This window comes from Monomorium pharaonis, chromosome 1 (genome assembly GCF_013373865.1).
Source record: "Monomorium pharaonis isolate MP-MQ-018 chromosome 1, ASM1337386v2, whole genome shotgun sequence".
NCBI classification, from domain to species: domain Eukaryota; kingdom Metazoa; phylum Arthropoda; class Insecta; order Hymenoptera; family Formicidae; genus Monomorium; species Monomorium pharaonis.
This window is the reverse complement of record NC_050467.1, coordinates 34,934,976-35,007,064: the sequence shown is the minus strand read 5'-3', so window position 1 is coordinate 35,007,064 and position 72,089 is coordinate 34,934,976. Positions and strand designations below refer to the sequence as shown.

General features: G+C 32.4%; 4 protein-coding genes and 3 long non-coding RNA genes across 11 annotated transcripts in view; 3 read left to right on the top strand and 4 right to left on the bottom strand.

The window, feature by feature from the left end:
* LOC105838375 (DNA-directed RNA polymerase I subunit RPA1) overlaps window positions 1-14,595 on the bottom strand; it is a 21,191-nt gene extending 6,596 nt beyond the window's left edge. For 2 of the 5 annotated variants that reach the window (XM_036283899.1, XM_036283917.1), the window contains exons 1-3: window positions 14,483-14,595; window positions 11,206-11,410; window positions 1-3,596 (exon numbers count right to left, since the gene is read on the bottom strand). The exon at window positions 1-3,596 is cut by the window's left edge and continues 735 nt beyond it. In XM_036283899.1, the coding sequence (XP_036139792.1) occupies window positions 1-3,596; window positions 11,206-11,383 (3,774 nt within the window). In that variant the 5' untranslated portion in view covers window positions 11,384-11,410; window positions 14,483-14,595. Of the gene's footprint in view, window positions 3,597-11,205; window positions 11,411-14,332 lie in introns of all 5 variants that reach the window. The other 3 variants (XM_036283912.1, XM_036283904.1, XM_036283908.1) reach the window with 3 other exon arrangements.
* Window positions 14,596-16,548: 1,953 nt separating this feature from the next.
* LOC114255087 lies at window positions 16,549-17,783 on the bottom strand. Its single transcript, XR_004962428.1, has 2 exons — window positions 17,172-17,783; window positions 16,549-16,708 (listed from the first exon to the last, which is right to left on the bottom strand). It is a non-coding gene; the product is annotated as an uncharacterized LOC114255087 (long non-coding RNA).
* A 180-nt stretch (window positions 17,784-17,963) lies between these two features.
* On the top strand, window positions 17,964-37,273 carry LOC105831492 (protein Tube). Its single transcript, XM_036283780.1, has 3 exons — window positions 17,964-18,286; window positions 27,131-27,300; window positions 36,880-37,273. Exons 1-3 carry the CDS (start codon window positions 18,126-18,128, stop codon window positions 37,143-37,145), a joined length of 597 nt encoding a protein of 198 aa, XP_036139673.1. The 5' UTR covers window positions 17,964-18,125; the 3' UTR covers window positions 37,146-37,273.
* Window positions 37,125-38,588, bottom strand: LOC118644685. Its single transcript, XR_004962432.1, has 2 exons — window positions 37,976-38,588; window positions 37,125-37,734 (listed from the first exon to the last, which is right to left on the bottom strand). It is a non-coding gene; the product is annotated as an uncharacterized LOC118644685 (long non-coding RNA).
* Window positions 38,589-45,254: 6,666 nt separating this feature from the next.
* LOC105840947 (probable tRNA(His) guanylyltransferase) lies at window positions 45,255-61,403 on the top strand. Its single transcript, XM_036283774.1, has 3 exons — window positions 45,255-45,609; window positions 56,637-56,881; window positions 60,447-61,403. Exons 1-3 carry the CDS (start codon window positions 45,255-45,257, stop codon window positions 60,894-60,896), a joined length of 1,050 nt encoding a protein of 349 aa, XP_036139667.1. The 3' UTR covers window positions 60,897-61,403.
* On the top strand, window positions 49,287-52,078 carry LOC105828400. Its single transcript, XR_001138411.3, has 2 exons — window positions 49,287-50,488; window positions 50,570-52,078. It is a non-coding gene; the product is annotated as an uncharacterized LOC105828400 (long non-coding RNA).
* A 1,692-nt stretch (window positions 61,404-63,095) lies between the features above and the next one.
* On the bottom strand, window positions 63,096-68,021 carry LOC105839153 (V-type proton ATPase subunit d). Its single transcript, XM_036285624.1, has 6 exons — window positions 67,802-68,021; window positions 67,085-67,435; window positions 64,706-64,863; window positions 64,445-64,621; window positions 63,826-63,903; window positions 63,096-63,691 (listed from the first exon to the last, which is right to left on the bottom strand). The coding sequence occupies exons 1-6, from the start codon at window positions 67,920-67,922 to the stop codon at window positions 63,530-63,532; spliced, it is 1,047 nt and encodes a 348-aa protein (XP_036141517.1). The 5' UTR covers window positions 67,923-68,021; the 3' UTR covers window positions 63,096-63,529.
* Between the last annotated feature and the right edge of the window lie 4,068 nt (window positions 68,022-72,089).

Here is a 72,089-nt window from a genome sequence, read left to right as displayed (position 1 = left end):
TGGTAAATTACTTTGGAAGGGAATCTCCATACTCGGAGTTTTTATGTTTCTCGACGCCATCATCAGGATTTCACGTAATCTTGGAATACCCAAGGTTACGTTCATCTCTCCACGTCCCGCGAAATGGAAAGTATTCAAGGTCATTTGAGTGGATGGTTCACCTATGGATTGCGCGGCTAATAGACCGACTGGCTCACCAGGTGGACAAATTGTCTTCATAACTTTTATAGATAATAGATCTCTGAAGATAGATTTCTTAATTTTCGACGAGCGCGAGAGATAGTCATTTATTAAGCCTTCAATCCGTTCGGACAATACACCGAATTCTATGTCTTGTCTGTACTTAGACATTACTGGATCAGGACATTTGGTACATTGCACGCGATATGATTCCTTTATTTCTTTTTTTGATTTTATCCACTTCTTCATGAGCGATAACGCGGCTTTACTTCTCCCACTATGGCTATCAATACTTTTTCGTTTCGCATTATTACTCTGTTCAGAATTTTCTATGGAAAATTTACTGAACTCGCTGATTCTCCTCTTTCGCAAGGAGGAACCATTTTTGCTTTCCCATTTCTTAATCTTTTTCGTCATTTTCGTAATCTCTCCATTATCTGTTTTCAGGCACTCTAATAACTTCGTGTCTATAATAGCGTCTTTATTATCAACTAGAAATTCAATTTGTTCCTTTTTCAGAAAACGCGAACCAGATATATCGAGGCCGTCCTCTCCATAATAAAACTGAATAAGACTGCCGTCGTAGTCTCTGACTGTCGCGTCGTAATTGACACTTAAACCTTCCAGGTGTTTCACCAGACACCTCTGCAGGTAACCGGACCTGCTGGTTTTCACAGCGGTGTCAATGAGACCCTCGCGTCCTGCCATACAATGGAAAAAGCACTCTTGGGGTCTGATGCCGGTCATAAATCTACCGTCAATGAAACCACCGGCTCTAGGTGTCGGATCATAAGCCGGAAAACTCGAAAGACTCTTTCCGCTGATCATCAGCGGCGGTCTTTTGCCTTCCAATTCGCTCTGACCGAGCAAACATGATATCTGCATGGTGTTCACTGTAGAACCCTTCGCGCCAGATTGCACCATGAGTTGCAAATTGTTGTCCGGGAATTTCTTGAGAAGACCTGTTGATAGACAGACTTTGTTAATGTCGTTGGTATATACGTCCAAGGTGCTCTTATATTTGTGATCAATTTGTGCGCGAAATTTCGAGTTACTCCAGTAAGATTCCTCTATCTTAGCACGAACTTCCTCCATAGACGCGTTATCGGGTACTTTTACTATGGATCTTTGTACAGCTTCCCCAACTTTTCTACAGTTTGAAATGATCTCTTTGCGTTTCTCGTCAATCTTACGAGTTATCAGAATGTCTTCGACGCCGAGAGTGAATCCGTCACACTGTAGAAACATCTGGAACAGCCTGCCGAACGCGCTAAGCATCCTACTCGCACATACTCCTCCATACAACTCGTAAATACAATGAATGAGACCATAAGGTGTCGCACCATAGTGCATTTTGTCGAGTACTCCGCACAGTAATTCTCCATGTCGAATTATAACTTCAGCCTCCGACATGGTTATTGGATTTTTAAATTCCATTCCGCATTTCCAACGTCGCGGTTCCTCTGTTTGCCATTCCTTTGCGCCAATCTTCGTGTTGGAGATTAAGTTAATTCGCGCTTTATTTGAGGGAATGATATTTATTATGACTGTCGAGAGGACTTGTTTACCCGACCACAGCATCTTCGGTTTAACGATAGCCGGCGGTAGAAGAATTATATTATCTTGCATCAATGCGATGTAAACCAATTGCGCGTAGTGCGTCTTCGAAAAGAATCTACCTCTAGTTGTCAATCGCACCCCAGATACCATGTAATCCTGTATAAGGCCGCTCAATGGAGTTCCGTCTTTTGGCACGAGATACTGATTGGATACATTGGCTATGTTGTAACTTTCACTTCTGGCTAGCTCGTTTTGCGGAAAGTGAGCGTTGAGCTCGTCACCATCGAAGTCCGCGTTGTATGCTTTACAGTTCGCATAATGAAGATGCAGTGTCTTCTCGCCCTTTAGAACGCGTGCCTTGTGAGCCATTATACTCGGCTTGTGCAACGTCGGTTGTCTGTTTATCAGCAGCACATCGCCATTTTGGAGATGCCGATGAACCACTTTGACACCGATGAAAGATTCGTTGGTTCTGTCGCTTGTCATCAAAAGGCGTTTCGCAATGGCTTCTCTCTGCGTTGAATCGCGACTATTGATAGCTTGTATCGAACCGTCCTCGTTCTCTACCATAACCGCACCAGGATGAACGTCGGGACCGTTTAAGACTAATCGTCTCAATTCGACAACGTTCCACGGTGTTATGGCCGTGGGATATGTCAGTTTACGAGCAAAAGCTTCTGGAATGCCGATCTCGTCGATATTCAGGTCGGGATCGGGAGTGATCACCGAGCGCGCGGCAAAATTCACTCTCTTACCCATCATATGCATCCTAATGATACCCTCCTTCTTCTCGAGAATCTGTTTCAGGCCCTGACCATTGATGGACTCGGGAGTCTTATTCATGTCGCGATCCATCAGGTGATTCACGTTGCTCTGCAGCGCCTGCCAGGCATTGTGCAACTTCTCGACCGGCGTGATTCCCTTTATTTGTTCGAACACGAGTCGACCTTCCTGAGGCAAATGATCGGTGCCTCCATCCTGGATCGTTTGTATGATATTTTTCAAGACCAAGCAATCCTGTATGATACTCTTGTAGATATGAGTCTGAGGATGTTCGACTATTTGACTATTGAGAATATTCACCGGCCGCACAATCGGCGGTAGCACAGGTATCACTTCGAAAAAGAACACGTCAGTGGGATACTCAATGTCTATCAGTTCTAAGCAAGGCACTATTATTTCGAGGAAATCTCTTTCATTTTCCCACAATCGTCGTAGATATTCTTTAGACTGATCTGGCATGATCATCACTGTTCCCAATTTGTGTGTTACCTCGTGCGCCTCTTTGGAGAATCCAACTCCTTTGTTGCTTATCATTATCTTATTCTGCAGTGTCAAAATCTTCGGTAGACTGTCGTGACAATTCACGCATATTCCACCTTTGTTGTTTCTCACATATTGTTTGAGTACACTTTCGACATACACATGCCATTGCATAATGATGTTTTTTATATTGACTCGATTCTCGTGATCCTGAGGCTCGGTTTGACTGTATCTGGTTCTGTTGAAGAAGTTCTGCATATAGGTATTAATTACATCGCGAATGCACTCCGTTCGTTCTTCTTCTTTTTGACTTGACGATATTATGGTCGTTACTTCTTGATCCAGATTATCAAGATCACTGAGTTGTCCTTGATAAAGTAACTTTAATTTTGCAGATAGTAATTGTTTGATGTACGACGGTACTTGTAATGTAAAGCAACTTAGACATGACAGTTTGAGTAGCATGGACAGTGGTTTGTGGAATAATGGATTAACAACGGGTACTGGCAATTCTATATGACCAAAGTGACCTGGACATTTGGAACCGTTATATCCACATGTGTTGCATACCTCCGAACTGCTTCTCGTTGTACCTGATAAATCAAATAAATGTAATGTAATAAATTAAATTATTAAAACTAAATTATAGTATAATAAGTTATATTACATTTACATTTTTTATATGTAATACAAACTTTTGTAACTACACTTCTCGCAAAAATTAAAGGAACAAAAAAATTTTCTAAATTTTTTGCCAATTTTCAACAGGCTGTATTTTAGTGAAAAATGGTCGTACAGGAAATAAAAAAACATAGCTTTTGAAGCTTGAAGACTCTAGTTTTAGAATTTTTTGGTTAAAAATTTTTCTGAGCACCGGTAGCCATGCAATTCTTGGATAAAGCACGAAGAAAAAATTTTCAAAATTTTTTACATTTTTTTTTTCGCTCTACGGGCATGAAAAAAATTTTTCGAGCTAAACCAATGCATAGGTCGCATAGCCTGTTCATTCAGCTTCAATTTGCTTTTTTCGGAAGTCAGATACGACTATTTGTCTTCGAGATATCGAATTTTGAATGCAAAAGGACCCTTTTTCACTCAACTGCCGATATCTCTGAAACTACTGGTCGCCTAGCGAGCTGACGAGCGGTTTCGTTTTCTGCAGAAAATTTCCTACAAAAATCTGTCATGGTTGATTGAAAAAAAAATTTTGTCCCACCTGAAACGGTAACGTGAAAAAAGAGCAAAAAAATGCCATTTTCCCCTTTTTTGGTAAATCGACTGTGTCTTCGACAATATTGGGGCAAAAGCTTAGGTTAGAAGAAAATTTTACAGTCTAATGTACCCCAAAGACCCCCCTAAATTTTTAGATCGATCGGTTCAGCGGTTTCCCCGGACCGATTGATTGAAATTTTGAAAAAATTAAGGGAACAAGACTTTGTTCCTTAAATTTGACCTAATCTTTTTAAAATTCAATAATTTCATTTTTTTTACTTTTTACTCAATTTTGAGTTTTTTTTTCAAAAATTTTTATTCAAAAACATTACATTGTTGAGGCATCCTGCAATGAGTCCTGACCTGAATCCGATAGAGCACGTCTGGGACATATTGGGCCGCCGATTGCGTCAAAATTAGCCGAATCTGAATAATTTGGCAGCATTAGAGAACGCTTTGATAAGAATTTGGCGTCAGATCCCTCAACAGATGATCCGAAATTGCATTTCGAATATGCGACAAAGATTGCAAGCTGTGATTAGGAGTAGAGGCGGGAACACTCGATACTGAACACGAGACACACACACTTTACACACACACACACACTTTACACACACACACACACACACACACACACACACACACACACACACACACACACACACACACACACACACACACACACACACACACACACACACACACACACACACACACACACACACACACACACACACACACACACACACACACACACACACACACACACACACACACACACACACACACACACACACACACACACACACACACACACACACACACACACACACACACACACACACACACACACACACACACACACACACACACACACACACACACACACACACACACACACACACACACACACACACACACACACACACACACACACACACACACACACACACACACACACACACACACACACACACACACACACACACACACACACACACACACACACACACACACTTTAAAAATGAGTTTGGAGTCGCAAAATACTGTGGAGCTGACGAACCACGGGGTCTCATTTTTTTCGAAGAATCATTAACACACGTGCGTAAGCACAAAAGAAGCGTAAATCCGACCGTGCAACCTCCACGTGGTATGCTTTGGATAACGCTAATGCCGGCGGTAAATCAATCATCAATCAAAATTTTCGTCAGAAAGTTTGATTTTCTTAAAAACGAAAAAAAAAAATTTTTTTTCAAATTTTTTTTTTAATTTTCAAAAAAAAATTTTTTGGAAATTTTTGAAATTTTTGCAAAAATTTTTTTGGATTTTTTTTTGTTACTCAATCTTCAAAAAACTCAAAATTGAGTAAAAAGTAAAAAAAAATGAAATTATTGAATTTTAAAAAGATTAGGTCAAATTTAAGGAACAAAGTCTTGTTCCCTTAATTTTTTCAAAATTTCAATCAATCGGTCCGGGGAAACCGCTGAACCGATCGATCTAAAAATTTAGGGGGGTCTTTGGGGTACATTAGACTGTAAAATTTTCTTCTAACCTAAGCTTTTGCCCCAATATTGTCGAAGACACAGTCGATTTACCAAAAAAGGGGAAAATGGCATTTTTTTGCTCTTTTTTCACGTTACCGTTTCAGGTGGGACAAAATTTTTTTTTCAATCAACCATGACAGATTTTTGTAGGAAATTTTCTGCAGAAAACGAAACCGCTCGTCAGCTCGCTAGGCGACCAGTAGTTTCAGAGATATCGGCAGTTGAGTGAAAAAGGGTCCTTTTGCATTCAAAATTCGATATCTCGAAGACAAATAGTCGTATCTGACTTCCGAAAAAAGCAAATTGAAGCTGAATGAACAGGCTATGCGACCTATGCATTGGTTTAGCTCGAAAAATTTTTTTCATGCCCGTAGAGCGAAAAAAAAATGTAAAAAATTTTGAAAATTTTTTCTTCGTGCTTTATCCAAGAATTGCATGGCTACCGGTGCTCAGAAAAATTTTTAACCAAAAAATTCTAAAACTAGAGTCTTCAAGCTTCAAAAGCTATGTTTTTTTATTTCCTGTACGACCATTTTTCACTAAAATACAGCCTGTTGAAAATTGGCAAAAAATTTAGAAAATTTTTTTGTTCCTTTAATTTTTGCGAGAAGTGTATTTTTATGTTACATGTTTAATAATAAAATTATATATACAGGAAATTTTAGGTTTTTTCGTACTTTATTTTGTGAATATATTTTGTGAGAAATAAGACAAAAATGTTGCAATTAAATTAAATATTATAAAATAAAAATATTATATTAAATTCAAGTCCCAAAATGCTTCATTGAAAAGTTATAACAAAAATATGAAATATATAAAAAATTTTATCTTAATTTGTATTTCAAAGTATGATTTGTTTATGTCAATAGCTTGACATATAATATCAAATTTATCACCCTAAACATTAGTATGTCACTGCAGTAGTTTCATAATATTCTGTAATTTTATTAATTTTTATCGGATTTGAATAAAATTTTACTATTCATGTTCTAGACATTTAATATTTTAAGAAAACGTAAAAAACATTTTTTTCAAAAATTTCTTTAACTTATTAATAAATTCATTATTATTTTAATGTTAAACTTATACTGAAGTGGTACTTTGAAATACAAAAATGATACAGAAATATGACTATTTGGAATACTTTTATCAGTATTAACCCTTCGTCTGTAAACGGGGGTTGTTGTCCAAAAATTTCTCCTACTAGCTTAGAAATGGGAGAGAGGAGTGAATCTTGACCATGCCCTCAAAAATTGTACTAAGGTAAGGAACGAGTCCTCTAAGGGCCGCTGTCACAGTCTTACAATAGCTGTTATAGCAGGCAGCTGAAATTTTATTTGGATGAAATCGATCCCCATTTACAGACATTTATCAAAACGGTAGATAAATAAAATTTTTTTCTTATTATTTTTTAAGTTTTCAACAGTTTTTAACATTTTGTAATTATTTATAAATTTTCGTAATAAAATTTTCATAAAAAGATCTTTTTTTGTAGCGTTTGTGTTATATAAACACTATTATTTACTCCTTTTGTATTTGTTTTTCATGATTGCAAAATGATAAATATTATTTTTTTACTCCTACAACCAGTAAAATTGATTAAAAACGAAGTTTATGCTTATTACGATTAGAAAAACCACTTTTTGACGACTTCAAAAACGCTTTTTTCAGGTTGAAAAATTATGCATTTCTCTACTCGGTATTTTATGAATTCTATTTTTTTTTTCTTAAAAGCATAATTCTTTAATAACTAAACTTTTATTTCCATTTTCGATGATTCAAATCGAGTAATTTGTTGAAAAGTTATGATTTTTTGAAGATAGCACTACATTTTACGCATTTTATTTTGTTTATTTAAACACTATTTAAACAATTCCATAATTCATAAATATTACAACTGATACTCAAACTAGAATAGTATGATAAGTTATTTGAATTTTTTAGATTTTATTCAAACGTTCCATCATAACTTTTAAAGCATTAGCTGAAAATGATCCCCGTTTACAGAAAAGTGCGAAAAAAACGTTTACAGATGAAGGGTTAATATAGTGCAATGTTTAGTTACCAAGAAATAAGAAGATGCCATAATTAAAAGATCTATGCTAGGTATTAGCAATTTTCCTCTATAATATGTTTATAATAATATTTTTCTAAAAATTTATTGCTAATCTCTTTTACAATACTCTATTTTTAATAAAATTAAACGTCAATCTATTCTTTTGCATCTAATAATTGTTGTTCCCTATTATTTTATATCTCTTTGATAGACCCCCTTCAGCAATATGCAAATATGTATAGTATTGGTATATATAGCATTCTAGATAAACGATTATTAAATGCAATTACAAGTTTTTATTTTCATACTTTGTAATATATTTTAAATGTTAAAAAGTATTTTGTACTTTATATTAATATTTAGGCTGCATTCTGATACTCATTTTGATACTAAAAATCTATATTATAAAATCTGTAATACAAATGTAACGAACTATAGATTTTCAATATTGATAATAAAAACAAAATTTTATTTTTAATAACGTCAGTGTTTAAAAATGGATAAACTTTCGAAAAGGTGAAACCTCCGATCGCGCTGAAATTTTAACCAAAGCTTACCCTTGATTAGAGAAGAAAGTCCCTAAAAGGATTTTCGCCGACAAAGCTTCGTTTGCCCGTTATCACTTCCTAAAGTTGCAAACATTTTTACTGTATATCTCTGAAAGTATTGATTTTAGAGAAAAAAGTTTCAAACAAAAAATGAAGCTCATAAAAAGCTCTACAAAAAAGGTTATATACATTTTTTACGTAAACCTATTATTTTGGCTATCATGAAGAAAAAAAGCTTTTTTTCCCTCAACATTTTAAAAGCTTTCATTATGTATCTCAGAAAAAGAATAGAGATACCCTGAACAGAAATGCGCAAAATTCAAATGAATACGTATATAATAAGAATCTCGTTTCAAATGCGCACAGACCAAATATCGCACAGTGCGAAACGGACACAGTCGCAAACCTATGTGGTGCAGAGAATGCTTTGCACACACACACACACACACACACACACACGCGCGCGCGCGCGCGCGGGGGGGGTGCAAGGGGGAGGCTTCGCCCCCCCCTCCCGCACCCACCCCGTCGGTAGGGGTGCCCTGAAAAGTTGCAACCCATGTGGTAAGTTCGTGCGCATTTGTTACTGTAATCCTAACTCTAACTTAATCAATTTTAAGTCATTATTTAAGTTTATGAATATCCAATTGACCATGTTACAAACCATATATTTTTTATGAATCTTGCAAAATCTTTGCGCCGGAATCAAACCAACATCTCTAAGCCATTGAAGGGTTAAAGAACGATTTTGCAGAACAGACGCCAATGTGAAAAAATTGTACGTTTTGTCCATCTTTTAACAACAAACTAAACAGAAATTAAAAAATAATTTCAAATAAGTGTTAACCTTGTTTACTTTTTCACAAAATTAAAACATATGAAATAGTTCAACAAGTATTTCGTACGTACCTCTTGTATTTCCAAATAAAAATATCTAGCATTTGAAAGAGAACAATTGATCTTGTTTTAGACCAAAGCACGGGATAAAATGTTGCTTCGCGTAAAACGTCGCAAACCCATGTAAAACAAAACAATTATTGACCTTGTTTGAAATTTTGCTTACACGCACACACACACATACACGCGCGCGCACGCGCACGAGGTAGGGGAGGGCCTACGGCCCTCCCCCTCCTACACTCACTCCGCCAGAAGAGTGCCTACAATAGACACGCGCGCGCGTGTGTTTATACGAGTAAAATCCTGTTAATCCAAAATTAAAATTATTTTATTTCATAACAGTTATTATAACTGCCAAAATAATAGGTTTACGTAAAAAATGTATATAACCTTTTTTGTAGAGCCTTTTATGAGCTTCATTTTTTGTTTGAAACTTTTTTCTCTAAAATCAATACTTTCAGAGATATACAGTAAAAATGTTTGCAACTTTAGGAAGTGATAACGGGCAAACAAAGCTTTGTCGGTGAAAATTCTTTTAGGGACTTTCTTCTCTAATCAAGGGTAAGCTTTGGTTAAAATTTCAGCGCGATCGGAGATTTCACCTTTTCGGAAGTACACCCTTAAAAATAATAAAAATCTTTGATGAATTTTTTGCATTAACCCTTTCGGTCATATGTCCTCTGCAAAGGACAGATCATAGAAGTAATCATGGACTTTTATGAACAAAATAAATTTTTAAATCATGTAGCTTGTTAAAATAATTCGTATTTGTACATTTATACAGCTAGGAAGGATACTTCATTTTAGAGCTTTTACCAGTCCTTAATAGGAAAATAAAGTAAAATATTCTAAATACTAAAAATATTCTAAATAGGGCATACTTCACGAAGATAAGAAAAAAAATTTTTTTTGATGGCTTTCCAAAAATCATGACTGAAAGGGTTAAATTGCAATCTAAATTTCTATGGAGATAAGTACGAATAAAGACTATAAGAAATATTACTATAAGAAATATTTTGTGTGAACTTGAAAAGATATAAAATCACACAAAAAATATTAGCTATAATAAAGTAAGGTTTGTTTTTATTGTGTAATTTTGTATACCTTTTGTGTAAACTTGAAAAGATATAAAATCACACAAAAAATATTAGCTATAATAAAGTAAGGTTTGTTTTTATTGTGTTTTTACTTATCAGTTTATACTCTTTTATGTTCATTATTTATTTTTCTAATTCCAAAATGTATATATATATATATGCGCGCGCGCGCGCGCACACACACGCACGCACGCACGCACGCACACCACACACACACACACACACACACACATATACTTCATGCTTTCTTATAAACATAGTTTTTCAAAATTCTTCAAATTATTTTGTGTATATGTGTGTTTGCAATTAAATTACTTAAAAATCTCATATAAGACTTTCTCAATGCTATTTTAAAAATTAATTCAAAAATTAAAAAAATAATTATTGTCTATACATATTGTATACTAAACTTAGGCTGATATTCTGATAAGCCATTGTTACTAAAAGTAAGATAGTAAGATCTGTCTCTTTCAAGACTGTCTTAAGTACAGTTTTAAGATGTTAATATAGTCCTGTGACTGATATTCATAATTGATTCTTATTTCAAGACAAGTAATATCTTAAGATGCTAATTGCCCTGTGATTGATTAATGACATCTTAAGACAATAATTAAGACCGTCTTAAATATAAGAATCAACTGTGAGTATCAGTCCTAATTTCAAAATTTGATCAAGTTCTTATAATATGCATTAAAAGACTGTATCTCCTTAAATAAACAATAATTAAAATTACTAAAATAAAATAAAAATTATACGTAATAAAAAATATTGTTTTAAAGAAAAAAAAATTTAGTAATTGTGTATTGACAAAATCTCTTTTATAATAAATTGTAAAATAAAATATTTTTTACCTAAGGCTGGGTCATATAATCCACCCTTTAGTGGATGTCCAAGAATGTTAAAACATAATGGTGTTCTGATTTTTGTTACACTTAAATTCCTTATATCGTTTGCCGTGAAGACTGAAAATACTAAATGTTGGGAATCTTGATGTTTTGGTGTTAAACGTGGCTTATGGTACTTATTCATCTTGATATTCCTTTAGCTCTCATAAATCTATAAAAAATATTAAATAACAATTCAATAATTATTGATAAAAGATTAGAATTTATTAGTAGAAAGGATATTATGATTTGTTTTAAGAACATTAAAAATAATACATACAATAATAATTTTTTATATTAATAAGATATACGCCTATTAAACTTTTTTCAGAAAATTTCTATCTAAATAATTATACAAAAAAAACCTCCCTGGTTGATTTCTTTAATAAAAGAATTATTGTATATTTTATAATATATGACCAGAAATAAAATAAAAGTAAAATTACCAAATATACATACATATATGTACTAAATGATAATAAATATAATAATAAATCTAAACAATATAAACAATAAATTTTATTAATAAATTATCAATGATATAATTTAATAAATAATATAATAAACATAGATAATGATCCATATTCAGAACGTGCTAACAAAAATGTTAGTACATTGTTATCCAATAGAAGAATCTGTATTATAAAAAACATATTTTTCTATTGGATAACAACGCGCTAACATTTTTGTTAGCGTGTTCTGAATATGGGCCAATAAATTACTTAGATAATTTGTGAATAAATTTTGTTGCTTGCGCTATCTTACTAAGTTCATACTAGAACCTGTTATAAAATAATTAGAAATCATGTAAATATATTGATCACTAAGTACACAATATTAATATTATTATGATTTTAACAAGACTATATAATAGATATTAATATTAAAAAATAATAAATATTTAATGAATTAAATGTTTCCATGTCAAAAAAAAAATGTAATTTTTTTCGAACCTAGACTATTTATCTGTAAACATCTGTAAACTTGCGCTAAATTACATAACAAACACGAGAAAAACTTTTCTGAAGCATGGCTCTGTTTTAATCTAGAGATTTAATAATAATCATTCACTTAAACTGTCTTACTTTTTTCAATTAAAAGCTATATAGCACTATATCTTAATAATAATTTATATGATAATTTACATCAAGAAAAATTAATAAAACTAAAATGTATCAAAAAAGCCAATAAATGGATCAGGAACAATAAGTGAGCTATTTATCTTAATAAATATTTTACTCAAGAGCTATTATGTTTCTCAATATTTAAATATCTTTATATATATATATATATATATTACCCTAATAATCATTTCTGCTGTGACAAATATTAGCAACAGATTCTGGCAGTAAATGAGAAACATATCTTGTCATTGCAAACACTGTCAGCAGATATTTGGCAAATATTTAGCAACATGTGTCATCAAAATGATAGTGAATTGCAAACAAATTTTTTGAAAGTATTGATGACAGATTGACGACAAAGTTAGTGACAGATCTGCTCTGATTTTGTACCCAATTTCAAATCAAGATTTAATGACAATTTTTGTTTGCAATTTGGGTGTATTTGAGGACATAATAGGCAGTTTTGGCAGCCTGATTCCGTAAGAAATTATTAGCAGTTTGCTAATAATTTGGCAGCAAATGGTTAGCTAGGCTGTGTGGGGGGGAGGGGGAGGGGGGGGGGGAGAGAGAGAGAGAGAGAGAGAGAGAGAGAGAGAGAGAGAGAGAGAGAGAGAGACTTTTAAGATACTTGTATGTAAATAAAGTATAATTTTATATTCTTTAATTTTACACTCAGAACAGATAATAAAATTAATAACTGTCTTCATTATTTAATATCAGTTTTTATCATATAATTCACATACTAAGGACTGGTTTCACATCTCCAGTTATCTTAACCAACAGATTATTCCATCGAAATTGACCAATCACATTTGTTAATTTTGCTTAACAACAAATACAGTTGGTCAATTCCAAAGGAATAATCAATTAAGATATCAGAGATGGTGAAATTGACCCTAATTGACATAAAAAAACAGACAAATTTTGCCTTTAACCAAATGACTAATTTAACTCAAATTTTATGACTTAAATATTTCTTTTTGGTAATGCATAATAACTGTTTTGTTTCAAATCTTAAAATATAAACAAAATTTATTTTTAAGCTAAGATTAATTAAAAACAGACTTAAAAGTACAAAATATTGTTTTCTTAACTTAATCTCTAATCTGGTTAGCTTATAAAAACATTTGATCAATTTAATAACAATATTTGGTTTTTTGTTCAAATTATAGATAATATTAAATTTCATTGTGTGGCCTAATTTATATATATATATTTTTTTTATATTGCAATTAATCACAAATTGTTCTCTGCTGTAATTAAAATTATGTTAAAAGATGTTTATTTTTAATTAAAGCTGTAGAATTAATTATTTTGATATTGAGGTTATAAATGATGAGTTAAGTGAATATATAATTTGTCTTGATCTATGTCGGTCTATGTATGTATTCAAGATGATGTTGACTATTATCATCTATCTTTGAATTACTGTTAGTTATGTCAGATTGTTAATATCCTTCAAATAAATTAAATCTCGAACATTTAAATATATTCATACATAAATATATATTAAAATCCAACAAAAGCAGATAACAAGATTGTTAATAACTTAGTAAGGTTGAAAAACTTTAATCGCCAACTAATATTTTCTGCTATAATTAAAATTATCAAGTTTTTATTTTTAATTGAGAGAACATTTGCTAATATAAATTAATAAAGTATAAATTTTCAACCACAAACTATTCTCTATGGTAATTAAAATTATCTAAGAACAATTTTTATTTTATTTAAAGCAAAGAATGTTTACTGACATAAATTATAAAATATTTTCAATTAATAAATTCTCAATCACAAACTCAATTGTTATAATTTTTAAAAAACAATTTTTCAAGTAAATTTTCTACTTACCACCCCCCCCCCCCACACACGCAATATCAAAAAACTTTAAAATTAAGTGGAAAAAAGGGGAACTTTGAATGGCAATTTTCCTTCTCAGAAAAGATTCTATGTATGAGCATATATAAACTTACAAACTTAAAGGAAAATCACAGTATTATACCGTATACTTATCAAATAATCATTGGCTCAAAACGCTCGTTATTGCATTCATTACGTTAATTGGACATGCAGAGAAATTATTTGTGCACACGTGTGATATTTAAAACCTTTGTTTACCTTACCTAACCTTTTTACATTCACACCAAAAGGGTGCGTTCGAGAAGACGCTATTGGCTTAGTTTACATCGTCAAAACCTTAGTACGCGTATTAAGTTTGGTGCGCACCAAAGCCTTAGTACGGGCGCGTTTACATCGAATGTACTAAGCATGTACTGTGAAAAATATAATACAGGCTTAGTTTACATCGTGCATTTGATACGCGTATCAGGTACCATATTCGTATCAAATTCGTACTAAATATTTAGCAATATTTAGTACGCACGATGTAAACGCTGCCGGATCAATTTGGTACGAGCGTATCAAGTAGGAGTATCGTACTAAACTGATACGCGTATTAAGTGATACAAATGTCGATGTAAACGCATAAAACGCATTTTAGAGAGAATTTAGCAATTGAGCATAACCTCAGTGCTAAAATCTAAAAACCGGTGTGAAAATGTCTTAGTAGGAGACATCAACATGAATTAAATTTGTATTATATTTTTCACAGTACATGCTTAGTACATTCGATGTAAACGCGCCCGTACTAAGGCTTTGGTGCGCACCAAACTTAATACGCGTACTAAGGTTTTGACGATGTAAACTAAGCCACAAATTTAATTCATGTTGATGTCTCCTACTAATGCCCAGTCTACAATGAGTCGTTGGTCGTTGGTCGTAAGAAATTTAACCAATCACAGTTGATCTTAGAGAAGAATAACCGAACATAATTGGTTAAATTTCTTACGACCAACGACTCATTGTAGACTGGGCATAAGACATTTTCACACCGGTTTTTAGATTTTAGCACTGAGGTTATGCTCAATTGCTAAATTCTCTCTAAAATGCGTTTTATGCGTTTACATCGACATTTGTATCACTTGATACGCGTATCAGTTTAGTACGATACTCCTACTTGATACGCTCGTACCAAATTGATCCGGCAGCGTTTACATCGTGCGTACTAAATATTTAGTACGAATTTGATACGAATATGGTACCTGATACGCGTATCAAATGCACGATGTAAACTAAGCCAGTCTCGCCATGCTTCGACATGCTCCTACTTATGCTAAGGGTCTGTTCGCGTCATATGCCCCAACATGCTCCTATTCACCCCAACGCACTCCAATACGTTGATTCCGATGACGCCAACCTATTAGAATGCGTTGGAGTGAGTAGGAGCATGTCGGAGCATGGCGACGCGAACAAACCACATATCTGCGGTGAGCTCCGGCAAACTCATGCGGTGACCAATCAGCAACCAGGCGCAGGTCGGTTTCCGGCAAGTCACAGCAAGAGCTTGAATTCTGATTGGTCACCGCATGCGTTTGCCGGAGCTCACCGCATACATGTGGTTTGTTCGCGTCGCCATGCTTCGACATGCTCCTACTCACTCCAACGCATTCTAATAGGTTGGCGTCATCGGAATCAACGTATTGGAGTGCGTTGGGGTGAATAGGAGCATGTCGGAGCATGTGACGCGAACAGACCTATGGAGTCTTAGCATTACTCTAACGCATTCTAATAGGTTGGCGTCATCGGAATCAACGTATTGGAGTGCGTTGGGGTGAATCTAAAGTGGATATGGCATACCCTAATAATCTGAGGTAAAAAAGTGTGACCAATAGAATACCGGAAGCCATTAAAGTTGTAGTCAGCGTACACGCTTTTAGCGGAAAATTTGAATGATTAACACAAAATATATGTGTTAAATAAGATATATTGTAAAAATATAAAATATGATTATAATGTAACCAGTAAAAATGAATTAAAAAATTAATTAATTTACAAAATATATTAAAATGTATATGTTTAGTAATTTGAAATGTTCTAAAATATTAATCTGGAATGTGTTTATTTGAATTTTTATAATATTGTTTTATATCATACATATAACATTTAATATTATGTATTTTTTTATAATTGTAAGTGACATTTGTAAGTAACTTTATAACAAATATTTTGTAATATTTAAAAAAATATTTGGTAATATATAACATTTTTATGTATAAATTGAGTCAAAATATATAAATATTTTATTAAATAAGAAGATAAATAAAAGATTAAAAAATAAAATTTTGCAGGTGTCTAAAAATCGTAAATTTTTATTTATGACCATCTTGTTAAATAATTTTACTAATAAATAATACTACTACTACTAAACTTATAAATAAGTTTAAAGGGTATTGTTATAGCTTATTTTGTCCTCGTGTCCTTAATTGTGTTGTAGTAATCCATACTTGCAGCTTGTAAAAAAAGTAACTATTAGACATAGATTAGCATAGATTTATTTAATATTTAAGTATAAATATTATAATGTACATAATAAAATGTATATACATGCACTATATACATGCACAGCATAGAAGAAAATAAGATAATTTTTTTATCGCGTTTTTTAGAAAATAGTAATAGAAAAGTAGTAATAGAAAAATGTTATTTTGCGTGCTTTATTAAACTTTGCAAGTCACATGCTGTGCTATTTAAATATAATGACAATAATGTTACATTATAAATATATTTTATAACATAAAATATATGAATTCAAAACAAACGTATCACTTAAAACTTAAATTTGTAATTTAAAGCAACATAATAAAAATGTGTATTCAACAAATACTTATGTACTTATGAGGTACATATTTGAATCCAGATACATTATATATTAAACATATTATTATTAAACTTTTCAGACTTAACCTTACTCACCTATGAAACGTTTGTTGTTTATTTTCACTTCCTTTTCCACAATAAACACATTTTTTAATTTTGGAATCTCACTATTTTACTATTTTACTATTTTTATTATAAAAAAAGTAATATTTTGGATAAAACTGATACACATCTACGTCTATAGATAATTAATTACACGTGGAATTTCGTATCATTGTCACAGTAAACTGTGTTCGTATTCGTATACACCGCCATATTGTGTACAGAGACTACAACCTTCAATTGGTCACACTTATTTCGTCCTATGCCATATCCAGGGTGCGTTCCGAAATCTACTGCCAGTACTGACAGTACTGTTTTTTCGTTCCGAAATTGTTTTCAGCGTGCTGTCAGCAACTGTAAATTACTATCTATTCTACAAAAATAGACTCTAGGGAATTACTGACTTCCGGCTAATTTTACACATTGTCCGGAGGTAGTGCAAATTCAGTAAAGCATATGGCCGCCGTCCGCCGTACATTAATAGGTTAGGTTTTTATGATGGCATCAACAGTTGCTGGTTTGACTGTAAACGCATTCCGTTTTTCAGTATTGCCAGTATTCACTGGCGTTTCGGAACAGCTCAAACCCAGTAATTTCAGTAGCAGTACTGTCAGTACTGTCAGTAGATTTCGGAACGCACCCCCACTTTAATGAGATCAGTGGTTCAGTCCCACTGCAGCGAAATAGAACAAACCTCATATGTATCTATAAGGTCTATGGCAATAGTGCAGCGAAAAAGAACAACAAGCCACAAGTGTCTCCCCGAATGCACCAATCGTGCCGTGTCGACTGTGCCGAAAGCTAGTCTTTCATGGTTTTTCACGTTGTTCCGTGATGATAGGATATATGTTATAATTATTTATGCGGGGTTGAAAAGGAAAGGACGAAGTTGTAATTGACGCGAGTGACGCTTTTTTTTGCCAGATTCTGTACAAAAACTTGTCAAAAATGTCTTGTGAAGCAAACTTGGATTTGGAAATACGAAAACTAAGACCCGCGGAGCTATATACTTTAGCAAGCATACTAAACATTTCTGATTCATGGAAAAAACTAATGTCTATAGTACCTAAACCAGGAAATGTTTCTAAATTCAGCAGTGACCATATCAAGTAATTTATAAAAAGTATTTTTTCAGCAATATACACAAGCAACATTATGTAATACAATATGTATGACTCGATCCTTTCCACACAAGTCGATACAATTGTTTATAACTAAAATGTGTTTATTTGTGTCATCATTATGTGTCATTTCCTATATTTAACATAAAATTATAACTTGTTATGTGCTATGTGCACATTTGTTGGTTTTCAAATATAGTTCCTCTATGAAATCAGAATGCATAATTTCATAAATTAAATAGAGCAATTTAATAAAATATGATATTCTGAAGCAACAATACAAACAATTATAAAGCGCTTGTTAATGCTAAGCAAAAATAATATGATAAACAGGTCAATGTATCAAGCCAAGACAAATTTTCTTAATACATTATAATTAATTAAATAACATTATATAAAATAAACATTATATAATTATAAATGCGACTAATAACACTGTGTTAAAGAAACGTTTCAACTTTACTTAGTCCTCTTCAGTCATAATACATTACCAATATGTATAAACTTAAAACATAAATGAAATGATGGACACGAAAATATAATTAAACAGTTAAACAAGATAACTATTGAACAACCATAAAACAGCTCATTGCGTATCAAATTATGTCATAATAAATAAAAACGTAAACCAATCAGTAATATAATTAAATGAATAATAAAATGAAAAATAATGAAATTTTTTCATAAGTCGGTTTTCATATTAAAATAAATTTATAAGATTAAAGACGATGGATACCGTGTTATGAATAACATAAACTGGTATGCGTATTGCAGAAAACTGTAAACTTATATTTTCTTAATCGCAGGATGACATGGTTTTATTAGCGAAAAATAGAGTAGGTTTAATGGATATGATGGATACGCTTAGGAGATTTTTAAAGGATAAAGGATTAGAACTTAATATAGATAAAACAAAGGTTATGATATTTAATAGAAATGGGAAGGAAAAGATTGGTAAATGGTTATGGGAAGGTAGGGAATTAGAAGAGGTTAGTTTTTTTAAATACTTAGATTTTGTTTTTAATAGAAAGGGGGATGATAGAAACCATATAAAAGATTTGAGTATTAAGGGTAGACTGGCTGCGAATAAGGTATGGGGATTAGAAGAAAGAATTTGTAATAACGATTTTAGTAGGAGATGGATGTTATTTTGTTACTTGGTTATGTCTTACGGGGTAGAAATTTGGGAATGGGAAGAAAAGAAAGAATTAGAAAAGGTAATGTTAGATGATGTAAGATGGGTTTTTAACTTAGATTTTTGCACGCCAAGGTATATTATGATGTTAGAGTTAGAGTTAGATAAATTAAGAATTAAATGGGGTATAAGGGCTAGAAAATTTGAGGAAAAAATCAAAGCTATGGAGGATTACAGATGGGTTAAACTATGTTGGAATGAGAAAAGGAAATTTGGATGGAAAGATCTATACGGGAAAGAGAGAGAAAGATATTATAATAGGAATGGATGGAGTTCGCAGGCTTTAGAGGGTTTAGAGGGCGATGCAGCTAGGAGAGTTGTTAAGGAGTTAGAGATAAGGATGTACAGGTACAGAAATTGGAAAATAAATTGAGCGGGGCGAGATATAACACGAGGTATTCGGTAATTCTGGATAGGAAAATACGGAAACCAAAGTATTTAAGTAGGAAATGCGTAGATAGGAATTGTATAGGAATAAGAGTGTTAGCTAGATTTAGATGCGGCAATATGGAAGAAAACAATAAATATTGGTTAAGCGAGGTAGATAGAGAATGCGTATTCTGTTGCAAAGGTAAAGATAATTTAACTCACTTTGTGGAAGAGTGTGAGATTACGAGGTCGTGGTTCGAAATCTTAGGTAGAAATAGGAGAGAAAGAATAGAAAAGATACTAAGTGATGATTTCGATGATGTAAAAAAGGTTTTGTTAAAATTTTGGTATGAAAAGAAAAAAGCGTTTAAAGAAAAGAATAGGTAATGTATAGGTACTGAAATTGTGTAACTAAATTAAGGAAGAAGACTGGATATGTAACCATCTGTGATTAAATTGTGTGATAATAGGGTATGAGTATAAATTTTAATAAGTTAGGTGTTAGTAGTTAGTGTTAGTAAAACATTTAAGTATCAGGATTAAAGAACATGCGAATAATTTTAAATTGGAATTGTCGAGACACTCCGTGGTAACAGAACACATGTTAAAAAATAACCACGTGTTTGATTGGAATAACGTTAAAATATTAGATTCTGAATCAAGATACCAAAAAAGGTTAATTTCAGAAATGATTCATATTAAGGAGCAAGTTAATGGCATCAATTTATAGAAGGACACGGAGTGTCTTGACAATTCTTATTATTGTTTGTTTGAAATTTTGTCGAAAATGACTAACGGAAAATAAGTCTCGCTCATTCTGCCTCTGACTACCGAACGTTACACTTGTCTCTAGCGCTTTGTCGAATACTCTGTGTGTTGTTGCTCTTTTTAATATTGTGTTTTAAGATCTGCAATTAACATATATAAGTTTACAGTTTTCTGCAATACGCATACCAGTTTATGTTATTTATAACACGATTTCCATCGTTTTTAATTTTATAAATTTATTTTAATATGAAAACCAACTTACGAAAAAATTTCATTATTTTTCATTTTATTATTTATTTAATTATATTATTGATTGGTTTACGTTTTTATTTATTATGACATAATTTGATACGCAATGAGCTGTTTTATGGTTGTTCAATGGTCATCTTGTTTAACTGTTTAATTATATTTTCGTGTCCATCATTTCATTCGTGTTTTAAGTTCATACATATTGGTAATGTATTATGACTAAAGAGGACTAAGTAAAGTCGAAACGTTTCTTTAACACAGTGTTATTAGTCACGTTTATAATTATATAATGTTTATCTAATTAATTATAATGTATTAAGAAAATTTGTCTTGGCTCGATACATTGACCTGTTTATCATATTATTTTTGGATATTCTAAAGCATTTACAATCACTGACAAAACTAAAGAACTTATTACAAAAAATTATACCTTAGCCAAGATGTAAACTTAAATCTGCCCATATTTTATGTGGGCATCCTATTAATTTGACCACCAAGGCATATGATATTTTTCACAATAATCAGTATATATTAAAAAACATTTCCTATCAGACAATATTGATAATAAATGAAATAAGGATGAAATTGAAATGAATAAAACAAAAAAATTACCTTTTTTTAGTTAAAGGCGTATGTGCATGCGTTTTAAGAAAAATATAATTATTTTTTACATGATACAAAATAAATGTAAATTACAAGGAATTGCCTTTTTAAATAAAAGAACAAATTTGTTTTTTTACAAAAATAATTATATGAAGTAAATGCACCAACTATAAGAACAGATATTTATACAAAATTTATTATTACTTTTTAATATTAAAATGTTATTCAATAATATGGGGAAGTAATATGAACAGTTTATTGTAATATTAATAATAAATTGTTCATAATTGTTAATTTTTTGTAATCGTTACTAATATTGTAGTCACATATTTTAATATTCTTTAAATTGCAATCAGGTATTGTCATTGATTGTAATTTAAAAGTGCAATCACTAATTTACAGTAGCATATTTATGGCTGTGATAATTAATGAGTATTCGCTGTCTTTTAGCGACTTTTTACTTCAGAATTAATGCATAAGGATTGAAAGATTAGAGTATTTATTTCACTGATTGACAAGTATACTATTGAAAATCAGTGTATTTTTACAGATTTCATTGATTTTTTATTGATTATAATTTAGAGAGTATTTTCTATAGCAACGCCAAGTTTTTTAAAATAATTTATTTTTATTGTTTTTTGTTTCTATATAATGTTAGTATGTTAACCCCTATGTGCACACCCAGTGTTTACCACATTGTTACACATTTAGGGTACCTAGATGCCCATCACTAGTTTTTCTTAATTCCTGAGTTTATATGTAAACGTAATTGTTTGGAATTAATTTACTTTATTAAATAAACATCAATAGAAACTATCTAAGCTATTTCCAAGTTCCTCAGCCCATTACAGTTTTCATGAAAAAAAAAATAGAAGTAGGGTCTTCAAGGTAGCGACGAAATGTCGATTGATATCGAAGTTTGAGTAGTTAATATCTAGAGCATGTACTCCAAATAAAATCGATTATTATTACGTTTAGACACAGTTGAATTGATATCTACCGATTTTTCACCTGTATACTTATTCATTTAGCTTAACGCAAATATGTTTGCGCGTATATTAATTGTGTTGAAACCTGTTCTATGATTTTGTGCCAAAAGCCATTGACAATTAGCAATTGGTTATTATTTTTTAAAGCAAAAGATAACAGCGTACAAACAGCGTCACAACAGCATATTTTTTGTAATGGAAAATTAGTTCTTACAATTTTTATACGTTATGCAAAACAAATTTTCTATCTAGATATATCAGAAACAATAAATATAAATTAATTTAAAATATGTTTATTTTACACGTTTATTTTACACGGCTAATTAATTGGACGAATTAATAATTGACTTAACCTCGAGATAGTAGGAAAAAATTACAGGTTCTTGTCATGTTTGCTACAAAGAAACTGCTCAAAAGATGCAAAAAATTTCAGGTCAAAAGATCATTTTTCTAGTAGGTACCCGGATACCCGGATATATAATCCCGCTAAGCACATATACTTTAACGTTATTTAGTTTAGGTTCAAAAAATGTGAAAAAAATTAGCAATATTTTTTTAGTTTCTAAAAAAACAAAAATTTTATTTTTTTATTTTAAAAAGCAATTTTTTGTAATTTTACACGTTTACATTTATTTGTGTTTGTAAAAAAAATTAGAGCAGTGTAAAAAAAATAATTGTATTAAAAACGCACACGGCATCTTTTTTAAAACTTTTTAAAAAAAGTAATTTTGTTTGGATATCATATTTTCTAATGCTAAGCATCTTTTTTTACAAAGTATAAATATTTTTTTATTAAAAAGTTTTTATGGACATGTTTTTTATTCTTCTCTCTTTTTCTTTCTCTCTATCTCTCTCATTTTTGACTATTCTGTGACTTTTTAGCTTTAAAATTAATATTAATTAATATTACATCTTTTTAATATTAGAATCCTTAATTAGAACTATGTATTACATAAGAAAAAAAAGGGAACTCGTTACTTACACAAAGAAAGAGATATATATAAAATACACACATTTTATACGGGAGCGGTGCACTTGGACACTGCTCATTTGGACACGTTGCAAGTGGACACGGTTCAAATGGACACGAAAGTTTGGACATCGTTCATTTGGACACGAAAAAATGCGCACTGTTCACTTGGACATCGTTCATTTGGACACCGCTCATTTGGACACTATTTACTTGGACGCAGTAAGAAATCGCTATGTCTAGGGCACCCAGTGGGGTGGGTGTGGGAGGAGAGCCGAAGGCTCCCCTTGCATTCTCTCGCGCGCGCATGTGTCCGTTTCTTTTTATGTCCAAAAGAACGATGTCCAAGTAAACAGGACGTAAGTTTTCATGTTCAAAAGAACAGTGTCCAAATAAACGGTGTCCAAGTAAACGGTGTCCAAGTGAACAGCGCGTATTTTCTTTCGTGTCCAATTGAACTGTGCGTAAAATTTTGCGTTTATTTGAATCGTGCCCACTTGCAACGTGTCCAAATGAACGGTGTCCAAACGAAGGCCACTTGTTTTATATACTTCTATATATATACGTATGTACATATAAGAATATATACATATGTATAGACATTATTAGACAATGTTATTTTCTTCTTACTTGATATTACTTCCCAGATAACACAGTGTTTTCTTAAAGAATTCATAAAGTAGTCTTCCTTTCTGAGCAGTAATTCCTGAGGAATTCATAGAAGAATACTTTAAGAATAATGTAGGAAGTTACATGCATCATGATTCGAATTCCTCAGAACTTCTTAAAGTATTCATATAGAATTACTTGTTGGAATTCCTCAGAACTTCTTAAAGTATTCATTAGGACTTCTCCAAGTAGATATCTCAAACGGAATTAAAAAATTTATTTTCAAGATTTCTGGTAAATGTTCCGATTTTTATAATATTGGAACGTTTCTCAGAAAAATTTAATAAATAAATTCTGATTAATTTTGTAAGAGGAAGAAGATTATACCATGTTTCAGCCAAGCCATAGTCGTACCTGTTAAAGCATGTTTAATTTCTGTACCTGAAAAAACGGTCACCCATCCAAGTGTTAACCATCGCCAACGTTGCTTGACTTCGAAGACCCTACGCATCCTAACGCCCCGTGATGATCCATGAACACTTCTTGTTTATGCATACATATTTATTAACATATTGTTTTGTTAATTATATATAGCGCATTTTGTGTATAAAAGTACAAATTAGCATTTATTAAGCGATATATAATTATAAAAATGTAATTGAGATTATCCAAACACCCGAGTAATATCTGATAAATACTCAAAGTATTCCAAATAATAAATTGCGAGGTATTCATTGCAATGAACTTTTAATTAAGGAATACTTCAATGTGAACTCATTGTACCTAATTCCTCAAGAATTCTTTATGTATTCATTTTTCTACTTCGCCAAGTATTCACTAAAATGACTTCTTTAGGAATTTCTGTTCATCTCTGTGTTATCTGGGTTCTTATCTTTCTTTCTCTCCCTTCTCTCCCTCCCCGTCTCTTTCCTTACTCGATCATTCTTTTTTTTATCTATTTTTCCTTTAGTTTAACTTTAAATAAAGGTGTTTTATTTAATTTTTCTTTTAATAATAACTAAAAATAGAACATGACAAGATATTAATTTATCTCAGAATATTTATTTTCTAAAAAAAATGCAAATTTTGTGAAATTTGCTTATCTAATTGTACAACGCACAGTACGTTCCCAGGTAGCAAGGTGTCGTCTAATTGACGTCATTTTTTGGTCATTTTATGACGAAGCAGACGTCACTAATTGACGTCTTAATGACATTAAAATGACGGTTTAATGTCACAGACCGTTGACGTCACAATAAAGACGACATTTTAACGTCATTTTTATGACTATCCCAGGTAGTAAAAGTATCCGTTATTTTGACGTTTTTGAAAATATTTCGGGTATATGTTCTACATATGCAGTACTTGCATTGTGAAATTATTGAAATAACATAATTATAATCTAAAAAAAAAATTTACGTTGTTTCTCAACAAGCATCGTTACCCACCACACCATGGTCACATCTGGGATTGCCTAACTTCCGCGGTGACCTATCCAATTCTGAACCGCCGTCGACGTTGCTTGACTTCGAAGATCGTACGCAACCTAGCACTTCGTGATGATCCCTAAACACTTGATGCTCATGAATACATATATATTTGTTATAGATCAGTTCAATAGATGTTAGAAACATGAAACTTGTAGTTAACTAATATTTTTATAAATAAATATAAATTTACAGTTTTTTTTCCTGATTTTTACATATGCGAAATAACATGTGGAATAACCTATAAAAATTTTTGCTCTGTTCTTTTAATAAAGCTAAATTATACTCTAGACAGCACGCAATATTTATAAAATATTTATAAAATATCAATTAACCGACGTTATTAATTAGTCAAGCATATGACGTCGGAAATACGTTGTAGGATGGATAAATGACTGACGTAATTAATAGGTCAAAAAATGACGTTACTATTACGTCTTAATTTGGTAACATGACGTCCGCGACCTTAAATGACGAATTATTGACGTCCAGTGGACGTCACCTTGCTGCCTGGGTTAGTATGGAACAGAACCAAATAATTGTGGACAAAGCACGAAAGAAACTCAAAAAGTCGTACATTTTCTACGGAATTTGTGAAAATTTGACTACATAATTCAATGTACACATTTTGTGCATGTAAGGCACTGATGAACGGAAATGCCTAAAACGATGAGATGACCGTTTTTAAATTCCTCTCTGGTTATACTAATTTTCAAATTTAGCACAACCATATTACCCTTACCGTGTATACCCTTTACGATATAATACGCGTATAGAAACACAAAACTGACCATTAACCTAACCTAACCTAACCTAACCTAATCTAACCTTGCGCGCATTATTAACCACGAACTGTGAACCTCGTTGTCACATCTCTGTGAAACTCGTTGCGGATTCGGCCGTCATCAATCAGAAAGCGGAAAGCGAAAAGCAATGACAAAACGCGCACTTCTTGGGTTTGCACGATTTTTTTTATAAGGGATTATTAATCATACGATTTACAGATATATTATTTAATATTTATTTTTTACTTGCAAAGCGATCATACCACAAATGACAGCCATTATATCAATATGCGGTATAATTTATAAAAGACTGTCACAGGTAAATCTTAAAGCCATTTAGAGTCGGTTGTTTCAACTTCTTGGTAAATTTACCTATCAGGTAAATACATGTTTGTCTTTATTTAAGAAAAGAAATGAAGATAGACACATGCTTACCTGGTAGATAAGTTTATCAAGAAGTTGGAACAACCGACCCTTATGTTGAATTCATGTACTGGACAAGAATTTTTAATGGCGATGATTACGTGTCATAAATGAAAAATTTACAATTCGGACTTGTAATCACGATATCTCCACTTGAAGAACATATAGAGTAAAAATTAAAAAAATTTTTATACAAATCAAACGCAAGCTTTTGATATGGATACTAACATTACATTTTTGGCAGTGAAATGTAAAGTTAAAATAAAGTAAAATAAAAAAATTAAGCAACATTTTAGCTACAAGTCAACTGTATAACTCAGTGGATGTATTATTGGAAAACACTCAAAATGTTTCGATAAATGTTAAGATTTTTATGTAATTGCAGCATTATTGAACAAATGGCACATAAAGACAAACGAAGTGCAGCTCAAATATTTTTGGATGAGTGGAGTACTATGGGCAGAAAAAGGCCAACGTTAAAATTACTACTGGAACTTCTTATAGAAGCAGATTTATTTAGAGCTGCCGATTATGTGGCATGTGATATACTGAAACGTAAAGTTTATAATTTTGTGTGTGTGTGTGTGTGTGTGTGTGTGAGCGCGCGCGCGCTATGTGTGTTGCGCACACATGTGCAGAGTATTTAATAATATAGCAGAATATTTAACAAATGATTCTAGATAAAAATAAGATAAGCATCAAAAATAAAATTGCGATTGAAGTTTCATTTTTAACTGTAAATATTTAAATATTTATGTAAATCAAAGTGTTTTTTTAATTGAAAAAAGTAAAAGTTTCTTTTTTATTGATTATACACGAGTTTGAAATTTGCACTGGTTTTCATACGATATAAAAAGTTCACTTAACAAATCAAACTTTCGCCTAGGAATTCTTAAAGTAGAGTTTTTGCCTTTCAATTTAAGAAAAAGTTCATGTAATTTAAATGATTTTTCGTAAAGTTACGTCGCTTTGAAGATTGCCTAAAAATTTGATTAAAATTCTTGTTCCGTTTTTTTTGCGCCTGTGTATGTATATATCATGGTGTAAGAAGATAAGGTGTTTTATTCCCGAGATGCGCAGTATCGACCAATCAGAGATTTGCCCAAAATGTAAAAAGCAATATGTCTTCCAGCCATCTCCCAATAGTATCAATCGAAGTGACGCTACATTTTGGGCAATTGACCCGCCATTATGCGCAATGAAACACCTTATCTTCTTACACCATGTGTATATATGTTATGGTCAAATTCCGTTGCGCGGGCGTTCCTAGGATTGACTGGTCAATGCGCGGAATAACCAAACGTTTTGGTTAAAGCCCAAAATAGTTTTGTATTTCGGCCTTTGACTAATATGTTTTTAGTTCTAGGAGTGACTAACTCCTGGCTGGTCAAAGTTAGAAACTGAAAAAATTACTTTGGACTTTGACCAAAACGCTTGGTTGTTCCGCGCATTGACCAGTCAATCCTTATAGGTATGGTTACAATAATGCCGTCTAAGTCCGCTATGCGCCTTGCGTGTCTTCAAATCTGTCTACTATCCGTGAGCGATTCACAGCATGAATGCGTTGCAAGTTATTACGCGTCCAGCAAGCAGCAGTTACGAATGAGTCCCAGATGCGCACAGTAATAAACGGACACAGCAAGCTGAGTAAAACGGACACAATAACAAACGGACACAGACCAAACGGACACAGTAATAAACGGACACAGTAACAAACGGACACAGTGCGAAACGGACACAGTAACAAACGGACACAGACCAAATGCGCACAGAGCGAAACGGACACAGACCAAATGCACACAGAGCGAAACGGACACAGTGCGAAGCGGACACAGTGCGAAACGGACACAGACCAAATGCGCACGTACCAAATGCACACACGGAAAGTCGCAAACCCATGTGATGCAGTGAATGCTTTGCACGCACACACACACACACACACACACACACGGGGGAGTGTAAGGGGGGCCTTCGGCCCCCGTCCCCCACCTACTCCGTCCAAGTCGCTAACCTATGTAAACATTATTCTGCTTGCAATGTACATGGATTGCATTTGGTCCGTGCGCACGTGCAGTGTGCGCATGTGCAGTGTGCGCATTTGGTCTGTGTCCGTTTCGCTCTGTGCGCATTTGGTTTGTGTCCGTTTCGCTCTGTGCGTATTTGGTCTGTGTCCGTTTGTTACTGTGTCCGTTTGGTCTGTGTCCGTTTGTTACTGTGTCCGTTTCACTCAGCCTGCTGTGTCCGTTTATTACTGTGCGCATCTGGGACGCTCCCGCAGTTACGTGGAAAGTCGCAAACCTATGTGATGCAGAGAATGCTTCGCGCGCACGCACGCACGCACGCACGCACGCACGCACACACACACACACACACACACACACACACACACACACACACACACACACACGGAGGGAGGGTGCAAGGGCCTTCGGCTTCCCCTTCCGCACCCATCCCGTCCAAATCGCTAACCCATGTTGTACATTGCAAACAAAGTAAAGTTCATATGCGTTTGTAGATTTTCAATACATTGTATATGGGTTAGTGACTTGGACGGGGTGGGTGCGGGAAGGGGGGGCGAAGGCCTCATGTGTGTGTGCGTGCGTGCATGCATGCGAAGCAATCTCTGCACCACATGGGTTTGTGACTTTTTACGCAAAACGAGATACATCCTAGGAGTGACTAACATGGTCAAAGTTACCAAAGGTTTGTTTATTTTATATTTCAAATAACACAACTACAAGGGTAAAGTGAAACTTACTTTATATTAACAATAAAAATATTAAAAAATCTTGGCTTTATTTTTTAAAGTCTCAATTAAGCTACACCTAGAATTGACTAGTCAAAGGTCGAAGATTTTTTCAGATTCTAACTTTGACCAGCCATGTTAGTTACTCCTAGGATAGACTAAAAACATATCAGTCAAAGGCCGAAATACAAAACTATTTCGAGCTTTGACCAAAACGCTTGGTTATTCCGCGCATTGACCAGTCAATCCTAGGAACGCCCGTGCTACGGGCTTTGACCATAACATTATATATATATATATATATATATATATATACTGGCGCAAAAAAAAAACGAGAAAAAATTTTGACCGATTTTTAGGCAATCTTCAAAGTGATGCAACTTTGCGAAAAATCATCCAAATTACGTGTACTTTTTTTTAAATTAAAGGGCAAAGACTACTTTGAGAATCCCTAGGCAAAAGTTTGATTTGTTAAGTGCAAACCTTTTGTATCGCATGAAAACCAAACATGTTTTTTTTTTTATTGAAAAAAGTAAAAGTTTGTTATCATTTTTTACAAGTTTCTTGTTAAAATCTGGCTAATATTAATCTAGATTTTTAAAGTTCATTCTTTTCTAAGCAATTAAAAAAAAATACACGACGATACGATGTTTTTTGTTGATTGCACACGAGTTTGAAATTTGCACTGTATTTTAGGGTATTTTAGCAAATAAATATGGTATTTTTTTAATATCATGAATTTTGAGTATCAATATGATATTGCACATTGATTTTATTCGTGTTTAACTTAATCATACCGCCGTCATCAAAGTGACTTGATGTGCACCACGTAGAGAATGACGGTCGGATTGTACATCATGTAGTTCTGAAATTCATCAGTAGAAATTTGTACTTACTGATCTGAATATAACGGATAGCTGACGCACCAATTTCACTGAAGTTAACAGAAGATCACATTTCTCTATATTTATAAACCCACACATACACGTAAACATACATATACACATACTCATACATAAAAAATAAAAGTTCAAATTTTATTTCAAAAATCAGCCTTTTCAGGGCCACATGATGTACAAAATCCGACCGTCATTTTCTACGTGGTGCACATCGGGTCACTTTGATGACGGTGGTATGATTGAGTTAAACACGAATAAAATCAATGTGCAATATCACATCGATACTCAAAATTCATGATATTCAAAAAATACCGTATTTATTCACTAAAAGACCCTAAAATGCAATGCAAATTTCAAACTCGTGTGCAATCAACAAAAAACATCGTATCGACATGTATTGTTTTTTTAAATTGCTTAGAAAAGAATAAACTTTAAGAATCTGGATTAATATTAGCCAGATTTTAACGAAAAACTTGTGAAAAATGATAACAAACTTTTACTTTTTTCAATTAAAAAAAACATGTTTGGTTTTTATGCGATACAAAAGATTCGCACTTAACAAATCAAACTTTTGCCTAGGGATTCTCAAAGTAGAGTGTTTGCCTTTTAATTTAAAAAAAAGTACATGTAATTTGGATGATTTTTTGCAAAGTAGCATCACTTTGAAGATGGCCTAAAAATCGGTCAAAATTTTTGTCTCGTTTTTTTGCGCCAGTGTATGTATATATATATATATATATATATATATATATATATATATAATACATGTGTGTAAAGTGCCTGAACATGTAAATATTAAAATATTTATGTTTAAATAACAAATAAAAAGTTCTGGGTTTTATTGTCAGTGATGATTATTAAAAATAATTAAAAGTTAATCCAACTGGCAGTTTTATTATAAACTTAAATAGTTATACGTTTTAAGTCCTTTTCATGTGAAAGATTACATTATATAAATGCAAACAATTTCTACGAAACATTTATCTTTGATTAAAATTTACATATAAAATTGAATCAAACAATTTAATAACTTTTTGAGACACAATAGTCATCAGAGAAGATGGCAAATTAATAACAAATTGTTATCGAAAAATTATTCTCAAAGTGATATGTTAATTTTGATTTAAGCCATTCAATGAGATACAAGATTACAATTATCAGTTGACCTCGCTATTTTACTTTTTAATGAAAAATTTTATGGAACTAATTGAATTGGTAAAAGAGATTGTCGCAAATAATTTTTTTCAAAAAAAATTAATCAACAAACATGAACATTAAGATAAGAGAGTTTAAAAGACACAATAAGTGTCGTACTGATGTTGAAACAAACATATTTGATATAAAGAGATGGATAAGTCTGTCATTTTTTTAAAGAAAAGTCACTTATTTTTACAATCCCAAAATGCTTGATAATCTCATTAAAAAAACTGTAAGGACGATGAAAAAAAGATTGAGGTGAGATTGTATAAATTGTGAAGCTTTTTTTATTACTGCTACAATGACCAAACTAAACGCTGCTTAAGCACACGTATCAAAGAACACAATGATATTAAAAAAAACAGTTACTATTCAATATTTAGTAAATATATAGAGTAACTAAAAACCATTAATTTTGATTGATGCAAAAAAACCGCAGATTTTATAACATGAGAAAAAAGTAATTGCAGAAATGTTTATAAAAAGGAACCATATGTATAATGTTATATATAACACACAAACACACACACACACACACACACACACACACGTAATACTGTTAATTTACAAACTGACATTGAGAATCTCAAACATTTATAACAGAATTATCAAGTCAACATAATACAGTTTGTTTTTGTTAGTGTCTTTCTTTTTATCATTTTCATGGTTATATTTTCAATTTATAATGACTTGTATGGTGTATCAACAAATGTGAACGTCCCAGATGTGCACAGTATAAAATGGACACCAATCAGATCACCGAGTTAGAGTTAGGATGAATTTATACAATTTGATTGGTGGTATTCGTTTTATACTGTGTGCATCTGGAACTCACTCTGTTAAGAGGATGCTAAAGCCGTGTGTTTTACCGACATTCTGTTTAATCATTTAATTTTGAATTGAATTTACAGAATTGATAATCCTTTTACACTTTTAAAGTACGTACACAAATGAACCCAGGGACGATTAGATAAAGACCAAAAATGCAAAAAATTTTTTAAAGTTTATTTGTTCATAAAAATATTTGCTTCAAAATACAAGTTATGTAGCTTATATGTACAAATGAATGGTGTTCCCGGGTTTGGAATAGATTGAGGAATAAAATTATAATCGTCAAATTACGATTACAAGCCGTAAAAAAAAGATATTTTTATAATAAATGCGCTTAAATGAATAAAATTTTTGATCACATAAATATGTTTTTTTACGGCTTGTAATTGTAATTTAACCAATATAGTCTTATTCCTTCTATTTCAAACTGCGAGACACCATTTATTTGTAAGTATAAGCTATATAACTCGTATTTTAAAGCAAATTTTTTCATGAACAAGGATAAATAATGACTCTGCATTATCGACCTCAATCAAGTTTGATGGGCAGTTTAGCATCCTCTTAAATCAAGATATTTATATCACCTTTAACTTATTAACCTTCATATCTAATTTTTAATTTATTAATTTTTATTACCATAATTTAATTATGTGTCTGACGTAACGTGTAAAAAACGTGTTTTATGAAGACCATTTTGTCAAAATATGTTTGATTATTTGTCATGTTTTAGTGATACTGACTTCCTGATTTTAGTGTTTAAACTTTGGTTTCGCGGGCACAGATCCAGGTTACAATTACTGCGTTTATAAAAAAAAAACTGCTGAGATGCGAGCAAGCGGATGTCGAGTTTGAATCGCGTGATCTTCGAGTAAACCGAGTAAACTAAACTTAACCCTTGGTTGTCACCATAGGCGTATCATTTCGATTTTTAAACGGTCACTGTTTTAAAACTATCAGACAATAACCAAACAAATTGGGGATTAACTTCAATTCTTTTAGAATGTTATTTGATTATTACAATTATTTGAAAATTTGAAAAGCTTTATGTTAAAAGCCTTGAAAATTGTAATTTCCGGACAAAATCAGTTTTTATAAAAAAAATCATCTTTTTTAATTTTAAATATTTAATGTTAAAAATTTATGTGGTTACTATTGATATATAGTACTTTAAGGAAAAAAGTAGTTTTTTAATTGGCGCTTATTTATTTTGAAGGTAGAAGGAAGGTATAAGGTATATGAAGGTGTATATATACAGGCCCAGATAGCACAGGACATCCTCAGGATCATCCTGAATATGTCCCGGGATGTCCTGGGATCTTGTCAGGATATAATAGTTGTATTATTGTAAATATTTAATGTATAAATTTGACTTCTAAAGTAAGTTTAGAATGTTAAATTCTGTAATAGTATTAATATAAATTGAAATTTTACTCATGTCTTGAGGACATCCTTGGGATGTCCTGAGGATATATGTATTCTAGCTGAAAACGTTATTCTTAAAATATTGTATAAAGAGTTTCATTAGCTACAAAATGTCTGAAGATAAACTTAAATATAATGACTGTATAAATACCAGACATTTTAGATAGCACAGAATGTTCTAAGAATGATATCCTGAAAGTCCTCAGGACATCCTAAGACAGTCCTCAGGACATTCTAAAACAATCCTCAGGACATCCCAAGACAATCCTTAGGACGTCCTAAGAGAGTCCTCAGGACATCCTACGAAAGTTCTCAGGACATCCCAAAATAGTATTCAGGACATCCTGGACGTATAGTAATTTTTGAAAAAAACGTAAATTAATATAGCAAGTGAGAAATCTTTGAATATTGTACGTATTTCTAGAATGTATTGCAAAATCAAATGTGTAAAAATGTTGACTTTAAAGTCAGATTGAATGTCTACACTTATTGAAACAATATGGCATATTAACAATACTAAAAAATTATAAAAGATGACATTAAATAATTTTTTAATTTTATTTTATACAAACGGCGCAAAAACAGTTTTTTAATAAGTTATTCCACATGCTATTTCGCGCGCATATGTAAAACTGACTTTAAAAAACTGTAAAACTTTATATTTATTTATAAAAATATAAGTTAACTATATATGTTTCATCCTTCTGACAACATCTATTGTAATGATCTATAACAAATATGTATGCATAAACAAGAAGTACTCATGGATCATCACGAAGCGTTAGGATGCGTATGGTCTTCGAAGTCAAGCATCGTCGGCGATGGTTGATACTTGGATGGGTGACCGTTTTCTCGGGTACAGAGATTAAACATGCTTCAACAGGTACAACTGTCGCTAAAACATGTATAGTCTTCTTCCTCTTACAAAATTATTGTAGAAATAATTAGAACTTTTAATTTTTTGTTAAAGTTTTTTTTCAATTCTCAAAAACTTAAAAATACTTAGAAATATTTAAAAAATTTTCTAAATTAATCGGAATTTTTTATTTTTTAAATTTTTCTGAGAAACGTTTCAAAAAATTTCTTATAAGTTTCTTATAAAAAATCGATACATTTATCAAAAATCCTAAAAAAAAGAAATCTAAAAAATCTGATAAAAAGTGGTCATTGTTTGCTATTCCTGAGGATGTCCTGAGGAAATTCTATGGTATCCTCAGGACGTCCGATGGACTGTCCTCAGGATGTCCGATAGACTGTCCTCAGGATGTCCTGAGGACTAAAAAGTGGCGCTCGTTTGCTATTCCTCAGGATGTCCTGAGGACGTCCCGGGATAAAATCAGGACGTCCTCAGGATATCCACAAAGTCCGTCCTGGACGTCCTGAGGACGTCCGTGTGCTATCTGGGGGGTGTCCTAAAACATGTGGGTCAACGCTCGTAAAAAGGTAGAAGGGATCGAGATGAACATAAAAGTCCAGTATTGTCTTGGGTTAGGTCCACCAATAATCGAGATATTAACGTATGGAATCTGCAAATAATTTAATTAATTTCTATCGTAATTGTGAACAGTAAATTAATGAAAGCTTATACATTCACGATAGATTTTTTCTCCCGTGTTATAGCTTGAGTGGATCGAGCTTTTCCCTCGGCGCGCTCTCATTTGCATAATTTGAAAAATTAAATTGATTGTTGGTGGACCTAACCCAAGACAATATTGGACTTTTATGTTCATCTCGATCCCTTCTATCTTTTTACGAGCGTTGATCCACATGTTTGGGACCCTGTATTATATATATAAGAAGGCTAAAAGTAAGACTTTTTTGACTTCAGAGTTGACGCATAGGTACACTGTACCCAGTGTAACAACTGAGGGTTAATACTGAACGATTTTAGATCTTTTAGAGCTTAAAGTTGTTTACAACTGATTTTAATCTGTTTTTTAATGGGATGTTTTTTTTTATAAGAAATTTGATCAATATTATTGTATTTTGATATTAAGAATCAAAATCTTTACTATTTAACTAATTATAAATTATGAATCGTATAATTTTTTGATTAATTTAATTTATTTTGGAATTATTGCTTGTGATTTATTATAGTTGTGAGTATGGAAAATCATGTTATGAGTTTCATTTTAAGTTTTACTAGAGATGTTTTTTGTTTTGTTTTTTTAATAATTGCGAAATGTATTGTCTTGACTCTTGACCAATTGAATTGTCGCCCGCAAACAATTATTTTCTTTACGAGCTTGGTCTCTAAATCGAGAAGGATTCGAGGAGCTTGATGAGATGGATGAACAAAGCAAATAGATGTGCATTTCCGAACGATTTGAGAGCTAACAGAGCACTCTAAAGCCTCAGATTTGCAATACTGAATGAATAAATGTTTCATGGAAGTTTTATGTATATATTTAATGTAATCTTTTACTTGAAAAGAATTTAAAGCGTATTAGGTCGATACGGGATGATGACTATTATTTAAGTTTAATAATAAAACTGCCAGTTGGGTTGTTGTTGAAAATTTTAATTTTTTTTTAACAAAATCCATAATTACATAATTTTGTTACTTTTGATTTTTATTTTATATAGACTATATTTCATCACTCCCTATATTTTCTCTTATTTGTTGCCCTGTATAAGACTTTTAAGTACATTTAACTCTGCGTTAGACGCAATATTTTTTTTCATGATTGGTCGCAATGTACATCACAAATATATTAATTTTTCTTATAATTTTTCTATACTTTTTAAAACAATTTAAAAAAATTTGTATTTGATTGATAAATCTTACATTAAACTTTATTGAAGTGTAGTACAAAAACAAATTGACAAATATTAGAGTAAATAAAAAAAATGTTTACGTTTACACACACACACACACACACACACACACACACACACACACACACACACACACATACTTTGTGAAAACGGCGACGCGCATTATAACTTGAATGCGTATCCAATAGATATTGCGCTTAATGCAGGGTTAAAAATTAATTATTTTTATTTCTTATTCTTACTACTCTGTTCTTATTACAGAAGAAAAACCAAAGAGACCGGATTATGGCCCAGCTGCTTTTATTGATATAAGTGATACGGCTATAAACGAATTACTAGATAAACAAATGCTTCCACAGAATACATTTGTTCATTCTATGATAGAATTAAGATCGAGGTCAGAGGTGATTTCAGAAATTAATAAAATATGCCCCTCTGAAAAATCTGTGGATGCACAAGCACCAAACTACAGGTATGAAGAATTATCATCTGACGAATTACCAGTGTTTCTTAACAATTGTAAATAACGTTTAAAAGGGAGAATTAATCTCCTAATGGAGAAATGTTTGTCTAGTATTTTAAGTGTTTAAAACAATAATATGTTTAATGTTGAAATAAATTATAACAAATAAAAAATCGAAATTTTGTTTGAAAATTGATTTTATCATTATTTTCCTTCACACATACATCAAAATCTTTTATCTGATACATTGTTTTTTTGTTAATTGCTTACCGAAGAAAAAATGAAAGATGTTTAATTGTATGTGCGTAGATTAAATTAAATCTATTTGTATCTTATAAGATCTGTTTTTTATATTTTATTAGACGGGAGCGATGCATTTGCATACGGTTCAAATGGACACGGTGCTTTTGGACACGATTTTACGCACTGTTCATTTGCATACCGTTCATTTGCATATCGTTCAGTTGCACACCGTTCATTTGTACACCATTCACTTGGACACAGTGAGAAATAACTATGCCGAGGGCACCCTACCGACGGGGTAGGTGCGGGAGTAAAGTCTGCACTATAGTGCAATAAAGTGTGAATATTTTTCTTTACTCCAATCCATTTTGAAGTAAAATTTGATTATTCTAATCGTTTCCAAACGATTCCTAAACAGTTAGAATTAATGATCAAAAATAAACAATATTAAAGTCATTTGCTACATGATCGAAACTGGTTTACTGAACGCATCTATTCACGGACAATGTACAACGTTTGTGTTTGGTGCCATCTGCCATTCGGCAATGCGTAGTTTTATCCTACGTTCGTTTATCGCTATTTTTTAGCAGGTAATCTTCCTTATTCTATCAAAAATTATATGGTAATTATAGAGGAAAGGGGCTTTCTCACCGATTTGGCTGTAATTTCACTATTTTGTATATTTCGATGTGTAGAACACGAATCTGCAAGGAAAAATTGGGATAAACTTCCGAAAGCAACAATCCTCCGATTTTGCCGAAATTTTGTATATAGCTTCTTTTTATCTAGTAAATAAGATTCCCACATGGATTTTGGGCGACGCGGCCTCCTCGCTCCCTAGCCCCTTCAAAGGTAAAACTTTTTGTTAATTATTTCATAAAATATTAATTGTACGGAAAAAGTTATCGAACAAAAAATGAAGCTCGTAAAAAGTTCTACAAATAAAGCCATATACATATTTTACGTAATTGTAACAATTTAGTTATTATTATTATAAAGCTGTTGTAAAATAAGAGGTGTACTTCCAAAAGCGACAACCCTCCGATTTTGTTGAAATTTTGTATATAGCTTTCTTTTATTTAGTAAATAAGATTCCCAAATGGATTTTGGGCGACGCGGCTTCCTCGCTCTCCTCCCCCCAGTCCCCTTCGAAGGTAAAACTGCCCAGTGAACACATTTTATAACGTGGAAGTTACATGTAATTTAACATTGTTATTCTTGTGATATGTAGGTGCTATATGACATGGAAATAACCTGTTACGTAATATTTGTTATACGCAAGTGATCTAGCTGTTATACATCGTTTTGGCGTTACAGTTATTCAACAAAAATTGTATAATCGTAACATAACATGTTCGTATCAATGTTATTACGGAACGATGCGTCGTAGTTGACTCAGAAATCAGACATTATAACATCCTGAATGACAGATCTATTTAATAATAAAAAAAATTATTATAAAGATAATGTTTTCAAAAATAACGGTTTGTCTACAATTACTGCGCACAAAAAATGCACAAAATCTAAATTCATCATGTGCTGAACAAAAACAGAATAATAAATGTATACTATTCAATTTTTCTTAGAATTATGATCTATCTAGTTAACCATCTAATTAATCATTTGAACGCTTCAAAGATTAGTGCTAAATAGATCGCAATTTCCATCAAATTATTAAGGTTATGGAAAAAGATAAATTTAACAATGAAATTAATAAGTAAATAAATTAATGCTATTTATTTTTAATATGTTTTGCAAAATTTAATTGCTTTTATAAAAAATAATATAGTCGCGTCAGTTTACATATAGGGTATGTTCCGTTTCACGCATGATACGCATGATGCATCGTTCATCCTTGTTGTTTGTCAAACGTTAAACAAGGATGAACAATGCATTATGCGCATCATGCGTTGAAACGGAACGCAGCCATAGGTACATGTAGACAATAACAAGTACCCATATCGATGAGTCAAATTGGCGTAGCAGGTAGAGTACAAGGTTCGTAATCCTAAGGTCCCGGGTTCAAACCTAGCAGCGGCAAGTAAGAATAAAATAAAAAATAACAATTTAAATTTAATTAATTAATAAAAATTTATCCTAAATGTAGTATGTGCTGTTGATAAAAATAATTTCAAAAAAATGAAATTTTTATTTTATTTTTCTTTGTAACTGTTGTGTAACGGTTAGATAACATGTAATTATAACATGTTATATTGCTGAGTCGGAAATTCTAACTTACATGTAAGTTACGTGTAATTTCAGAGTAACGTAACCTGTTATATTCGGTTACATTGCTGTTACACTGCTGCTATATTACTGTGTTCACTGGGTGTTTTTATTAATTATTTATAAGAAAGGGTAAATATTGACAAAAAGGGACTTAGCTTCAATCACCTTGACCTTGACATGTTGTCAAGATCACTGTCTTGAGTAATCTACAACAAATTTTAGCCGTCGTTCATTGTTTATTAAAAAGTTATTGACATTTGATTGGTCTATTTTCTTATGCAAGTGCTTATGGACCAATCAATTGTCTTATGCATATGCTTATGCTCTTATGCAAGTTTGAGTAGATACAATAGAAGCTCCGCATTGCCACTCTCCGATTTATTGCGTTTCCCCTGAATGCCTTTTTCATTGGGTGCGTTCGTCTTGCTCGCTTTCACGCTGAAAGCGCTCACAAGAGTCGTTATCGGCGTTCGACTTGGCACTTTCACACGCTTTCGTAAAGCAATGACATCATAATTTCATAGCGAAAACGTCATCATTTCTCGCTTACAATCGCTTTCTCAAAAGAGGTAGTGCAACGAAAGCGTAAGCGCTTTTAGTTAAGACCAAGGTTTGTAGATGAACGACGGGAGAGGAAAGAAGGTCATCGCATGAGCGCCATTTTGGAGTCATAAGGTGTATGTGTAGTGTTTGTTGTACGAGAAGAGTGAGCAGTAGTAAGGGGAAGGTGAAATTGATACATCGTATTGGCTCCGGCCAATATCCATGGATTGCCCATGTACATTGCAAGCAAAGTAAAGTCTACATAGGTTAACGACTTAGACGGGGTGGGTGCGGGAGGGGGGGCCGAAGACTCTCCTTGCACCCCGCGCGCGCGCGTGTGTGTGTGTGTATGTGCATGCGAAATTCTCTGCACCATGATGTAATAAGAAAGGTGTACCATTGCGCATATAGCGATGGCGGCACGATGAACGGAGCCAATGAAATTTTCCAAATGCACCGCAACAAATAATCTTCTTTTGAACATTTGGACCCAATTCTTATTGGTCGACCACTGCGCATACATGATGTTGGTTCACTTTTCTTATTACATCATGCTCTGCACCACATAGATTTGCGACTTTCCACGCAAAACGGGATGCTCGAGATTCTCATTAAATACATACACATTTGAATTTTGCGCATTTTTTGCATACTTGTATCTAGACAGCCTCTGAGGGAAAGAGTGGCAAACTGATCACGTGAACATTCCCATTGAATCAGAAGAGACGCGGTCTCTCTGTCTGTTTAATGAGCCTCTGAGAGAGAGAGAGAGAGAGAGAGAGAGAGAGAGAGAGAGAGAGAGAGAGAGAGAGAGAGAGAGCGACAAACTGATCATGTGACCGCGTGACGCTTGCATCGAATCAGAAGAGACGCGGTTTGCCACTCTCTCCCTCAGAGGCTCTCTACTTGTACCCAAGTGATGCGTTCGGGGAGACGCTATTAGCGCTACCAACATTAGTCCATCTTCATTACTCATTAAAAATAGAACAAGGATAAACTGATGCTGATAGCACTAATAGCGTTTTCTTGAACACACCCAACGTCTGTAGATAAACGACGGGAGGGGAAGGAAGGTCTTCCCATTCATTGTTATACATTTTAGCCACAAAATGGCCGGGGCCAATACGATGCCTGCGTTCGAAAATAGCTTTAGCTGGTGTTGGGAAAAAAGGTTAAGTATTGAGAGTATTGGTAGTATTGAGAATTTTCCCAATGCTGTGTACGTTTTCTCTCAGCTGGAAGTAGTTGGAGATCGATCGAATAGGTGCATTTAATGCAAATGACAACAAAATATCTTAACAAGCGATAACGTACGCACGTGTTTTATATAACTTATACCTACGATTGTTGAAATTTAGCAAATTCAAGGTAATCCTTTTCCTTTGTTTAATAATACTTAAATGTAAAATAGAGTAAATGTAAAATAACATTATTAATAAATAAAAAGCAAGAAATAAGAGGAACATTAAAATTCTCTTAATATCTTTTCTTGTTGTGTGGTTGTGACATAAAATTTAACAAATTACTTGAAATAAAATATTTTCTTAATGCAAATTCATAAATTATTACTTTTCGTAAATTAACTAATCAATATAAAAAATTACTGAATATATAAATAATTATTTAATATAATGTATTTACAGGCTCTTTCTTTTCGTATTGTTGAACAAGAAACGAAAGTCAATAAAAAGAATATACAAATTTAATCAACATTAATTATTCTACTAGTTTACACCGAGCACTTGGTACGCGTATCAAGTAGTGAATTTAAGCTGATCAGTCAATGATTAAACACATTCACTAGTTATTTACTATTTGATACGCGTACCAAGTGCTCGGTGTAAACTAGGTCATGGACTGGCAATACCAAGCGAAACCGTGTCCATACTTCTCTCTCTAAAGAATCCGGAAATATGTTTCGCGCATGCTTGTACATATTATACATTGAAATCCAATGATTGGTCACGAATCTAGTCACGTGTTTTAACTTAATATATGTATATATATGTATATACATATGTATGCATGCGCGCTGACATGCGCGATAGTTATTTCCGGTAACTTTAGAGAAAGAAGTACTAAAAAGTCTGTTTCTCTCTCGCACCTCTTCTGGACACCGTTTTCTATACACAAACTGTAGGCAATTGCCGGTTTATATCTATAAGGTCTATGCAAAAATTACATGGTGCGGAATAGAGCTGCAGAATAGAACGTGCGTCATAGAAGCAGCCAATCAGAACTTTGCAGCATCAACGCATTCTGATGCGGCAAAGCTCTGATTGGCTGCTTCTATGACGCACGTTCTATTCCGCAGCTCTATTCCGTACCATGTGATTTCGGCCTAAGGCTACATTCCAAAACGCCGTCCTTTCCGAGGAAAATTTTACTCGATGTAATATAGACCTAGGGTCTGTTCGCGTTACATGCCCCAACATGCTCCTATTCACCCCAACGCACTCCAATACGTTGATTCCGATGACGCCAACCTATTAGAATGCGTTGGAGTGAGTAGGAGCATGTCGGAGCATGGCGACGCGAACAAACCACTAATTTACACCGAGCACTTGGTACGCGTATCAAATAGTAAATAACTAGTGAATGTGTTTAATCATTGGCTGATCAGCTTAAATTCACTACTTGATACGCGTACCAAGTGCTCGGTGTAAACTAAAGCATATAATAGCGAATTTGGTTGCTTGCACTAGTGCGCACCGAGTACTCACTAAGGCTTGTTTACATACTTTATATCAGTATTCTTATATTTAAGAATACATGTTCAAAACTATTTAACCAAAAAAATAATTCTATGGATGTTGTATAGATCATTTTACTGGTTAAAAAGTATTTTAAGAAGAATTTAAGATGATTCTTAAATATAAAAATTTACTATAAATAAGCCTTCATGTATACTCAGTGCGCACTAGTGCAAGCAACCGAATTCATTATTGGTCTGTTCTTTCTAGCTGCACTATTGCACTGATGCAATGGGTGTTTACGATAATGGCTATCCGAGTAATTTTCTCTAGGACCGAAATATATGATAAGCACAACCATCTACTATCATCATGATTCGTGACAACTCAATGCTGTCCGGTATAGCCAAATCATCACGAGCAAGTTGCGAGTTGCGAGTTCCGTGAGTTTGTAGCAGGTAACCTAAAAAGTACGACATAAATAATTTGATTATTACAATTAAAAATAATCTGTTTTTAATGTATGATAAGATTATTAACTTTAAAATAGTAATTATATGTAACACAATCATGTATTTTTAAAGTATTGTCTAAAGTAATATCAGAGATTATTTTATTTACAAATATTTATTTTGTCTATCAAGTTTCTATCATAACGGTATTATTTCAAAACCTAATATAATATTTTAATTAAACATTGATTCTCAATAAATGTTATTATTTATTATTAACTAACATACATATTAGAAAAGTCATCTTTTATTAAACGGATGGTGTTAACACTTTGAAACAAATGAGATAAATTATGTAAAATTACTAAATAAATCATTATTAATAATATTTTTTAGATTACAAGTAAAATAAAAATTTAAGTATAAATATTTTTCTTTCTTGTAACAACTGTAAGGCCCGGTTCCACAACTCACGGTTAACTGCTAACGGGAGGTTAATAGATTTTCTGTCTCTCCTTAGATAATAATACAGAGAAAGATAGGTAGTCGATTAATCTCCCGTTAGCAGTTAACCGTGAGTTGTGGAACCGGGTCTTAATGATAAGTTGCATGGTGTTATCATTATTTTAAAAATCATATATCTTTATGTATAAATATTATGCATGAATATTTCACTAATGTGAAACTAATAATAATGTTTACAATAAATTTTTTTAATTTGTAATACAAGTGCATAGTAAATTAAGATATACTGTAAACAGATATACGTTAGATATGCGTTAGATATACGTTATAATATAAACTTGATAGACAAATTAATAAATAAAATATTTGTAAATAAAATAATCTCTTTAATATTACTTTAGACAATACTTTAAAAATACATGATTGTGTTATATAATTACTATTTTAATGAAGTTAATAATCTTACCATTAAAAACATACATTAAAAACAGATTATTTTTAATTGTAATAATCAAATTATTATGTCGTACTTTTTAGGTTACCTGCTACAAACTCACGGAACTCGCAACTCGCAACTTGCTCGTGATGATTTGGCTATACCGGACAGCATTGAGTTGTCACGAATCATGATGATAGTAGATGGTTGTGCTTATCATATATTTCGGTCCTAGAGAAAATTACTTGGATAGCCATTATCGTAAACACCCAATAAGTTAGAATGAGAAAAAAAATACTTGTCTTATGGTCTGTTCTTTCTAACTGCACTGTTGCACTGGTGCAATAAGTTAGAATGAGAAAAATGTGGTCTGTTCTTTCTAGCTGCACTGTTGCACCGGTGCAATAAGTTAAAGTAAGACAAGTATATTTTTTCTCATTCTAACTTATTGCACCAGTGCAACAGTGCATCTAGAAAGAACAGACCAATGGTCTGTTTTTTTTTCGCTGCACTGCTGCACTGGTGCAACAAGCTAGAATGAGAAAAAATATATTTGTCTCACTTTAACTTATTGCACCAGTGCATCAGTGCAGCTAAAAAGAACAGGCCAAAAATATACTTGTCTTACTTTAACTTATTGCACCGGTGCAACAGTGCAGCTAGGGGTCTGTTCGCGTCACATGCTCCAACATGCTCTTATTCACCCCAACGCACTCCAATACGTTGATTCCGATGACGCCAACCTATTAGAATGCGTTGGAGTGAGTAGGAGCATGTCGGGGCATGGCGACGCGAACAAACCATAGAAAAAACAGACTAATAAAACACTGCCGCTACCGGTTGCATCAGTTGCACAAATGCACAGTTGCATGTGGCATTTTATTTGACACACGTGAAACAACGTGAAAATTCGGATTTATAACTCGGATGAGTTATCAAAAGTCGTTATCATTTCACGTACGCGGCGGTATATCCGGAAGTGAGAGTCAGATATCTGGTTTAACGATTTCATTTTATATCTATTCGACAATTGTCTCTTTCTTTCTACACGGCGACGCCGTGTTCCGACTCCGACACAGTGATATCGCGTGTCTTTGACGGAGCATACCCGGATGAAGAGCCTTCTCACAAGAATCGTCAGCCGGGCCAAGCGACAATTGGTCTCGCGCCGATACTTGTGCCTGACTACGATGGCCAAGAGCAAGTTCGAGTATGTGAAGGAATTCGAGCGAGATGACAGCTGTCTGCCAAACTGCTGGATCGTGGTTAGGATAGACGGCAGGAATTTCTCCAGGTTCTGCGATGCGCACCAGTTCGTCAAGCCGAACGACGTGGCCGCGCTCGAGTTGATGAATCGTGCCGCTATCACCGTTATGGAAGACTTTAAAGAGATTATACTGGGCTTTGGCCAGAGCGACGAATATTCCTTTGTTTTCCGGAAAGACACACAGCTTTACAACCGCAGAGGTGTGCCTCTTGACAATCTGATTTACCTTAGAATGTAGAATGTGAATATATAGAATTTGTTTTTAGTTGCACATAATTGAATCAGTCATTTGAGAAATAATACAAGTTAATTTTTACCAAAATGAGATTTGGAGGATTTAATTTCAGGGAAGATGGATATATAATTTCCTTTAATAACTATATCAAAATTAAACATTCCTTTCTTATATACCAGTTATATAAAAGCACAATTAAAAGTCATTCCTATGAGAAACACCATAAGTTGGTGACTATGTTTTCTTATTATACTCTCTACATAATACTACTTGTTAAGTTTTCAGAAAGGTTTCCTTCTTTTATGATTTTATGTATAGCAATTCTAAAAGAATTCTGCAAAATGTCATAAAAGTACGACAGAAATATTTCTTAGATTTCTGTCATATGTGTAGTAATTTAGAAAATATGCAGAACAAAAAGTCAACATTAAATGACATCAAAATGGTTCTAAGGTAATTATTAAAAATAACTTTGATCCAGATTTACTTTTGTTATTTTGATATTATTTTGGCTTGTAGTTATATTTGTGACAACTTTTGATAATGAACAGTTTGATATAATTACATTATATGCATTTTTATATAATTAGACTATGAGATGAAAATAATTATATTAATGGATTATAAGTAGAGGAATAGGTTAACCCTTATCCGATACACTTCAGTGCATGGTGGAATCATAGACCTTATAGATATGGACTGGCAATACCAAGCGAAACCGTGTCCATACTTCTCTCTCTAAAGAGTCCGGAAATATGTTTCGTGCATGCTTGTACGTATTATACATTGAAATCCAATGATTGGATACGTTTGGTCACATGTTTTAACTTATGTGTGTGTATATATATGTATATACATATGTATGCATGTGTGCTGACATGCGCGATAGTTATTTCCAGTAACTTTAGAGAAAGAAGTACTAAAAAGTCTGTTTCTCTCTCGCACCTCTTCTGGACACCGTTTTCTATACACAAACTGTAGGCAATTGCCGGTCCATATCTATAAGGTCTATGGGTGGAATCAACAAGGTGAGTAAATGCGCATAAATTTTATAAGCCAATGAAAGTGCTGGATCCAAGTCATAAGAGGCGGTAAATTTGAACGTTAATATTTTAAGTAATAACAAAGCAAAAAATATTTAAGAAATTATTTATTAAAACTTGAATAATAAATTAAATTATTAATTTTGATGACTACAAATGAATGGAACAAAATATTTATTAATAAATTGTACAATTGTAACATGTTATAATATTTTGGAAAATTTTTGCGAGAAATGTATATCAATTTTTTATGCAAGTAAAACAGGTGCAGTTCGTCATTTCAAAGCGGTTTTTAATAATTAAAAAAAATAGAAAAATAAATTTTATACTAAATTCAATCCTCGCATGAAAAAGTTTTGTTGAACCGTATCCAATTTTCTAGCGTGCACGGCTACTACGTTGCTTTGGAAACGGGTAACACATAATTTATATTTTACTTACGTTTGGGTGCATGACGTCACGTGGATCCATTCACGTGGATGCGCAGATCAAACTAAAAATTAGTTGGCAAACTCACCTGGTTGATTCCACCATGCTTTACTGGAATTTATAACTGGTATCTTATGGTTTATTGGAACCCCATTAAACAAAAATGCTTGCTGCAAAGAAGATATTCACATTAGTAACTTGAAAAATTTGCAGATTACCTTTTAAACATTTTACTTTGAGACAAAATAGGTTTTTTAAATTAAAATTTGATTTTGAATATGTCAAAAAATTTTTACGACTTTCATGAATTTTTTTGACAGTTAATTGAAAGTTAAATTCAAGTCAGATTGACTCCATAGTACTGGGTAAGAGTTAAATAACAAATAGCATTTGCCTTAATGCTTTACTCTTGCGTTTTTTTATTTAATAAAGTTTATTTGGAGTTTTTAAAAGAGAAAAGTTGATGAGTATTTAAATAGACTTTAAAATTTTATTTTGTGTAATAAGATAAAAGTATGATAATGTTATGTAAATAAAATATCATTGCACATTGTTTTAAATGATATTTAAATCAATATCAATAATCTTGCAATACTCAATATCTTTTTGCAAAATTTTTGTATTTAAAGAATATGCAGGATATTTGTAGTCAACTATACTTTTGAAAAGCTACAATTTCTCAACTACTTAAGTGATTCTTATAAAATTTGAGGGATTGTTAAGAAAAGTTGAAAGTTTTATTTGATACCATTATTGATAACGATGGGTGTCATTTAAAGTCATTTTGTGAAGCTTTAAAATCGAAAAATTAAAATTTGTTGATGTGAGCATGCTAAGAATTACCTTTAGTATGCCTTTTTTAACTCTTTAATTGTTTGTACTAAACATTTATACTAAACTTCATAATTTTCTAACAAGTTCTTCTTAAAGAAAGAAAAACAATCTTCTGCTGAAGGATATATGAAACTTTTGTCAAAAAAAGGATTGAACGAGATAAATTAATATACCTCGTAATGTAAGAGTAAATTAATATACCTCTAGCTCAAAAATTAAAATGCACATATTTGGCGAGCTCATAAATCGACAAACGATATTTAATTGAAGTAAATAGTCAACCTTATTTTAAATACAGTTTTTTCTTGTACTGGGGAGGTTTGGGGCAGTTTTATCGTAAAAGGGTTACAGCTCAAAAATCGAAACAATATTTTGCGAATTTGTAAATCAACAAACAATATTTAGTTGTAAAGTAAATAGTTCACCTTATTTTAAGTAGAGTTCTTTCTTGTGCTGGGGAGGTTTGGGATGATTTTATCGTTAAAGGGTTGTAACTCAAAAGTCGGAATGTATACATTTTAAGAGTTAAGCTTTGGAATTTTGTATGCTACATTCTTAACATGATTCTTAATAAGTTTCATTTTTTCTAACATTTTTCTCGACTCGTATTTGTTTGGAAATTGTTTGGGATGAGCTCAAAAATTGAAACTGTTATCAGCTTGAAAGCTAATGAATAGCTCTTAATTCTCGCGATTGTATGTACACACACACACACACACACACACACACACACACACACACACACACACACACACACACACACAAATTACATACTAAAAGTTTTTTTAATTAAATAAATATTATTTATAAGCTTTCAAACATTTTATAAACTCATATATTCGTAAATCTACACGGAGAAAATTTTATAGAAAAATTATATATCATTTATTATTTACGATAGTAACCACGAACTGTAAGAAGAAATTTCAGAGAATTATACCATACGAGTGGTGTAAATACTATCGTAATTTGATGAAAAACATAATAAAAATTTCCAAAATTTTTCCTTGGTCCGCGTTCACTACTTACCATAATAATTTTTACCATAAAGTTTTCTCTGTGTATTATAAGTCTATCATAGAGATTACTTTTAATAAAAATATAAATTTCTTAGTTTAATTTTTAATTAAAAATATAAAGATAAAACAAAAATTTTATTTGATTATTTCAATTTTAATCGGTAAAATTTCGTAATGTTTTTTGAATAAGTACAAATTTTTTTTTCGAGCACATAACAGTTTTTTTTTTAATTTATAATGACAATTTACGACATTTAAGATCATCAAAAAATATATCTTTTATTAAAAATAATTGTTATTTATTCTAAAAAAATTAATTTAGTAATGGCTTCTTTAAGCATTAAGATTGATATTTTTTAGTGCACATGAAAATATTATTTTTATTTAAAAAAAGCAAGAAACTATCATAACTCAAAGGGAGAATCCAGTGTTACGCGTCGGTCGTGCGTAGCCATTGTCGTTTGTTGTAACAACTCCCCTCACGCCTAGCAATCTCAAGGCTCAAACGCTGGAAGAGCGGCCGGGCGCTCGCATTTCTCGATAGGTCGGGCTAATACAGCAAATTTTACAAGTCAATAACTCGTTAACTATTGCGAAAATGGAACAACGGTAAAGGACTTTTCTGTTCAGTTTAATGCTCTCTATCTGCTCATAAACGTTGACGGAAGGTTTACATTACACCCTGTATATCGATTATTTTGGAACAAAAAAATTTTTTTTATACATGATAAATGACGAATAATAATACTGTATAGTTTCAAAACATTTAGTGTAATATTTTTATTCTAAAAAATTCCTAAAAAATTGTCTATTTTTTTGCCGTTTACAGGAAACGCCCTCCTTAATAAAAGATTTATTATATATTTAAGTTTACAGCGTATCATATATTATTATAATATACATGTATTAAGTTTATAATATAACGCGTAATATATGAAAAATTCATTCTACCCCGTGAGCGCGGTATGAAAAATTTTAAACACAAAATGTTCTTTTAAAGAGATGCCGAAAAGGGAAAAAGAGAGAATCAAAAGCTCTTTAAAGTAGAGATTCAAGCTTTAAATAAATAAAAAACTTTCTAATATAGTTATCGATAAGTTTTCGTGAAGTTACGATTATTTGAAGTTAAGTGAAATTTTGATAAGAATTTTTGTTGCGTTAATTTTGTTGCTCAGTATATTATATGCATTGTGATGTGACAACTGCGGGCTGTTGTCCGTCACAAGGGCCTTGGTAGCGCTTATGCATTTGCATCACGCGGGTCCTGCGTTCTCCTGTTCGGGAGCGGACGCGGAAGAGCGACGCGTCGTATTTTGTGTGCGTGCGTCCCGTGTGTTGTCCTTTATTAAATTGTTGGAATTTTTGCGAGCGTTGCCTCGTGAGTGCGGCGGAAATCGGACTAATAGGAACTTAACTTGTAATTTTTGACGTCTCGTCTCAACTGAGGACCTTCCCGGGAGTCGCGGAGTGAGCTGTCAACGAGGGATTTACAGAGACCCTTTTCGAACGGGGGTCCGCAGTTCGTACCGCTCTTTACCTTGCTTACAATTTTTCAGCGCATTAAAAAGTCTCTTTACTCTACGAAGAATTACGATTACAGGATCCGAGGAAGGCGCACAGACAAGGTGTCCTGACAGCGCGGCTAGGGAGCAGATCCCGCAAAAATCTCGGAACAGGCCACGTGAATTAACTACATAATTGCCGCCCATGGAGAGGCGAAGGCAACATCCCGGAGATGGGAGATGCGCTCCGTTAAGAGACGAGGAACCGCTGCCGACAAGAAAGCGCAAAATTTACGTGCGCAGCCGCGCAGGGCCCCGAAAGTTCGATCACCGCGCCTAGAATCACCCAGCAAGTAGCGACAACGCACGTCACGCGTTGCGCGCACATCGTGCAGAAAATCGCGGCCAATAAGGGCCCGGCTTATCACAGGCAAGATGCGACGCGTCGCCGAGCGGTCTCCGCAGGATCAAGGATCGAACATTGGTTGCGGAAGTCAGTGCGTGCGATATCGATCCCGAGCTGCACAATTGTGAGGGAACGCAGAGCGAAATATCCCGACCCGAACGAGGCTGAGGAGGAGGAATCAACTTGGTGAGATGAGCGTCACGAAACCATTGTAAAGCCGCCGATTTTGTGATTGGGCGAGCCGCAAGAATGTCACGGATTTATTACGGTCTTTCCGTTGTTAAAGTAGAGTCACGAGCTCCCCAATTTTCTGCAATCTCGTCGTCTTGCCCAATCGCGCCCGCCTGCGTGTCGTTCTCTTCGTTATAATTGTGTTGCATGCGTGTCCCGATCCGCAGCCGAGTCATTATTGTATTTGTATCGTATTTGTATCGCGAATCTTCGCGTAATTGTATTTTTGTCAAAATGACTATTCGTCTCTTACAGTTTCGCTAGCGAGCGAGTAATAATTGTCGCGCACTTTATTCGCAAAATATTATATTGTACGCCATAGCACGAGTCCGCGTGTTACGCGGGCTCCGAAATATTGTTCGTCCCGATCGCCCTTGGTGAGACCGTTATCTTACTGGGAGTTCGGTGCCTACTAACGACGCATAGTCAGGTATAGACGAGTCAGAGAATCTTCGCGTACGTGAAGTGACGTTCCTGATAATTGTCCTGTGTTCGAGAGATCTGATTTTGAGCGATCGCCTGCTCGTTGCGCGCGTAAAGTGTGGTCGCCGATCGTTAAGAATTTGTAATTGTTTGAATTGTGAAATATATTTGTTATTCTTGCTTGTTTAATCAATGTTGTGTTCACGATATTTCTCTCGCCTTCCCGATTCCATCCGCCCGCATCGAACCTTCCCCTCTGCCATTTTAGGGCTGAGTAACTGACTATCGGAGCCGTCCGGTCGCCTACGAGGCCTGTTCTTTTTCCGTGATTTTACGAATCAAGAGTAATCTTCCGCGACTCGTGAGAAGAGTGGTACGCTTAACGTACCTGGCGCCCAATTTCATATTCTAACGAAAACCACGAGAAACGGTCGTTCCGACACCCGAGCGGCTCAGAGCCGCAACCAGGGACGGAGGCGAAGTTGGCCGTCGCTCTCGCGAGCACGGTTATAGCATGTATAATTAAAAAAAGTCTTTTTAATATAAATAAAATCAAAGATGTGTAGGATTTGCACAACATGAATAAAGAGGAGAGACAAAAAAATAAATTGAAAGAAATAAATAAAGAAGTATACATTAAACTTATTTTAAAACTTTACGTTTTGTTACTTTGGACTTTTTATGTATAACCTCTAAATCAGGATTTTTTAAATGCAAAAGGTCCAGTTCTAAGTAGTTCAGTTGAAACGTAGAAAATATATTTTGTTTCTACAAATGTGACATCTTTATTGCGTGACAAATAAAAGAGTTAATAAAAGACAATATTCAATAGACTAAAAATGGAAATTAAACGCCAATTAGAGCCAGCACTGGGATGTGAGTGTGCTATAGTTTATTGTTTAACAATATTTTTGAGTTGTATTATGAACTCCAATTTCAGAATAGTGTATCGTAACTTAATACATAAATCATTAAGAGACACGGTAGTGGCTCGCGCCAAGTGAACGCGCGACGTGAGCCCGACTGTGCTCTTTATGCGAGTACGCGACTTGTGAGATTATCGGATCTCAGAAACGGTTAAACGGATCGAGTTCTAACAAGGCTTAATCAAAAGTTCGGGGTTGATTTGTATAAGAAAACTATTTTTATTTTTCCTCTACGATTTTCCTCTATGAGAGGAGATATCACGACGCAAAATCCAAATGTCAAAATTTTTATGTAAGAAACGTCATCATTGTCATTGACTTCTCAGATCAGAAAAGTCACTTTCACATTTTTGACACAAGAGGCGCTTGTGTACTATGAACGTCAGGTTATTTAGGAATCTGTCATACCGATGAAATATAGTGGCATGATACATAATACATCGGTGCGCAAACGTTTCGACTCACAATTCGAGTCTTCTTCAGTGCTGTTTTAATTAATGTAGAATGGAATCTCATGCTGCTGCTCGGGGTTGAATGCCGAAACTGTGTGTAGAGTCCGACCGAAACCACTTTTTTTTGTTTCGGCCGAAACCGAAAACGAATATTCGGTCTTCTCTGAATTTTGGCCGAAACCGAAACTTTTGAAAAATGTATAAAGTATTATATATATAACTTAAGAGATTGTTGGAAAAATGTATATTTAATATTTAAGTATTCTGTTATCGAATAAGCTTTTTATCACTTATTAAATAAGCTTTTATTTAAGAATGTATTAATACTTTATTATTTATTATATTTTATTACAATATAAATGTATTTTTTAGAAAAAACAAAAACATCTTTTAAAAAGTCAACTTTTTAATAGAAATTATATTAGATACATTGCATAGTATAACAGTGAAGTTATACATCACAGTTTTATTATTTAACATTATATTAAAACTTAATAATTAAAGTTAAATAATTTTATGTTGTAACATAAAAATAAAAGTTTCTCGACATTTTTTTCCAATAAATTACTGCGTCTATCTGCATAAATCTAAATAGTTGTTCGCTTGTTACAGAAGTCGGCGGAGCTGATAAATATTTATTTGCAGCCTTTTGTAATTGTTTGAATGAAAACGGATAAGAGATAAGAGATGGTGAAACCGCTGGCGGCGCTGGTGACACCGAATTTCGGCTGACACCGAAATTTACTCTTAATTTCGGCCGAAACCGAAATCAAGCCGAAATCTTGATTTTTGGCCGAAACTAGCCGAAACCAAAACCGAAATTTCGGTCGGACTCTAACTGTGTGTAATGCCCTAAGGCAATAATGATCTAATTGGATTCAAATTCAAGGTCAACTAAACATATAAATCAACACAAATTAAGCAACCGTATCGCAAGCCAACAACGTTTAAAGAAACCTCCACAAAAACGCTTACTTACTTAAGTTGGTTAAAATTTAAACATAAGTCGCTACATTGTGTGTATATGAAATGGAACTGTATTTGTCGATGTCAAGAACACGCTGTGAGGCAACGATATTCCGCGGTATGGATCAGAATGTCAAATCGAAGGGGTCTTAGAGGGGCAAAGAAGGATTGGGGGGAGAGAAGTAATAAGAGGGGGGAACTAGAAAGGGAAGAAGCATTCAAGGGGCATTACTTAAAGAGATCATCATAAATCGAATTTAATAAATCCGTATCACATTGCATATTAAGTCCTTTTGTTTTTTAATGTGGATCATCTCTGAAATATGTCTCCTAAATAAATTCTTTTCTTTGTCCAAAATTAAAACATTTTCCCAATCGAAGTCATGTAATTCTTTACTTCTATGATCCATAATTACCATAATCTCAGAAAAAATCCGTGATTGCCTAAATGGGATAGATGTTAAAATAGCTTACACTTGTCTCAATAAGCTCAATAGATATATTGGGGCACATAAGGACCCAATACCAGTTTTTTTCTTCACAATATAACGTAGTATATGAAATCAAGTGCAAAGATTGTGAAGGTTCTTACGTCGGCCAAACGGGCAGGTTGCTTAAGATTAGAATAACCAAACATAGAAAGCACATAAACAGGAATTCGGTCCAGAAATCAGTAATTACTGTCATATTGTAACAGTATAAAAGAAAATTAAAAATAAGAAGTTAACCATACACGACAAGCTTAAAAGTATTTCTTTAATCAAATACTCGTAAAATATATAATTAAAATTTTAAACTTGTAAAATAACTTAAAAAATCCTTACAATTTATAAAAATACAAGAATAAAGTACCTTTAAAAAATTAATTGTTGCATTGACGTTGGTATCAGAATAATTGTCTATTTACCTTTATTAAAATATTCTAAAATATCTCGAATTTCTTGTTCAATATTTAACTTGTATAACTCAATTGTTAAGGTGGCGGTGCTAACGCGCTCACAAGAGTAAAATATTTTTAAAAAATTAATTGCTGTATCAACTTTGGTATTAAATGTATTAATTGTCTATTTACCTGCTTTTAAAATATTCTGGTCTCGAATAAAATTATTTTTTATCTGCTCATCAGTACCTCCAAATTTAATAATTGAGTACACAAGTTAAATATTGAGAAAAAAAGTTGTGTTTAAAATATTTTAAGAGTAGATAAATAGATGATTATTTTCATACTAAAATCGATGCAGCAATTAATTTTTCTAAGGTACTTTACTCTTGTGTGCGCGTCAACGCCTCCATCTTAACAATTGAGTTACAGGCAAACGAGTTAAAGGCAAAAAATTTGGGACCAATAATATCTATATATTGTATATGTATATACCTTTGAGTATACATGGAGGAGGAATTGCTATGGTTTCATGTAGACCGAAAGTGTGTCCAAGATCTGTGCGAGAGAGAAAGGTATATCATGATACTCGCTTTCTCTGCGCATGCGTTAATATCATTATCTGCACCGCAATTTCAACACTTCTTGTGCACTTCTTGTGCACTTTTGTACTTATTTACGAATTGTATGTGTGTGTGAAACATACAATGCCAGCCATTGTACATATAGCGTTTGACGCATGCGCAGAGAGAGCAAGAATCATGATATACCTTTCTCTCTCGCACAGATCTTGGACACACTTTCAGTGCTGGCATTCCTCCTCCATGTATATATACTCAAAGGTATATACATATAATACATATAAGTATATATGTACATATATATGTATGTGTGTGTATTCTCTCTCTCTCTCTCTCTCTCTCTCTCTCTCTCTCTCTCTCTCTCTCTCTCTCTCTCTCTCTCAATTTGACAATAACACTTTTTTTAGCACACAATAATTATAATTTATTTATGTATATGTGTAGCCAACAATTTGCAGTTAACAATTTTCCTTGATAAAATTTCTTACTTGTTTCTCTTTAAAATTCAAATAATAAATATAATAATAATAGGATAATCTCATCCAATAGCTTGTTCTTTCTTAAGACCACTGTAATAAGTTTTCAGAAAATTGATTTTTTTTTATTCGCTTAAAAGATGTTTTAAACGTTTTAAGTTTCTAGAATAAGGAGAAAAAAGTTTTATGCCAAATTTTTCATTTTTTCACGTTCATAACACATCTGAAAATTTTAAAGGCGTTTTTCTCAAAACACGATTTTTTAAAACGGCACGCAGTATAATTCCAACAATTTTCATTCTATTCACTCCAAATTTTGACTATATCTTTAAAATAACATTCCGAAGAGAAGTATGTACGGGATTTTCGATAAGTTGATTTTAACATTATTTATTGACAAATAATTGTCCTTTTTTTTTGTCAAAAATTGAACTTGTTACTTTAAATGCTCGCCAATCACACAAAAATTAATATTTTCAAAATCCCCTACGTATTTCTCTAGCTATACTCATGTAGATTAAGAGAAAATTTTTTGTTTTTTTCCAAATTCAAATTTGCGTCAGTTACACTGCGTGCCGCAAATTCGTTTTGTCTCAAATTGGTGGGTGTGATAAAGCCCATAGTTCTTGTCTGAAACAAAGAAACTAAAGTTGACTTGAGAGAAGTTAAATTTGATATGTGACACTCTTCTTTCTAAAGTAAGATATGTAAACATTATACAAACATTGTAGTAGATGTAATTGAAAAGTGAATGATTGCATTGTCGAGTAACTATAAATCTGCGAGAATATTTTTTATATTTAATGTTTTCACATTTGTTTCAGCGTCAAAATTAATGTCTAACGTAAACTCATTATTCACCTCGGCGTACGTCTATCACTGGCCACATTTCTTCAGAGGCAAGGAATTATTTTATCCTCCATCGTTCGACGCTCGTGTTATACTATATCCAACGGATAAAAATTTGAGGGATTATCTGGCTTGGCGACAGGCTGATGTACATATCAATAACTTATATAATACTTGTTTTTGGAATCTTATTTTGAAAGGAAATTTGACCCCGAATCAGGTAAGCGTAAATAATAAAGAATCTAGGATTTAAAAAGTATATATAAAATGTGTTTTAAACATAAAGGCTAGTTGAGGTCATTATCTTGATTAAAATTTTTCTTAGAAATTATCATACAATTAAAAAAAAATTTTCATTTTTATATAAAGTTGATTGACACGGCAAAAAAATCACATAACTGACACAGGGACCCTAGCATTAAAAAGTTTTTAATAATTTCACAAGTTATAGTAATTATGCACAATAAGTCGGTGCACAAGAATAAATCGGTGAGGTCGCCCCTATTGTGCATAATTATCCAAGTTACTAATATTTTAGTTCGAATTTTTGGGTATAGTTCCGAAAAGCGCAAACCTCCGATTGCGCTGAAATTTTAACCAAAGCTTACCCTTGATTAGAGAAGAAAGTCCCTGAAAGGATTTTTGGCGACAAAGCCTCGTTTGCCTCTTGTACAGTACCACATAGGTTTGCGACTTTCCACGCTGTTCGTTTTCAATGTTTTCGCATTAATCAAATATCGACTTTAAAATGTGTGGGTTAGGTTAGAAAAAATTACAGGGAGGGGGTGCATGGAGAGGGGCGGAGCCCCTCCCTCGCCCACGCGTTTTCTGCACAACCCTTTGCGAATTTCCACGCGAAACGAGATATATTTTTCGCAAAACGAGATTATAGAAAAATTTTTTGTTATAAATTGTAAAAAAATTACTTTTTTTTCAAATTTGTAATTAAACTTTTGTTTACGTTATATAAATATATATAACCTTTAAATTAAAAAATTTTCACATATTTAATAAAACAGAAATTTTAAAAAGTGTTTGACGGGATCGATTTGACCCCCGCCGAATTATTTTGAGTCATAACAGCCAAAATAATAAATTTATGTAAAAAATGTATATAATCTTTTTTGTAAGCTATTTATGAGCTTCATTTTTTGTTTCAAACTTTTTTCTCTAAAATCAATATTTTCGGAGATATTTAGTAAGAAGTGTAAAAACTTTAAAAGGGGCTGGGGGACAAACGAGGCTTTGTCGCCAAAAATCCTTTTAGGGACTTTCTTCTCTAATCAAGGATGAACTTTGGTTAAAATTTCAGTGCGATCGGAGGCTTACGTTTTTCAGAACTTTATCCGAATTTTTTTTTACATATATCTGAATCTTTCTGCCAGAAGATTTTATAATAATTCTATCAAAATTTAAATTTTAACATATTGAAAAAACAAGATTGAATTTCGTTAGGATTACGGAGATTTGCACCGTTGAAAAAGGTCTGGAGTCCAAGTGACCCCACGTGTCTGTTAAAAGCTTATAGGTAGTAAAAACTTTTGAAAAAATACATTTTTTCGAAAAATTTTAATGTAAAAGTAGAACAACGTAGAAATATTCTCTGAAAGTTTCAAATCAATCTGATCAATATCCATAGAAATATAGATGTTTATGTCTCCGTCCGTGCGACCTTCCGGAAAGTGCTGAAAAAAAACTGATACTCTAGCATAGAAAACGTCGTTTGCGTTGATAATTCTATATTGTTATTTGTAAAATGAATTGTAATAAAATAACACGAGAAACAAGATCATCAAAAATTGTAAATTAATGTCTAAAAAACGTAAACAAAATTTTAACCCGAAAACAGCACTTGAAACTTTAAACGCGTTTTTCTTAGAACTACATTTTTTAAGTCAGTGTGCACGATATTTTTAAACGAATTAGAACATTTTTCAGAAATAATTTAAAAATTTTTAATATTTTTCAATTTTTTAGTAGGTAGAAATTTTTTTTTTCAGAAATCTCGTCATCAAGTAAAAGCATCTCTCCTTTGGAGAAGGGGTGGCATATATGGTATACACTGGCGCAAAAAAAAAACGAAGCAAAATTTTTGACCGATTTTTAGGCAATCTTTAAAGTGATGCAACTTTGCGAAAAATCATCCAAATTACATGTACTTTTTTTTAAATTAAAGAGCAAAGACTCTGCTTTGAGAATCCTTACGCGAAAGTTTGATTTGTTAAGTGCGAACCTTTTGTATCGCATGAAAACCAAACATGTGTTTTTTAATTGAAAAAAATAAAAGTTTGTTATCATTTTACACAAGTTTCTCGTTAAAATCTTGCTAATATTAAATTAGATTCTTAAAGTTTATTCTTTTCTAAGCAATTTGAAAAAAAATACATGTCGATACGATGTTTTTTGTTGATTGCACACGAGTTTGAAATTTGCACTGCATTTTAGGGTATTTTAGCGAATAAATACGGTATTTTTTTAATATCATGAATTTTGAGTATTAATATGATATTAAACATTGATTTTATTTGTGTTTAACTCAGTCATACCGCCGTCATCAAAGTGACCCGATGTGCATCACGTGGAGAATGACGATCGGATTTTGAACATCATGTGGCTCTGAAATTCATCGGTGGAAATTTGTACTTACTGATCTGAATATAACGGATAGCTGACGTACCAATTTCACTGAAGTCAACAGAAGATCACATTCATCTATACTCATAAACCCACACATACACGTAAACATACATATACACATGCTAATACATAAAAAATAAAAGTTCAAATTTTTTCTAAAAAATCTCAGCCTTTTCAGGACTACATGATGTACAAAATCCAATCGTCATTCTCCACGTGGTGCACATCGGGTCACTTTGATGACGGCGATTTGGTTTTCATGCGATACAAAAGGTTCGCACTTAACAAATCAAACTTTCGCGTAGGGATTCTCAAAGTAGAGTCTTTGCCCTTTAATTTAAAAAAAAGTACATGTAATTTGGATGATTTTTCGCAAAGTTGCATCACTTTGAAGATTGCCTAAAAATCGGTCAAAAATTTTGTTTCGTTTTTTTTTTGCGCCAGTGTACTATAGTGTTTAATGAGACAAGTTTAATGGTGATACTCTTTTTCGTTAACTCTTATTTGTTTGACCCTCAGGGGAAAAATGATATATCCGAAAAAGTAGATACTTTCATACACACACACACACACACACACACACGCACACGCACGCACGCACGCACGCACACACAGAGTGAACGACGAAATGCGTATAATTTATGGGAAGATAGAAAAGATTTTTTTCTTCTCTTTCTCCCTTTTATTTTTCCGTGTGTGTGCGTGTGCGTGCGTGCGTGCGTGCGTGTGTGTGTGTATGTAAGAGATGATGTAACCATGTATGAAAATATTTACTTCTTAGGATGTGTGCAAAATATAACATTCGCAATTATAACTATTAAAATAAAATGTCGCTCTTAATGTACAAACGCAAATTAAATCCGATAAAGAACCGAATTCAATTATAAATATTACTAAATTCGATTAATTAGTGGTGACTTGTAAACATAATCATAGATTTTATGTAGAATGTTATAGAATATTATACAACGTGTTTGGTAACAGAAATAAAAGAACATTTAAGGAGTAATTTTAAATGATAAAAGACGAAATTCTACTTTTTATAAAATCTGTTTCAATTTTTTCTCAACACTGAAAATATAAATTTTTTATTTTAACTATTTTTTTCCAACATACTGGTTTTAGCAGTGCTTATGAATATTTTACAGGCGGAAGAAAAACTTAAAGGTACTATGGCATCGCACAAAAACGAATTGCTCTTCCAAGAATTTGGTATAAACTATAATAACGAACCACCAATGTTCCGAAAGGGTACGACGCTCATTCGGAAGTTAGTAGTCGACGGTACAGGGAGATTGAAATCTGCTATAGTTCCTCTGATAGATGATATTATTGGCGATCGTTTTTGGAAGGAGAATCCAGAAGTAATCGGTTTGAAAAGCTTAGCGACTTATCAATCACCAATTTCAACGAATAATATTAAGAATACGATATCCGCTTCTCTTTCACCTACCATGGTAAAACCTGCGAACAACGTTCTTCCAACTTCACAAGTGACCAACGTGAATGCAGTTAGTGAAGAAGCGCATTCCAATATAAACAAAGACACTAATGAAGATCGAATGCAGTGTGAGAGTGAACACATTTGTAGGAGATAAGTTGTACAAAGTTTATATTTTGTTTTTTTTTTTATATAAAGTTGAATTGAAACTGTATACTCAATGACTTTTAAAAGAGATAATTTGTTACGATTTTTTTCAGAAAAAAGAATTTTGGGAAACAAGAATGCTATAAAAATGAATGTTTCTAATCTTTGAAAATCAACTGTTTCAAATATGTGAAATATTTTAAAATATATAAGAAAATCGTTTAAGAAATAAGATATGTATATGAAATTGTATAATTATATACAAAAGTACAAATAAGCTAATTTTGTTGGTAAATAGTAAATTTGAATTATTTAAATTATCACTTGTGTTAAAAAGAAAATTGGTTTTTTTTGTAACATTTTTTTACAAATTTAAATTTTGAAAGAGAGATAAATTAAAGAAACTTGTAAGTTTTTATTAACGTATACACTGTTTGCAAGATTTTAAACATGTTTTTTTCGAAATAACCTTTTTTCAAATTTCTATCAATAAATTATCTGGTATGATTATTCCAATTAATGCAAAAATTTTAAGTAATATTTTTCTCATCTGATTTATAATCAAATAAAAATTTAAATTTTCTGATTCTTCTGATAAGAAAAAATCTTAAAGTCCAAAATAAAAAATTTTTTTAACAGTTAAGGGGATACTAAACTGCTCTGTTTTATCATTAATTTTCGGACACCGAAATCTTTTTATTGATTGCATGGAATTGAAAATCCTTCTCCAAAATTAAAATACAGATAATAACGCGGTGCGCTGCGATCAATTTCATACGAAAAACGAAAGAAAGTTAGAAAATTATAGTTTTGTTATCGACTTCTGTAGTCAACTCGTGAAAACATTGGCTGCGTATAAAAGTTTTAGACTTTGTACGTATAAAATAAGCCTGGAGCGCACTTGGCATTTCAGCAAAGAACAATACTGTGCTTTTAGAATGAGCCTAGGAACCTTAGAAAAAAAGTTTTCAGTGTTTAAGAGGATCCTATCTGTTTTATCGTCAGAATTGTACAATTTGTTCCAATGTACAACTTTTTATTGCATTTACAGAATTAAAAATTCTCCACAATTAATTCTGGAAAAGGATTTCGAAATCTATAAAAGAAATACATACAAAATTTTATTAATAACGTGCCCAAATGACTCTACATTATCGACCTCGATCAAGTTTGACGAGCAGTTTAGCATCCTCTTAAGTTTTTTGTCAGTTTTATAATATTGATTATTAATTTAATAATCCTGATGCTAACCAGCATGATATATTTTCCCACCCCAAGATATATTATAAAGCATTTGTTGTGCAAGTTCAGTATTAAATTGATAATCAATTTAATGTGATAGTACTGTTCTGGTTTTATTTTAAATGGCTGCGTTTAAAGTCTGAAAGTAATGACGCGTGATTCAAATGAGGTAAAAAATGTATAAATTACAAAAGCATTAAAATCCACTTTAACCATTATTGGCCTATTTCATCTTGAATTATTTACATTTATTTAAAAAATTTAAAGGACAAAAATGAACATCTAAGCCAAAATATTCTTTTAATCTTAAAAAAATAGAAAATTATAACACATGATATATACTTATATTTAGTTGACGAGATCAAAAATGAAATTATTGGTCTGCAGTGAATCTTGATGCCGATTAATAATGTTTTTTGTATAATTTTTACTATCTCTAGCTCATATATGTATATATAAGATCCTACCTTCATTGAGATGTTTCTAAACATTAACATCTGGCTAGTGATTGTTTCAAACCTGAGAAAAATGTTAGCACGCGATTCATATGAACTATAGATAATATAGGGCATTGACATGTAGAATTGACGATTGCAGTGGAAGAGGAAGCAAAACATGTAAAGTGAGAGATAGGTAAGATAATGTCACGTTCAGTCTCTTCGTGATTACAGCAATCAATCAGAGCGTTTCATCTTTTTATTAGAGACATGAAAGTGACATCAACTTGCTTCTTCTTCCACTGCAATTAGCAATCTAGGCTGCGTTCCGACATTCACTACTAGTACTGAAATTCTACAATGTATGTGACGTAAACTATAGATTTTCAGTACTGGCAGTGAATATCGGAACGCAGCCCTAATCTGTCGATAGATACAGGTAATTTCATTTTTATGTTTGACATTTTTATTGGATTTTAAGTTGTTATTATACAATACTCTTGTAAATAAAATTACAGAAAGACTATTGATTATATTAATCATACCATGGAATGCAGTATATTTTTATTTTTTATGATACATCTTTGTGTTAATAATTACAATAATATATGAAAATGATTTACATTAAAGTTATTAATTTACATTGAAGATAGTAAGATACATTATGTACACACATAAATTATGCTATTTTACTTGAAATTTCATAACGATTTAAATCATAATTCCTAAAGCATGCATTTTACTTATCAATATTCGACAGATAACTACTTGTAACATATATTTATTTCATTTTCTAAGATTAATTTTTTCGTAATAATATCGCTCCACATATAATTTTTAAGCGCTTTTCTGGTAACAATTGACTATTACCGCGTATTTTGCACTACGCGAAAGAAAAATAGATTACCATTGGAAAAGTAAATGTAAGTGATTGATATTATTTTAATTTATGCAGTTACATAGTTTAAAATATAGGGATATAATTATCTATTTTTGCACGATGCTTTTGAGCAACGCATTCCGCGATCCATACAATATTACGACATTCTTGCTCCTTCAATTTCAAGTAGCTATAAAATACTCCAAAATGGAATTGTTGAAGGAAAGCATGAACGTTTAAACGAACCTGTGTATATTAAAAAATGGTATTTAATATAGATATTTAAATTATATTGTTGTAATATACATAATATAATATATAAGTTTTCACATTTGCATGTTACAATTATTTTTTTCTTATATGATAACAAATGTACTTACCTCGTGTTCAAAGAACTTGTCTTCCAAGGTCTTATCACCAGGATTGTTACCTGCTCCTTCAAATAAGGCGCTGTATTCCTGTTTAAATATTGATAAATTGTGATTGCAATAGAAATATATATCAGATAATAGAAAGCGTAGGACACTAAAAAATAAACAAAATAAAAAAGAAAATTTATATAATACTAATGTTTTTGCAATAAATAACTAGAAATGTATGAATCAAAGTTTTTTGACATCAAATTAATTCGAATTTTAATTTACTTTATTTAAATCCGAATCAAACTAAATTAAAATTTTACTTAAATCAAATCGAATTATTAAAAATACTTTTATATTATAATTTTTATAAATTATCAACATCACTGTTAGGTTAAATTTTAATATATACATAATAAACATATTTTTGTGTATAAGAAAAATGATATTAATTATAAAGTAATGTTAAATATGATTTTATACGATCAACAATAAACTATTCGTATTTAAACCTTTTAGATTCAAAATTTTTTAAATAGAAATCAAATCTGATTTGATTCAATTTCTATTCAAATAGTTTGTTTTTATAATTAAGTATAACTCTAATTGTATGTACTATTATATATTTCATTTCACTCACGGCGTAATATTCCGCTACAGCTTTCACTTGTTCATAGTCATCGGCTCTCGCTAAGGCGGCCAGTCCGTCTGGATTCAAACGTCCACAGCGTGGATATAATTTTGCACGATCATCTTTACCCAACTCGGTGCCAAATGAATTGATGGTTATAATGATCGCTCTTCTATCTGCTTCAAACTGTAAATACAAAAAAATGTAATAACGTAATAACATTATAATATCACAACATAATATCCTCTTTAATGAAACATAATATCTTACGGCAAGTATTTCACACATGGTATCTGCAGTTGTGCCACCAAGATCTTTGCAAAATTTATAAAACGCTTCTAGATAAGCCTTGTAAAGCGTATTTCTTATTATCTCGATATTCATCTCATCCAAATCTTGCTCGGAAATGCAATCCACGAAGAAGGGTGCTGTAAGAAAATATTACGCAATGTTAGGAGCATTATTTTTAAAAAGTTATTATTTTTGTAAAGAATAACTTGTTACTGTTACTTGTTACTAATTTTAAAAAGTAATGCGTTATCAATATCGTTAATAATTCGTTCCCCTTTTTTATTACTTTTTAAAATAATGTTTAAGTAAAACGTTAGATTTTAAAATTACATTATCTAATAAACAATATGGAAAACTTAAAATTATGGCAAGTTTTTCTTATATTAAATTTATTTAATAATATATAATACTAATATAATATCTAACAATTATGATTTAAACTAATAAAATTAATATTTTTTAACGAAATGTATAATTTTTAATTTCTACAATAACGTAACTATTACAATCGAGATGAATTAATGTTTTTTTAAATTTGTTATCCTAATGTTAAATGTATTTAACATGTATGTTTTAATCAAAATGAAGTTATTTATTAATTTTAATTAATAATCATTATTAGTATTTTCAAAAGAAACTTTGTGCAAGCTATATATAATTAATAAGACATCGATGGTTAAATATATGGGATCTATTGTGAAAAAAGTGAATGATGATTTAACAAATAGCTTATATATTTTTTTAAACTTGAGGAATACTGATCACTGAATATACATCATGTTAAAATTTAAAACATATTCAATTTGGATTTCAAAAATTAAAAAAATACTCGAATTTTTGTAAAAATTCATGTATAGAATGAAGCGAAATATAAATCTAAAAAATGGTCAAATTAATAAATTCAAAATAGTAATATAATATAAGTAATATAATATAACCGATGAAAATTAAACTGTTTAAATTTTTACAAAAGGTCATATAAAAATATTTCACACACATACTTTATATATAATAAGATATTTATTTAACCATGAATATCTTATTAATCATAGTCAAAACAAAAAAATTTCTTTACAGGACTGAAAATCCTAACAGAATATTTAAATTTTGTTTGCAATAAAGTTTCTCGTTACGTCACATGCTATTTACTAAAAAGCATGTAAAAATATCTTTTTTTAACAACTTTAATTATAAATTTCTTAAAATTACAACAGAATGATCAATTTAGAAATTCAAATTCATATTCAGTATCCAAACTAGGAAATCTCATTTTAGTGTAAAAAAAGTCATTTTGTGTTGAATTTTGTTATATGTATTAAAAAAATTATCATATTTACATATATAAATAGTGTGAGGATTAGAAATTTTACTTCTTGAAAATTTATTTTTTGATTTTTTTCCTTTAATTTCCTTTAATTCTTTCAATAAAGAATGTACTTCATAATTGAATCTTTAAGTACTGATAATTAGATTGTGCGATTTTATACCCTTCACTGAATTGTGTGCCAAATAAATTTTTCAGTCTTTAAGACACAGTTATAAGATAAACAAAAATAATGATATCATATTAAATTATGCTAGTCAATTTAATAATAATGATGTTAATGAGTGTCTGGTTCTCCTAATCTCTGTAAAATTTTTTGCAAAATATAACATTTGGGAAAATAAGGGAAACAGATGATTATCAATTTAATATCATGATATTACTACTCTTGTTCATCTTATAACTGCGTTTTGAAGAGCCAAAAAGGACCCCGTAATTTTCTTATGGGAAAGTACTTTTGGTTGAATTGGCTGTAAATGTAGTGTGTGATAGTTTATAGTGTCCTGATCAAAAGTTCCAATGGATGCAAGATCCTAAAATCAACTATTTCTGAGATATTAGTGGTCAAAGGCCGATTGTGAAGCTTTATAATATTTAAGTAATCTCAGGTATATCTTCAATGTCTGAATGCTCTCTCGATCTTGCCTTCAGTAGCTTGATCAGTTCCTGATTTTACCTTCATGTTATACTGTGCTCACATAAATACCTGAGGTTACTTAAATATTATAAAGCTTCATAATCGACCACTGATATCTCAAAAGTGGCTGATTTTAGGATCTTGCATTAGAACTTTTGATCAGAACATCATAAACTATCCCATACTATATTTACAGCCAATTCGACCAAAAGTACTTTCCCATAAGAAAAGTAGGGTCCTTTATTTGTCACACAATCCAGTTAACTTGGAAGTATATAAAACCACATAAATAAATATTAGCACAAAGATCCACCTGTGACCATATAAAGCATGTTCTTAGTTGTGTTTTCACATATCAGTCTATATTCTCTTATTATCCTTCCAATTGGAATCATACCTAGAGGTGTATCTACCAGTACAGCATTGTATAACTCGGCAGGTGTGGCGGCAACATGAATTGCTTCCATTTGCTCAAAACTACCAAGTGGATGACACTTAGGAATCAGTTCTGAGATAGGTCGTTGATGCAAGGTGCCAGTAATTAACAAAATGATATTGTCAATCATGTAACTGTAAGTGATGAAATCCAGAAACTGAGATAGAGGTTCAACAGAATGATTGCGCATATGTTGGAACTCCACGACTAGTTTTTCCCTCAATTTGTCATCAATTACACTAACAGAAAGTGGGGATGGTTCATTAGCCAAAAAGCTACCATAGTCTGTACCAGCCAAATGTAGTTTCAAATCTAAATAAATAATTATTAATTAATTTAAGTGAGAAAAAATAACTTTATAATTTATATAGAATAATGATCAAGTCAATTCGCCTATATAACAAAAAGATATAAAATTGGGCCACTGCTTTTAAACATCTTGAAGATATCTCGCACAAAATCGTGTTTCAGATATTTTTAAGACAATTTGGGCTAAATTTTTCAGCGTTAAAGATTTTCCCTTAAAATCTTTTAAAGCTATATATTTCTTCAAAAAAGTAAAAAATAACACATTACAAACATGTAAAATATCTTTTTCTTCTTTTAATTAAATATATTTTTTTAAACATGAGAAAATTACGCTTGTCGAACAATCAAGTGAATCGAATAAGTGCTTACCTTCGAGTGTTTCGCATTGAACCAAGTTTAAATAATCGCTTTGCTGAAGTATGCCGCATTTAAAACCGCGACACAATCCTTCCAGATAACCACCGTCGATGTTAAATATACATCCCTTCATCTCGCGATGAAAATTTACTTGAATACGTACGTGCAAGAAACCGATCTGTCAAACTTGTGACTCGAGACTCGCCCTTTTCCACAAAATCATATGACCGAGCGAGCAGAAGCTTGTCGCGAGTTCTCACGTGCTATTTATTAAGCCTCGTCTACAGCCAATGATTGTCGAGCTTTAACTAGAAACTAGGCGCTCATTGGCTGTCGCAAGTCGCAACTGGCTGCTTGCGAGTTCTATCGCACTCTGTAGCCTCGTAGACGAGGCTTTATCGATACATTTCGATTTTAAAGATGAGCGCGATTTTTAAATGCTGTATTGTTCCACTCCAATAAATACGTTATTTGTCTGAGATATTATGAAAGTAATTTTTAAAATAAAAATCCATTCCAATTTTTGTTGATATTGTCTAAACTAACTATTTATTATTTATTATTATTATTATATAACTATTTATTATTATTTTTTAAATTTAAAGTTAATTACTAATTATTTTTATGAGAAAAATTAAATTAATCCTTTCAGTCACAGTAAGACATATTAGGGACATATAAATTATTGGCTTTTCCGATCGGCTTGGGTTAATCGCTCCGGAAGCAATTAATGACGTCATAAGACCAATCACAACCATTCTTTTGAAGAAGGGAATAACTGTGATTAGCTAATTCTAGAGGAAAAGAACCTAAAACGGGTAAGCCCCATCGACATATAGAATGGACTAAGCATTGCGATGGGCAAGCGCGCGCCTGCTTTAGAGTGAGAGGTATTACATCTGAGGCCTATGTTTGTCTCTCTTGCAAGCTTCTGATTTGTTATTTCGTCCCCCTCCAGGGCCCCGATTCTTGAATTCATTCGCAAGAGAAACGTATTCGCAAATTCTGTTCTTACAGAAAAGTTGAAAATTTATTGGCTATCGTATGGCTTTCAACCAATAAACTTGCAACTTTTCTGTTAGAGCGGGTATTTGCGCATACGTTTTCTTGCGAATGAATTCAAGAATTGAGCCCCAGAATTCTGGTAGTAGCGTGTAGTATTAAATTTAATACTCCATCTTCATCTGCTCGCTTTGGTATAACGATACACGTTTGTCTTTACCTTTAAAAGCTAAACACAATGGTTTTAAGGTTTAAGTTTTGTGTGCAAAATTACATACGATAAAAATAAAAAGAATATACAAATGCATAAATAAGTACATTAATAGTATTTTTTATAGGACATTATTGTAACATGTATTTATAACATATTGTTTTAAAGCTGTATATAATTGTATTATATACGTAACCTGCAGTTAAATAAATTGTAAAAAAATATATTGACTATGCACATTTCATAGAAAGATGCGCATGGTCCGCAATTTTATTTGGACGGCCCTGCAAAAAAAGAGACAAACATAGGCCTCAGTAAAGACCTATAATCAAATGGTTTGTTCGCGTCGCCATACTCCGACATGCTTCTACTCACTCCAACGCATTCTAATAGGTTGGCGTCATCGGAATCAACGTATTGGAGTGCGTTGGGGTGAATAGGAGCATGTTGAGGCATGTGACGCGAACGGACCCAAAAGGTCTGTTCGCGTCACATGCCTCAACATGCTCCTATTCACCCCAACGCACTCCAATACGTTGATTCCGATGACGCCAACCTATTAGAATGCGTTGGAGTGAGTAGGAGCATGTCGGAGCTAAAGCCCTATAATCAAAGATGCGCCAATGGCCCCCCACCATGACTGCTATCCACCATCGACATCTAGAATGGACTGAGCATTGCGATAGGTTAGCGCGCGCCTGCTTTAGAGTGAGAGGTACTACACCTGAGGCCTATGTTTGTCTCTTTTGCAAGCTTCTGATTTGTTATTTTGTCCCCCTCCATTCACGGAGGAGGACGAAATAACAAATCAGAAGCTTGCAAGAGAGACAAACATAGGCCTCAGGTGTAGTACCTCTCACTCTAAAGCAGGCGCGCGCTTGCCTATCGCAATGCTCAGTCCATTCTATATGTCGATGCTATCCACCATCTTGTACCCATACGGTGACTGGATGGGGGCTGGGGCCGGGGGCTGGGATCTGGGGCTGGGGTCTGGAGTAGTGGAGATAGTAAACAATGCGAGCCTGCTCCAAGTTGTACGCAGCCATATAACAGATGCAAATTTAATTTTTCTTGTTCTTCCTGAGTGTATCGTCAAAATATAGTGACCCTAAAATGCAGAGATTGAATTACCTTATAATTTCTGACACATATTTCTTTAATCTATACTGCTCAACACAGAGCACTCTCCCCTCTTCCCAGTGATGAGATGCGGGCCGGGTTTTTCGCGCATGCGCATTGAGAATAGCAATAAAGCAGTGATGTATAATGTGCCTAGATTATGGGCGCAAAAATCTTGGCAAAAATTTTAGCGGGATTGTTGCAGGAAGAAATTAGAAAGGTACAGATATATTTATTTAGATATCCCAGATAGCACAAAATATTTATAAAATATTTATAAAATATTTATAAAAAGGAAAAATATTAATGATAAATATTTTGTACATATTTTTATGTCCAAATTTGTCAGGTATAAAAAAAATTATGATAAACATTTAGGAAAATATTTAAAATAAATATTTATATCATTATTATTAAAAAATATAAAAATATTTCAAGTTCATATACATATTTTTCAGTACATTTTAAAAATATATTCTATATATTGTTTATAATAATTTTGGTATTATTTCTAAATGGTTTAAAAATAATTATATAATTTTCAAAAAATATTTTTTGAAAATAAATTTGTAAAATATTTATAAATATTTATGATAATATTTTGTGCTATCTGGGATATATAGATATATAAATATATTTGTACATATATAGTACTTGTTTATATTCAAAAAAATTGCCCCATTGTATACAGGCGATTAATGGTACATCTTTCTTCTCTTATTAGGTACGTTACTGTTACTGTTCTCGCCACGCATGCGCGAAAAACCCGGCCCGCATCTCATCACTGCCTCTTCCTCGCCCAGCGTGGGTACGCAATGGCGGATAAACCATGTGACTCAAGTGACCAATCAAAATTGTGTTCGCCATTGGCGAATCTTTGATTATAGGTCTTTAGTCGGAGCATGGCGACGCGAACAAACCAAAAGATTCGCCAATGGCAAACATAATTTTGATTGGTCACTTGAGTCACATGGTTTATCCGCCATTGCGTACCCACGCTGAGCGAGGAAGAAGGGAGAGTGTTCTGTGTTGAGCAGTATAGGTTAAAGGAATATGTGTCAGAAATTATAAGGTAATTCAATCTCTGCACTCTCGAGGGTCACTATATTTCGACGATACACTCAGAAAGAACAAGAAACTTTCTTGTAACAACTGTTAATGATAAGTTGCATGGTGTTATTTTAAAAAATCATATATCTTTATGTATAAATATTATGCATAAATATTTCACTAATGTGAAACTAATAATAATCCCAGTGAACACAGTAATATAGCAGCAGTGTAACAGTAATGTAACCGAATATAACAGGTTACGTTACTCTGAAATTACACGTAACTTACATGTAAGTTACAATTTCCGACTCAGCAATATAACATGTTATAATTACATGTTATCTAACCGTTACACAACAGTTACAAAGAAAAATAAAATAAAATTAAAATTTCATTTTTTTGAAATTATTTTTATCAACAGCACATACTACATTTAGGATAAATTTTTATTAATTAATTAAATTTAAATTATGTTATTTTTTATTTTATTCTTACTTGCCGCTGCTAGGTTTGAACCCGGGACCTTGTACTCTACCTGCTACGCCAATTTGACTCATCGATATGGGTACTTGTTATTGTCTACATGTACCTATATGTAAACTGACGCGACTATATTATTTTTTATAAAAGCAATTAAATTTTGCAAAACATATTAAAAATAAATAGCATTAATTTATTTACTTATTAATTTCATTGTTAAATTTATCTTTTTCCATAACCTTAATAATTTGATGGAAATTGCGATCTATTTAGCACTAATCTTTGAAGCGTTCAAATGATTAATTAGATGGTTAACTATATAGATCATAATTCTAAGAAAAATTGAATAGTATTATATGTACATTTATTATTCTGTTTTTGTTCAGCACATGATGAATTTAGATTTTGTATATTTTTTGTTTGCAGTAATTGTAG

What these genes read in the sequence shown, in the direction of transcription:
- LOC105831492 (XM_036283780.1), top strand. Translation starts at nt 18,126, where the DNA reads ATGTCTTGTGAAGCAAACTTGGATTTGGAAATACGAAAACTAAGACCC. An exon ending in TTCAGCAGTGACCATATCAA is followed by an intron (nt 18,287 to 27,130) that starts GTAATTTATAAA and finishes ATGTAATTGCAG; the next exon opens with CATTATTGAACAAATGGCAC. An exon ending in GGCATGTGATATACTGAAAC is followed by an intron (nt 27,301 to 36,879) that starts GTAAAGTTTATA and finishes TTCTTATTACAG; the next exon opens with AAGAAAAACCAAAGAGACCG.
- LOC105840947 (XM_036283774.1), top strand. Translation starts at nt 45,255, where the DNA reads ATGAAGAGCCTTCTCACAAGAATCGTCAGCCGGGCCAAGCGACAATTG. An exon ending in ACAGCTTTACAACCGCAGAG is followed by an intron (nt 45,610 to 56,636) that starts GTGTGCCTCTTG and finishes CATTTGTTTCAG; the next exon opens with CGTCAAAATTAATGTCTAAC. An exon ending in GAAATTTGACCCCGAATCAG is followed by an intron (nt 56,882 to 60,446) that starts GTAAGCGTAAAT and finishes AATATTTTACAG; the next exon opens with GCGGAAGAAAAACTTAAAGG.
- LOC105839153 (XM_036285624.1), bottom strand. Translation starts at nt 67,922, where the DNA reads ATGAAGGGATGTATATTTAACATCGACGGTGGTTATCTGGAAGGATTG. An exon ending in TCAATGCGAAACACTCGAAG is followed by an intron (nt 67,436 to 67,801) that starts GTAAGCACTTAT and finishes TTATTTATTTAG; the next exon opens with ATTTGAAACTACATTTGGCT. An exon ending in CTGTAGCGGAATATTACGCC is followed by an intron (nt 63,904 to 64,444) that starts GTGAGTGAAATG and finishes ATATTTAAACAG; the next exon opens with GAATACAGCGCCTTATTTGA.